General features: G+C 41.1%; 1 gene segment (V, D, J or C); it reads right to left on the reverse strand.

Moving 5' to 3' along the window:
• Nucleotides 1–28,041: 28,041 nt before the first annotated feature.
• Nucleotides 28,042–38,412, reverse strand: LOC148135129 (Ig heavy chain C region, membrane-bound form-like). The segment is given in 6 exon segments: nt 28,042–28,502; nt 28,642–28,769; nt 31,603–31,932; nt 32,388–32,696; nt 34,715–35,026; nt 38,095–38,412. Coding segments are annotated over 6 exon segments (1,308 nt in total).
• Between the last annotated feature and the right edge of the window lie 33,677 nt (nt 38,413–72,089).

Raw genomic sequence — 72,089 nt, forward strand, 5'->3', positions numbered from 1 at the left:
ACAACTGCTACACATGATTCATTTTGTAATGAAGGCTGACATTTCATTTCCTGTCCTGGTTAATGGATGCCCTGCATGAATTCTGTTCGTGATGTGTGACCAAGGACATTCCGGTCCTTTTTGGCAAAAGCACTTCCCAACCTCTCACCTTCTAATAAATACAATATGAAAAGGAATGCATAAGTTAACAAAAAAGAACAAAGGAAATTTACAGCCCAGGAACAGGCCCTTCGGCCTCCAAGTCGGAGCCGATCCAAATGTACTGTCTAAACCTGTCGGTCAATTCCTAAGCATCTGTATCCCTCTGCTCTCCATCTACTACATCTGTCCACACGCATCTTAAATGAATCTACCGCGCCTGCCTCTACCACCTCTGCTGGCAACGCCTTCCAAACGGCCACCACCCTCTGTGTGAAGTACTTGCCGCGTGTATCCCCCTTAATCTTTCCACATCTCACCTTGAAAGCGTGACCTCTCGTTATTGAATCCTTCATCCTGGGAAAAAGCTTGTCTCTATCTACCCTGTCTATACCCTTCACGATTTTGTAAACCTCAATCAGCCCCCCCTCAATCTCCTTTTTATTAATGAAAATAAACCTAACCTACTCAACCTTTCTTCATAGACAGCACCTTCCATCCTAATAAACCTTCTCTGCACCCTCCAAAAGGCGTCCGTATCCTTTTGATAATGTGGCGACCAGAACTGTATACAGATTTCTAAGTGCGGCTAACCAATGTCTTGCACAATGTTAACATGACTTGCCAGCTCGTATACTCAATACGCCGTCCAGTGAAGGCAAGCAAACCATATTCCTTCTTGACCACTCTATCCACCTGTGAAGCAATCTTCAGGGTACAATGGATCTGCACTCCCAGATCTCTCTGCCCAACAACTTTTCTCAAGGCTCTTTCGTTCATTGTATAATTCGCTCTAGAATTAGTCTTGCCTACATGCATTACCTCACATTTGTCTGGATTGAAAACCATCTGTCACTTTCCGCCCAAATCTCCAGTCCCTCTATATCCTCCTGCATTCTCTGACAGTCCTTTATGCTTTCTGCTACTCCAACAATCTTAGATAATTAGATTAGATTCCTTACAGTGTGGAAACAGGCCCTTCGGCCCAACAAGTCCACACCGACCCGCCGAAGCGTATATCACCCAGACCCATACTCCTACATTTACCCCTTCACCTAACACTACGGGCAATTTAGCATGGCCAATTCACCTAAACTGCACATTTTTGGATTGTGGGAGGAAACCGGAGCACCCACGCAGACACGGGGAGAATGTTCAAACTCCACACAGAGAGTCGCCTGAGGTGGGAGTTGAACCCGGGTCTCTGGCGCTGTAAGGCAGCAGTGCGAACCACTGTGCCACCGTGCCGCCCATCTTCGTGTCATCTGCAATCTTGCTGATCATACCAACAGTGTCCTCTTCCAGATCATTTATTTATATTACAAACAACAGTTGCCCCAACACTGACCCCTGTGGATAACCACTGGTCACCTTTCACCATGTCGAGAAACTCCCTTCAAATACTCCTCTCTGTCTCCCGTTTCTCAACCAGTTCTTTATCCACCTAGCTAGAATACCCTGCACACCATATCACTTCAATTTCTCCATTAGTCTACCATGGGGAATCTTATCAAACGCCTTACTAAAGTCCATGTATATGACATGTACAGCCCTTCTTTCATCTAGCAAATTTCTCACTTCCTCAAAGAGCTCAATTAAGTTGGTAAGGTACGATCTCCCCCCTGCACAAAACCATTTTGCCTATCACTGTAAACCCATTCTTTTCTAAATATAAGTAGATCCTATCCCTCAGTACCTTCTCCAGCAACTTTCCCACCACTGACGTCATGCACACTCGTCTTTGGTTACCCAGAATATTCCTACTACCCTTCCTGTACAGGGGGACAACATAAGCTACCCTCCAATCCTTCGGCACCTCACCTGTATTTAAGGATTCCACAAAGATATCTGTCAGGACCCCAGCTATTTCCCCTCTCGCCTCCCTCAGCAACATGGGATAGATCCCATCCGGTCCTGGGGATTTGTCCACCTTAATAACCACTAGCCTACCCAACACATCTTCCCTACTTATGTCAGCATGATCAAGACTAATCAAATTTCTATCTCTAATCTCAACATTCATCATGTTCCTCTCCTCAGTGAACACTGATGCAAAGTAATCATTCAGAATCTCACCCATTCTCTCAGGTTCGACACACAGCCTTCCTTCGTTATCCTTTATTGGACCAATACTTTCTCTAGTTACCCTCTTGCTTCTTGTATAAGAATAAAATGCTTAGTGATTCTCCTTAATTCTGCACTCTAAAGTTATTTCATAACCCGTTTAAGCCCGCTTGATTCCTCGTTTAAGACTTGTCCTACTTTTCCGATATGCTTCCAGGGCCCGTTCTGTTCTTAGCTGCCTAGACCTTATTTATGCTTCCCTTTTCCTCTTGGCTAGTCGTAGAATTTCTCCTGTCATCCACGGTTCACGAATGTTGCACTTCCTATCCTTTGCCTTAAACGGGACATGCCTATCCTGCACTATCCTTAACCTACCTTTCAAAGCATCCCACGTCTCAAATGTGGACTTCCCTTCAAATAGCTGTGTCCATTCCACATTTCCGAGCTTCTGGCGAATTTTGATATAATTGGTCTTGGCTGAGTTTAGAACTCTTCCCTTAGAACCACTCTCTTCTTTATCCATGAGTATTCTAAAACTAACAGAATTGTGGTCACTGTTCCCAAAGAAATCCCCCACCGCAACTTCTACCACCTGTCCTGGCTTGTTCCTCAGTACCAGGTCCAATTTGACCCTTCCCTCGTCGGACTATTGACATACTGCAGAAGAAAACTCTCCTGGACATTTCTTACAAATTCCACCCCATCCAGACCTCTGACGCTAAGTATATCCCAGTCAATGTTGGGAAAATTAAAATCTCCCATCACCACTACCCTGTTGCCTCTACATATTTCCAAAATCTGTTTACCTATTTGTTCTTCTACCACATGCTCATTGTTTCTCTGCTCCACCCATAATGCCTCACTAACCAAGACCTCCATAGTGTGCTCCTTTAGCACAGCCGTGATATCATCCTTGACCAGCAATGCAACTCCACCCCTCCCTTTTACTTCCCTCCCTGTTGTATCTGAAGCGTCTATATTCAGGGATGTTTAATTGCCAATCTTCATGCCCTTCCTTCAACCAAGCCTCTGTGATTGCAATGACGTGATACTCCCAGGCACCAATCCAAGCCCTAAGTTCATCTGCCTTTCATACTGTACTCCTTGAATTAAAGTAGATGCATTTTAGGTTCCCAGTTCTTTTGTGCTCATCTACTCTCTTGTCTACTCTTTCCTTTATGAATGCAATCTTCATAATTCTTACAGTCTCCGGTGTCCAAATCACTGCCTACTTATTTTCTCTTCTGGTTCCCAGTCTCCTGCCACATTAGTTTAAATATTCCCAAATGCAGTAGCAAAGAATCCACGAAGGATATTGGTTCCAGTCTGGTTCAGATGTAGACCGTCCATTTTGTAATAGTCCCACCTGCCCAGAACCGGTCCCAATGTCCAACAAATTGAGTCCCTCCCTTCTACACCATCTCTCAAGCCATGTGTTCAACCTGTACTTTTTTTAAATTTCTACGCTGGCTAGCACGTGGCACTGGTAGTAATCCCGAGATCACTACCTTTGAGGTCCTCCTCTTTAACTTCTCTCCTAGCTCCCTGAATTCTTCTTTGAGGACCTCATCTCATTTTCTACTTATATCGTTGGTGTCCATAAGCACCAAGACAACTGGCTGTTCACCCTCCCCTTTTAGAACGCTCTGCAGCTGATCGGTGGCATACCTGACCTGAGCACCTGTGAGGCAACATACCATCCAGAAGTCCCATTCCGGCCACAGAACCGCCTATCTACTCCCTTCACAAGAGAATTCCCTGTGACAATGGTCCTACGAGTCGTTTTCCCGCCCTTCTGAACAGCAGTGCCTGCCACGATGCCATGAACCATGCAACTGCTGCCCTATCCTGGTAAGTAATCTCCCCCAACAGCATGAAAAACGGTATACCTGTTTTGGAGGGAGATGACAGCAGGGGACACCTGCACTGTCTTCTTACTCTTTTTCTTTCTTTTGGTCACCCATTCACTGTCTCCCTCAGCAATTCTAAACTGTGTTGTGACCAGCTCACTAAACGTGCTATCCACGGCATCCTCAGCATTACAGATGGTCCACATTGAGTCCATCCGCAGCTCCAGAGTCGTTATACGGTCGAAAAAGAGCTGCAACTGGACACACTTCTTGCAAATGTAAGAGTCTGGAGCGTCAGCCACGTTCCTAAGGTCCCACATCAAGCAAGAGGCACAGGCCATGGGTCTGAGTCAACCATTGTTGTTTTGCCAAAAGGTTGACATAATACAGTGGAAGTTTATAGCATCCATTTGCCTTACAGACATCTTACATTTCATGATTTCCCTTATCCATGGTGTGTGTATGTGTGTGTGTGTGTGTGTGTGTATGTGTGTATGTGTGTTTGTGTGTGTGAGAGAGAGTGACAGTGAGAGAGGGGTGCTGACAAGAATCCTATTGTTATTTTGGCATACTCTAATTATATTCAGGGGTTCAGCCTTTTTTACATGAATGTTCATTACTTCGGTGTTTGTTTGGAACTGAGAATTAACCGGAGTTCAGAATGGTTAGGATAATATAACTTGAGCAGCTATGAAAATCAAATCTGTATCTGCTCAAATCTTTCAAGTGTTGACTCGCAGTCCATGACTCACGAAGGAATTAATATAACGCTGACATGACAAAGAAATGCTAATAAATAACTTCAGATGACATTGGGGCGCTCTAGAGAAATATAGGTTAAGTGAGTAGTCAAAGGCCTGACAAATAGAGCTTTACGTGGCTAAAAGTGAAGTTGTCCATTTTGACTGGAAGAAAAGAATTTTGTTTTGTTAGAGGGAGATTCCATAGCTATGACATGCAGTGGGATCAGACTGTAACATTACCTGAATCACAAAGTGCTAGCAGTACGTAATTAGGACAGTGAATAAATGTTTTCCTTTTATCATGGGGGAATTTAAACACAAAAGTAGAGAGCACTGTTGAGATTGTATCTTGAATGCACTAATTCTTATCGGTCACCCTGTTTATGGAAGGAAGTAAATACGTTGGAGGCAATTCGGAGAATGCTTACCAGAATAATACTTACAGAATGACTTGTCATACAAAGGGAATCCGGATAGTCTGGGCTTTTTGTCAGTTTGTGGTTAGGAGAGGAAGAGGCAAATTAATTGAAACAAGATGTTTCCTCTGACAGAAGGGACGGGAATGAAGGATTGCTGTCTAAATGTCAGTGGTTGCCCATTTAAAACACATCCAGATGATTTGTTTTCTCTCAAAATGTGGAAACTCTGGCATGCTATTAAAGCAGATTTTTGGAATATTTTAAAGGCAAACATAAACAGTTTATTGTTGAGAGAGAGATGGCGAAAGGTTTTCAGGGTAGGCAGGAAGGTGGATTTAAAGTTACAATTAATGAGACATATTCATGTTGAATATCTAACTCATCCCTGTTTGTATGGGATGTGGCAGGTTGATTAAACTGATAAATTGGAGTTTCAATGTAAAGATCCAACAAACAAGTTTATAATGCTGAAATCCTCCATCTTCAGAGCTTTTTCAATGGTTGAATTTTTCAAGTGTTTGTTTAAAATCACTTAATTTGTGCTGGAACACTAATTGCCAATATGGAAACTGTGACACTTCCAAGGCAGAAGAGATTCCAGTAATGAATGCAGTAATCACAAAGAAAGTTTTAGTCCAATGTGTGACTTAATTCAGATTCATCTGGAACACAACAATGTGAAAGAAAATGAGTGCCACTTCCTGTAAGTTCTATGGAGGGGCTTCTGTCTGAGTAATGCCACAACAATGCAACAAACACCAACCTACGGCAGTCACATTAACAAAGTTGTTTTAATATGTCTATAATGTTTGCATTTTTCTGAGAGATTAGAGATTTCGTTTGCTTAAAAAATAGTTGCATCAATACAAAACCTTCAAAAGTGGTCAGTGGAAAATTGCTTGCCCATACAATATTCAGATCTCAGTTTGTATTCGAACATTTAGATAGCTGAACTCTGAAGAAAGAATAAATATATTGAACAATTAGGTTTCCTATATCCTCTCCTCCCCTCATTCTGCCTGTGATGTCTTTCAAAGCCCCTATGAAAGTTTTAAAGAAAAAACCTACTGTTTTCCATTGTCCCACTACCTCTGGAAATTGATCTACTTAATAAATACAGTTGATCAAAGAATATAATACTGAATCCCTGAGCATCCAGCAATTTTATACCAGCCATCAGCCAATTGTGCATACAAGACCTAGCTTAAAATGTTATCTTTCATGACTAATTTCAGCTGCGGATACTGTGAAGAACCGGGAAATCTAATTTCTCCAGGAAAAGTTGCAGAAAATAAGTTTGCTCCAGTTTGTGTATAAATGATCCTTGATTCAGAATTCAAAGACGTGAATGGAAATTGCTGGAGAGCTGTTGTTTAGATTGTCAGTGGCTTCCTCTTGAAAGCATGTGACAGCAGTGCAACAAACACCTTTGCAGACCAGACCACAGCAATCGCACTAAATTTGCATCCCTAATGCTTGCTTTGTTCCTACAGATTGATGCTCTTATTTAACTAGAACAACAGAAAGCATCCAAATAAAACCCGAAAGAACTGCGAATGCTGTAAATCAGAAAGAAGAACAGAGTTGCTGGAAAAGCCATTGCTTTAAAACATCCAAAATCTCTTCAGTGAAACGTTTCCCCTTCATCAGCCCGGTCCTGAACGTTTTACCTCCCAATGACCTCTGTGGTCTATCCTGCAAGGAAAAATTCCATCTCCCCGACATTCTCTGCCTCTCCCCTTACCTGTGCTCTGACTTCTTGCAAACCAGTTATGAACGTTTGACAAAAAAAATCACCAACTCATGCAGTCATCCTTCTGCAGTGTGAGCAGTGTTTTTAAGAAACAGCTGAATAAGCGCTGTAATACTGAATCCAGATCCTTCAGCCATTCCAGCAGCTGGCACACAATTGTATATGCAGACAAATGCTGATTTCAGTGACTAAACTTGCCTGTTCAATTGCAGCCTGGTAAACGTGACAGCCTAAACTGCGATGGAGATGGGAAACCGTGCCTTCCAAATCTAAGGCAGTCTCGAAAAAGTATGTTTGATACGATATGTGACCATGATTTTGCTTCATTCAGAGTACAAGAAAGTGAAAATAAGTTGCTGGTGGGCAGGCAGTTATGGTAAGATAACGTACAGACCCGTCATGAAAACACCACACAGTAGTGCAGAGATTACCACTCCCGACCATAGCAATCACATCCTGCCTCTCCATTATCCACATTGTTCTTTGGGTCGGAGAGTTCCTTTCAAAACAAACAGTTTTAGGAGAGGATAATAAGGAAGCTTGAATTCAAAATTGCTTGCAAATTTGGGTTACTTATTCCTGATCAGTTTAGTCTCTTAAAATGAATATATTCAAGAAATATGTGTCCCATCACACACTCACCCTCATCACCAGCTATAGTGTCTATGAAAGGGGTTGAAGAATAAAATCAGTATTGATTGGAGTATCCGTCTGGATTGTAAGAAGTTTAACAAGAGCAGCTGAACTCAAGATGCACGATTGAATCCAGAGTCTTCAGCCATTCAAGCAGCTAGATTAGATTAGATTACTTACCCTTCGGTCCAACAAGTCCACATCGACCTGCCGAAGCGCAACCCACCCACACCCCTAACCTAACACTACGGGCAATTTAGCATGGCCAATTCACCTGACCTGCACATCTTTGGACTGTGGGAGGGAACGGGAGCATCCGGAGGAAACCCACGCAGACACGGGGAGAACGGGCAAACTCCACACAGTCAGTGGCCTGAGGCGGGGATTGAACCTGGGTCTCTGGCGCTGTGAGGCAGCAGTGCTCACCACTGTGCCACGTTCCGCACATCGATAATACTCAATAGCTGGCACTCAATAGTAGCTGGAGGCAAATGCTAACATAAGGATTTAATTTATCTTGCCTGACCAGTTACAGGCATGGCAAGTTTGACAATCTAAACTGCTTGGGGTATGGAAAATATAGTTCTCCAGGATTGTTTGCAATAACTACAAAATATGTTTGATCTTTTATGTAATTCGTGCTTCATTTGATATTACATTCTCCAAGGCAATTCCTGGAGAACAAGCAGTTCCTGTGAAGTTATGGAGATATTTCCTTCTGCATCCAGGAACCATGTAGCAGGCCCGAGTTACCACACTCAGCTTAACCCGCAAAATATGTATTACATCCAGAAGTTGGAAAATAGTGTTCTTTCTTACACAAGACCTTTGCAGTCATAATTTTATGAATTCTGGTGGAGCCTGCTGGTTGAACTGAGAGCTGAATTATAACGCGATGGTTGGCAGTGCCAAGGGTGGCATGGTACTGACAGTAGCTAATACAGAAGTTGCTGCCTGGTCATAAACCATTATTGAAATTGCATGATCCCAGGAGCTAACAGCAATACCAGAGTGAAGGCAAGGCAACGACGTTTCCTTTGCTGCCATTAGTGATGGGTATTGCTGAGCCTGTACTCAAGAGATTTCCAGGCAAAAGCTCACTGTGGGAGTTGAGGAGCTCTATTGTTCACAACATAGACAGACATGAGTGGCTCCCAAATGGTGCCTTCATTTGCCCACCACTGACAAGATAATATAATGGTGCAGAAGGGATTGGGCTTTGCTACTGAACTCCCCTCCACTTGGCCTGACTCATCAGAATCTTGGCAAGAGCAAGTTGACGTGGAAAATTCAGCCCTGTATGTCGAGACAGTACCAAAGGTCCTCATTGGAGACATTGGAAAATTGGTTGCCTCGTCTCCATTTGGGCCTGGAGCTCTTTAGCTGAGATATTTTGAGACTTTTCAACAAGTATAAAGTATTGAAGAAATGAATTGGTTGCATCGTATCTCCCTTTCTTTGCTCCCACACTCCAGCCTCATTACCTTGTCTTGCAAACAGCCAATGAGGGTTTTGTGGTAATTAATCGCCATCTACTGTAATTGTGCCTTGAACTAGTTTTACAAAACTAGCTGTCCATGGCTTGAAATACTTACTCAATGTTTCAGGTTAATAATGATGATTTTATTGTGGATGTAGATGTACGCTTAAAATGACTGAATAGCAGTTTTCTGACTATTAGCAGACCACCTGACAGTCCATAGTACAAGGTCGATGGAAAACTGTACACTCCAAAATCTATCATGAAAAAAGTAAGTTTGAAAACAATATGTGATTAATGTTTTGTTTCATTCAGAGTACAGAAAATAGAAAGCAAATTACTTTCTAGGTACTTTTCAGGAAACATCACACAGCAGCGCAGGGAACACCACTCCAGGCAAGAGCATTTGCATTACTGTCTCTCTGTTATCTGCATTAGAATTAGGGCTTCAGAATTTTGGTTCAAAAATATTGTATTAGGAGAGGACATCAAAGACACTTTATTGTAAGTTTGCTTGCATTTTGTTATTGAAGTTTCTAAACTCTAAATATGAGTACATTCAAGAACTTGATATCCCCTTTCTGTCGCTAATCGTTATCACCAGCAACAAAGGTTTTGAAGAACAAATTCACCATCTATTGCAGTCACCCATCTGGAGTGTGACCAGTTTCACTCAAACGGCTGAATGCAGGCTGCAGTCCTGAATCCAGAATCTTCAGTCTTTCAAACAGCTGGCACACAATTGTGGGATGGAGCCAAATGCTCATTTAAATAACTTCATTTATCTTTTATGACCAATTGCAGGCATGGTAAGTGCGACAATCCAAACTGCGCTGGTAATGAAACCTATAGTCCGTCAGGAACAACTGAAGAAATTAAAGAGTCAGTTTGATCCAAAGTGCAATTTAATTCCTGATTAATATTGTATTTGGAACAAAGGTTATTGCTGGAGAACCAGCAATTTCTGTGAAGTTATGTAGATATTTCCTTCTGCATACATGCGAGAACAATGTCAAATACGCTATTCCAGGCCATAGTTAGCACATGACAGAAACTGCTGGGCTCTGCCTCCCAAGTGTGTATTTTTTCTATAAGTTAGATTGTGGTGGTCTTTCTTAAAAACAAGCCATTTGCAGTAATAATGTTGTGAATTGTGGTGGAGCCCTGCTGCTTGGACTGAGAGCTGGACCCAGCGCTGCTGTGAATGATGGTACCACTAATGTTGACATGCTGCTGATGTGGACTGATCAAGAAGCTGTTGCTGGGTCACTATCCCAAGAAGGAAACGGCCAAATCTAAAGAGCTGATGGATCAATTGGAGCAAAAGCAGAGTGGCAAACCTTTCTGTGCCACTATTAATGTTTGCAATTGCTGAGCCAATACCCATTGATGAGGAAAAGTCAATCCTGTATGTAGAACCAGAATCCAAAGCTCTTCAATGGAGAAATTGGACAGTTAGTTGCCCTTCTCTAATTGTCCTAAGCTCTTTACATGAGACTTTTCTAGACTGTGCAACACGTGTAAAGTATTGAAGAAATGGGTTTGTCACATCCTCCATTTCCATGTTCCAGCCTGACTGTCAGTGGCTTGAAATCCCGACACTCCTATTCAAGTTTCTAAAAATGTTTTTATTCTGAATGTAAATGTTTGTTCAATTGACTTAATGGCACTTGATGACCATTTGCAGCTCTGAAAACATCAACTGCTGAAAGTGCAAGGGAGCTGGTGTTTCTGCTTCTCCAGAAACTAAGAAGGTCATTGAAAAGTAAGCTGAATACAATGTGTGACTGTTTACTAACAGCTAGCAGATCTGGCTGCATTTGTGGAGTGAAAGCAGAGTTAATGTTTTTCGTTGAATGACTCATGTTCACAACTTCAGATCTCTCTGAAGAAGGGTCACTTGACTCAAGATGAACTCTGCTTTCTCTCCACAGATGCTGCAAAATATGTTGAGTTTCTCCAGCAACTTCTGTATTTCTTTCAGATTGTCAACTTCCACAGTTTGTTATTTTACATTAAATAAATTATTGACTGGCATGTAATCTTTGCTCTATTGTTAGTCTTGTAAAAAACATTTTAGGTGAACCTTGCAGTGAATGCTGCAGACCTGATGCTGGGACTGAAACTGGAGGTTTTGGCGTATGCTAAGGATGATATATTGCCAGCAGTTGATGAAGGGTTTTTGCCCGAAACGGCGATTTTCCTGCTCCTCAGATGCTGCCTGACCTGCTGTGCTTTTCCAGCTCCATTCTAATCTAAAATGAAGAGATTCTTGCCAGGGTTACTCATCAGTTGACAGCGCAGCTTAGTTTCAAGAGTTGCTACTCCAGTAAGAGGGAGGACAGATCAACACATTTCTGAGCCCTACTGTTCATAATGATCATTGCTGGGGCAGCAAAGGTGGGCACAATCAGGGAAATGAGGGAGGCAGGCCTGAGAGATCATGGAGAGTCAAGATGTTAAAGAGAACTGGTCTATGTCAGCATGGCTTAGCAATGAGAAGGTGCCAGAGTCCCGACCTGCCATTTTCCAAATCCTACCACCTCCCAGTTAAAAGCCAGTGAATAATTGAGCATGCATTCACATAAAGTCGTTCAAGAATCATTTCCAGACCTTCAATGTTCAGGCCTTCAGTTGTTCACTTCAAAGCACTGGACTGTGCAATGAGGCTAAACATATTGAAAACACATTGACGACCTAACTCTCTGCTTCCCAATACTATTACATCGGCCACCTCCCCTCACCCCATCTCTTCAAAAAGAACTGACCATGGTTCAAGTTGAAAAAAAGGCAACATATATTGCAGTCATAGCTTTTGAAAGTGGCCTTTTTTAACAGAATGTAATGTGAACAGGAGTTTCTGGAAAGCAGGAATTTCTGTAAGATTCCTCTTGACAACATCTCCCAGTGCTATCGCAAACACACCATTCTAGACTACAGCCCCTCCCTATTTTTGCATTACTCCTGGTGAGTAGAGTGATTCCTCTTTTAAAAAAAATGCTGTATCAGCTCAATAGAGCCTTTTGATCTCCAGGGTTTATTTCCAAATGTTTGCAAGTTGTTTATAGGTGTACGCCTTTTGCTTAATTTGTGCTTCATTTTGACGGACCAGATTGTCAGGAGATGGGAATCAAAGTTTGCCAGACGTGAGGGCAACCCTGAGGAAGAAAGCTTGATTTGATCTGATTTTGATGTGGTTTAATTATGCTTCATTTGGAATACAACAATGTGAAAAGGGAATGTTGGAGAACCACTGATTCCTTTGAAATGTTTTGTGCAACGCGACGAATGCCAGTTCAGATAACAACAGCTACATGAAAGAGGCTGCTAGACTGCCTCCCAAGGAATTTAATATTAGTGACAGAGTTGTCTTAAACAGTAGTACCACCACCCTAAATGCTGAGAAGGGAAATTACTTGCTGATCAATATTGAGGTTCTGTTTCTGGCCATTGGAGCTATAGTGAAAATACTGAAGAATTGGGTTCCTCTCCTTCACCCCACCTCATCGCTTCTCTTTGTTTCTCTTTCCTGCTCATCCTCACTCCCCCACCCACCATTCCACATTCCCTCCAAAATCATTGCCATGGCCTCCAGACTTTGGTGACATTTGATGAAATATGGCTATGGATTGGGACCAGCTCCTGGTCTCCTCGCCTTGTCTATCTCCCATACAATGTCGCCATTGAATGCTTCGCACTTTGTATAATTTAAGTTGACCTGAGGCCATGTGTATCCACGGAGTCAGGCACATTCCCTAGTAATAGTTATTTGTTTGAATCAAACTTGGAAAATGCTTTCATGGTGAATTCAATACAGGCAGCATCACATCCACACTGTTTCACTGATGTGATCAATTAATCGAAGCCTAAATACTGAGGTCATAACACTGCTCTGGGTCAGAGACCTGTAATTACTTCTGGGTTTATTATGGTCAGATCTTGCAGTAAACTCCGAATGGATGAAGGAGCAGAAAAGGAAAAGGAATAAAATTTTCTTTTCAACAAACAGCCAATACTGACTAATATGACATGAACCTTCAGTGAATTTGAAAAATGAGAAATTACTATATTCGGATTCTGAATCAAACAAATTGTGACTGTAAGGGTTAAATTAGCAATAGTATGTGAAGAGCTTGAGTTTCTTTTTCTAAGATCAGGAAGTTAAACTTAAATCCTTGCATTTGGGATGTTTTTTCCTCTGTCCTCATGCAGAAAGTCTTTATTTGACCTCTTTACTACCCAACCACCAGCTCCTGCCCTCACAGCCAAAACTCTCGATGTTGATAAGAAGTGCCAAATATTAACTTGGTGATCATGCACATATTTAAAATGATCTAACTGGTACTTTATGATGAGTTGCAGCTGTGAAAATGTTGACACCTCATACTGTGAATTAGGTGGAAACTTAAGAATGTCAGAAACAAAAGGAAACAGATTGGCAAGTAAGTCTGGTATAATGTCAGATTTAAATCTGCAATGTTAGGGATCCAATATTGTGAAAGGGAAGTGCTGGCAGTTGTTGTAAGATTATGTCAGGGTTGACTCACGAAGGCATCCAATGGCAGTGTGGTGAATACTAACAGAGATGAGAACAATCACAGAAAACAACAGCTTGACTGGTTCAGAAATGCTTGGCTTATTTTGAGAGACCAATCTTGAATCAGCATAAAACATCCAAAGTTTTTCAATGGTCTGTTGAATTTTGCTTGATTTTTAATATGAAGGTCTTGCATAACCCAGAAATGGCTATAAACAATGGTGACATACTAAATAAATGATTCTCTCTTCTTTTCACCCTGTACTGTCTCTTCCACACCCCAACCCCAGCATTCCCTCAGTGTGGTGTGCTGTAGACATCCTGTGGAAGTCAAAAGAACCACTACCAACATGACCATGATGGTTCATGATGCATCTTGAAAACAAATAAGTCCAAGCAACATTTTCCAGATCATAGGACAGCATTGCCAATACACTCCAGGGGGATGGGTGGTGAACGCAGCAATAACTAATAACATTAGCAAGATTACAAGACTGGGATTCAAGGTATACTGCTTTGTCATTACTCCCCCCCCCCCCCCGATTAACTTCACCATTACAAGGCTAAAATCGGGAGCATTGGAATCTTCACTGCTCACCTGGTGATTGGTTTAATTGCGACAATAGTCAGGAAGCTCAATATCATCAAAGAGAGAGCAGTTTGATTGACTGGCAAAAGAACTAACGTACCTAACTGCCACTCCCTTAACTATCACTGAGCTACAATGTTGGGCTACCTTGCACTTACACTCCACGGAATGGACTACAGCAACTCATTAGACTTACACTGAAAGGATATTTCCTGTCTATAATCTCTATTTCTGAAGAGAACAACGATCAGCTAAAGGCCTGTTACACCTGATTCTCACTTTGCATGGATATCTCTGTTCTTTTATCATCACTATGGCAAAATAATGTGATTTATTAAAATTGCACAGTCATTGACTAACTTAAGAAAACTAGTCTATCAGGCTTGGAATATTGAATCTCAAGTCTGCGATTTTTTTTTGTTAAATTGCTTTGGACTTAATTCTGGATAAGGTTACTGATGTTAAATGACTGAATTTTTGCTCTTTGGTGAATTGCAGTTCTGGAAACATTGTCAGTGCAAACAGTGAGGGAAATCGGAATGCAGGTTCTCCAAGATCAAGTGAAGTAATTGCAAATTAATTTTAGTTGCAGGCATGACTAAGTTAGTCATTATATCAGAATATGACAAACCATTAGGAAATAACTGGTGAGCTGGTAGTTTGTGCAATGTTATACAACGATCAATGGTAACAGATCGGACGCAATGTTTTGATCAGCTCTCACAGAGGAAGTTGCCTATGTTCACTCCCAAGTTCTTTTACTATGTGATACTGCAAAACCTCTCCTTATGAAAATTGTAGATTCCTTTTGAAGACCTCAGTTGAATCTGCCTCCTCCACTATACCATTAGGCAGAACATTCCAATTTCCGAACTATGCTGTTTTTTTTAAAGTATTCCTTGTCACCATTGTTTTATTTTGCTGATCATCTTATGTCAGTGCCCTTTTCTTCTCAAGCCTTTTTTAAATAGAATCCACACAGTATGGAAACAGGGCACTTGGCACAGTATGGAAACAGGGCACCAACCCTCCACAGAGTAACCAATCCAAATGCATTCTCCTACCCTTTACACTACTCTATGCAAATCCCTCATGATTTTGAACACGTGTAAAATGTCTTATTTATCTTCAGTTCTCCAAAAAGAGCAGCCCGAGCTTCTTCAAACTATCCACATAGTTGTCCAGTTACTCAACTCTGGTACCAATTTTGTGTACCTTTTGTGCACCATCTCAAATCCCTTCCTGAAGCGTGCTGCATAAATTCTAGACATAAGGGAAAAGCAGAACTGTTTATAACCATTTGTCATAATTTCCTTATTTTGCATGCCACGGTCCTATTTATAATGTTCAGAATCCTAATGATATCTTCAATCTGCACTGCCAACTTCATAATTTGTGTGCATACACATAATATGTATAAAATGCATTAAATATTAGACTGGGATCATTTAAGGAAGCATTAATACTTATATCGAAAGAATTTAGCTTGTGTATAAAATGAACAAGGAACAATCCAGAAAAGTTCTGAGTTGGAGGAGGGCTGAATTCAATTGGGCCAAGATGGCATTTGAGTACAAATCTGGGCAATGTTCAGCTTCAGCTGTACAGTACAGCTTAACATTTCCACAAGCAGGAAATTATGGCAAAAACAATACTCTCATTCCCTGCATGATGTTGCAAAGAATATGGATTATTGTTAACCCCAGTGAGAACCATACTAAATATAGACAGTTCAGAGGGGAAATAAAGATTAAGGGAGACTGACAGCGAACTTTAAAACGGAATCTAAAAGTCATTATTAGTCACAAACAGTGAAAGGGTGGCAAAAGAATGAGTGGGGCCAATTATCATGAATCCCCTGTTGAAAATTCACAGATGCAGGGGCCTGGCTGAGGTACTGTGAAGAGGAAGTTCATGCCCAGTTCATGGTGAAAAAAAGTAGTTGAGACTTGGATGAGATGAAGTTTGACAGAATTTTAGATAGGCTAAAATAAATCAAAATTGCAGATGCTGGAAATCTGAAACAAAAATGAAACTGCTGGAGAATCTCAGCAGGTTTGGCAGCATCTGTGGCGGGAAAGCAGAGTTAATGTTTTTGAGTATTGTGACACTTGAGCATCTCCAGCTATTTCTGCTTCAATTAGAAAGGCTAATTGTCATTGAGTGTTGGTAACTGACAACAACTGAATTGGAGACACCTGAGGATACAGAGAAGAGGAGCATTGAAGCTGCAGCGATAATATCCACAACAACCTAATCCTGTTCAAATAGAGGCATAGAATCAGAGACTGGAGAATCACAACATTTAAAATATTTTTGTTCAAAATTGTCTGGATAAATCCAGCAACCAGATTCATCTTAGTGGTGGGAAAGCTTCTAATGAACTGTAATCTCAGACCTGAAGCAACAATACTGGGAGATCATATGGACTAACTTTATATGCTGACTAGAAAATCTGTGTACCCTGTTTACCTAACTCATCTGATGACGGCTTATAATTCTGAATCTTCAGTTTTCTTGGGTATTTAAGCCGGTTTAGAAACGTAGAAAATAGGAGCAGGAGGAGGCCATGCAATCTTTCGAGCTTGCTCTGCCATTCATCACGATCGTGGCTGATTGTCCAACTCCATAGCCTAATCATGCTTTCTCCCCATGACATTCGATCCCATTTGCCCCAAGTGCTATATCAAGCTGCCTCTTTAATTGTAGTTGAAAGTGTTTGCTTGAAGTGTCTTAATTTGTCCTTACGTTCAATTGAAGCTGAGAAACAAACATGGAGTCCAAACTCTGTCCAAATTCTGAGGAAGTTGACAATTTAAGTTCACGAGAAAAGGAAGTGACAGTCAAAAAGTAAGTTTGATCCAATGTACGACCATGTTATGCTTCAGCATGTGTTCAGTCTCTTTCTGAACCTGTGCCAACCTTCAAACTTTAAGTCTGTAGGATGTTGCTTGATTGGAACAGCATTTCCTCAATCAATATTATGTGTAGTGTGATTAGTAATTGCCAGGTTATTACTACATACCCATGGGATTATACCAACTCTTTCAGGTCATTTCGATTTTCATCTGTTGATCCCAGTTTTCCAGAACGTCCTCATTATTCAATTTAATTTGAGGAATGTCTAATTCACAATCATCTTGATTAGCTTTTGAACAAAATACATCTCTTCAAGCCACATAATGGTCACACAAATAGGTGGAGCAGTAAGCCATTCAGCCCCTTAAGCATGCGCTGCTGTTCAAAATGATGATGGCTGATTATCCAACTCAGTCCTCTGTTCCATCATTCTTTGATCCCTTTAGTCCGAAAAAAATCTATTATGTTTTGGACTCAAACAATTTCTATGACAGTGAATTCCAAAGAGTCACCACTGTCAGGGTGAAGAAAAGTTTCCTCATCCCAGTCCAAAATGCCCGAGCCAGTCTCCTTAGACCGTGAGGCCTGGTTCGGGACTCCCCAGCCGTGGAGAACATCATTCCTGGTTATCTAATTCTGGGCATAAACACTGGCTTGTGCTGCATCTTGTGATCTTCGCCTGGGTCATGTATGGGGAGGGTTGTTCTCTGTATTGCCACATTTTGACAGTGCAAGTTAACCTCTTGCTGATAGCAAGCTGGAAGCAAGGTAGCCATTTGTTGCTAAAAAAAGAGATAGGACTGAGTGCTCACTACCCATATTCAAAAGGGAAGAATGACCTACTGAGGAGAGATATTAGAGAACTTTTGGTAGCTTTAACGGTGGACACTGACAGAAATTGCTGACTCCCGTAGAACACACAGGGAATCAGCAAAGGTGACCCAAAGTGCTGATTCCTAATTACACATGTTGCACTTTCCAAATGACAACAGCCCATTTTCCTTTTTTAAAAATTAAAATGTTCAGCGATGTATGACACACCTCTAGAGTAGATGAGACAGGAATCCAAGTCTACTAAATCCAATTTAGGAACTTAAGCCTACTGACCAAGGGTAGGGAGAGGATCATTCTATCATCAGAGGTCCGTTATGCATCTCATGCAGAATTGATGCAATTGCCGTTAATTGCTTCATTAATCCCTGGGGATGTAAATAATAAGCCACTTGTCAGAGCATTGTGTGCTGCTCAGGTGCCACTGAGTATAATGCTGATCGTTGAGTCGGAGTGGTCAAGATCTACCTTCGGGTTTAGAATACACTAACTGATACTGCCACGGCAGTGCAATCCAGAGATAATCCTGCACATCAGACGTGTATGAGGCATTAAACCAAAGCAACTCTGCCCTCTAATGGGACCCTTATTATTTTGAATTAAAGTGAGATTATATCTGGTGTTCCGGCCAATATTTATCTCTCAATCCCGATGAGCAGACCATCTGGTCATCATCTCCTTTCTTCTTTTCTCACGGTACACAAATTAGATATCACATTTCTGACATGTGACTACATGATCAAAAGTACTTCGGTTGTTGTATAGAACATCTCTGATTGAAAATTGGCTTTGTCAGAACCTGCATGTATTATTACTCAACTTGGCCGTTCATTTTTCACTCTCTTGACCCTCTGTTGTAAGAAAGCGCTCCTTTCCAACTTCCACCAAAGGAGAATGAGACAAAGCTCAGTGCCGTATATTTTACTTTATACTAACATCTGGATGAAACTGAAATACCATTCAATGCAAATATAAAACGAACTGAACCAGTTTTAAAGGATTAAAACAATTCATATTTATCACCAAAGGAGTGTAGTGAAATATTTCAATAGTTCTCATTGTGTCAAGTACAAGCAAACAGTGGAGTCTGTTGCAATCTATTTTATCTTGTCTAAAGAATAGGCTGAGGAAAAGCATTGGAAGCTCTTTAAATTCGAGAATGAGGAAAGTAGTACAGTGTGGAACAGTGACTAACAGCAGGAAAAATATTCTTCAGATTAGAATAGATATGTAGTAGAATATACTAAAATGATAGAATGAGAGAAGCTAAAGTGGGATATTGTCAGCGGAATGTTTTATAAGCTTGTTAATATCTGGTCAGTGAGGATCTGATTGAATGGAGGAACAGGCTCGAAGCGCCAAGTGACATATTCTCATTTACTGTTCATACCTCGAAAAAATTCTGTTAGTTACTCGAACGGAGGTGTTAAACACATTTTAAACTGTTACATGGGCCCATGCTGATATTTCCGTCTATGATTCCCTGGGTCTCCTAGTATGTTGTTGACAGTGGCCCCAGGGGTTCTACACTTGTGTCAGAGATCTGGAAAGAGATGTTTAGGATACTCTGAGGTGGTATTAAGATGTTATATAAATGCGCAGCTTTTCTACTCTGCTGGGTTAGAGAGGGTCTTGCTCTATATCAAACCTGTGCATCATTTGACTTCAATCTGCTTTTCTTTGTTGCATTATTGTATGGAGTTTATTCTCTTAAGTCAATAGCCTGGGATTTGCCAAAGTTTAAGTGGTCTTTACTCACATTGGTGAGTTTCTGTATCACATGAGGTAGATTCATTGCAATCTTGTAATGGGAAATATAGCAGATCAAATATAATGTTGTTAGTTGTTATTACATCTTTTAACATGGATAACTATGTGCTGTTCTATGAACCTCAAGATTTAAAAGCCTTTTCAGTGGAGCCACTGCTGATTTACCCAATGCGCTCTACTGGTGAACTCACTGATACTGAAACCTCTATAATCTGGGACAATGATGAAATAGAAACTGACTGGAACTGCAACTTATCAAGAAAACTAGGGATCAGCAAGAGGTTGAGGCTGAAGCTCAGAATACAGAGGCACTGCAAACCCAAACACCCACTGACACAGTTTCTCAAGATGAATTATGATGTGGTTCTGCATTATTCGGTTCTGATCTCTGTGGTTTGTGGAAAAATATGATATCTGCTAGAAGACAACTACAAAGCTCTCTTGCGATAATGTGACACAGAATCAAGTGAAATTTGGAGTTCTCCTTATGGGGCTTCTTTCATCCTTTCAATTGGCAGCTGAATTTGGTGATCAGGTATCAGTTACTATCAAATTGGATGAAATCTTGATAGTGATTCCTTTATTTACATTTCCCTATCTCTGAGGTTTGCCCCATTTCTTTATTAAAGAGCCAATGTGTGTGAGATCTCTTTAGTGTTGTCCATAGGATAGCCGTGCTGCTGCCACTGTGCAACTTCATATTGATATCTGCCTTTAAAAACAATCTGAATCTATGGTCAAATACTGGTGTTGGAACTAACCGGGATTCATAATAGAATGACTAATTCTTCAACTGCTGCAAACCAATATGGGCTAGATTTTCAAACTGTCATTATCACAAAGGTGCTTTTGGTGCCACATTCAGTATTTAGAATGACAATTAGGTTTTCTGTTAGTGCAGAATTTCTCTCTATTACTTTAAATAATAGTGTGCTGTGTGTTTGTGCATGTGGTTTGTTTCTATTTATTTCTGTTCCTCAATGGCTTTGAAATTGTTGTTGTATAGGATCAAAGGCAAAGTAATGTCTCCACAATGACATTGTTGCTGGTTTTCCTCTGAGGCCAGTGCCGAACTTTACCAGTTCATTGTAGGCCTGATACATTATAGTTAAGTTTCACCTCTGCCAGCTGGTACAACATGGAAATTTGAGTATTGATGAAAATAAGTTTTTTTATTTAAGTCTTCAATATTGTACTTGGCAGGACACTCTCAAGAATTCCAATGGAAAGGGAGAAAGCATTTAATCTATCTGGGTAATGAGTGCTGATTGTGAAAGGCATGGAGAGTGGACCAGGTGATGGTTGGCAGTTAATTGCCAATGCTTGTTGTGATTCGACTAAATTGGTGATGGCCATTCTCTGCCTCATTTGGCATGACAATACCTTGACTACTTAGGCAACCTGCCAATTGAAAACATAACAAAGTTCAGCTGTCAACTGTCCATCACCATCTGACCAGTCCATTTTTCCATTGGGAACATCTCGATCAATAATTGTGCACTTTCCAAAGCATCAGAACTCTTTTCTTGTTCAGTATAAAATGTTATTTTCCTTTATGTCAAAATATTTCTGTATTTGCAAACAATCGTTTGAATTTGGGAACCTTTTGTTAACGGAGTATCCAATATCCAGATGATATGATTAAAATGGAATCTAGTTTTCGAATTTGAAATGATTTAACCCCCTGACAAGCCCACTTTGTTCATGAAGATCCTCTTTGAATATTGTATCAGCCTGGCTGTTGAAAGACAGCTTTGGAAAGTTGTTTACTTTGGTCAATTTCTATTTAATGAATTGCTGAAACGGTGAAAAATGCATTCTATTGCATTTACAAAACTAAGATATCTTGTGAAATCAGGAGATGTGCACAGTGCAAATAAAAATCCAATTTACTGCTGGCCTGGACAAGACTGGTAAACTTAAACTTGTGCTTATAGAGAAAGGACTGAGATCTTAACTGGCTCATTTTCATCTCATGTATTGAGTTTAAACTTATGTCTATCTCTAAATTCTTCAAAGCCTTGATCCATGCTGTCTCTTGTACTCCTTATATACACACTCTGTTCTTTGGTTCTCTGATTGCTTTATATCTTTTTGTCCATGAGTATGACCAAGCCCCCTTAATTAGCTGGACTTTACTGATAAACTTCCTCAGATGCCCTCTGGTACTCATTCTCTCTTTGAAAGCCTGCTTAAAAGCCGGTTTCATGTTTTTGGTCTTGGTCCTTACTCTTCTGATACATGCCAATAAACTTCCCCTGTTTGGCATTTGGTGCATCCTTTTTCTAGTTTGGAAGGTCGGACTCGAATAAATATAGGGTTAAAGACAGGATTCTTGGCAGTGTGGAGGAACAGAAGGATTTGGGTGTGCAGTACATAGATCCCTCAAAATTGCCACACAAATGAATAGGGTTTTTAAGAAAGCATTTGGTGTTTTGGCTTTCATTAACAGGGGGATCGAGTTTGAGAGCCGCGAGGTTTTGCGACAGCTCTACAAGTCCCTGGTGAGACCACACTTGGAATATTGTGTCCAGTTCTGGTCGCCCTACTGTAAGAAAGACGTAGAGGCTTTGGAGAGCATTCAAAGAAGGTTTACCAGAATGCTGTCTGGACTGGAGGGCTTGCCTTCTGAAGAAAGGTGGAATAAGCTCAGACGTTTCTCTCTGGAGAGAAGGAGGAAAAGAGGAGACCTGATTGAGGTATACAAGATAATGAGAGGAATAGATAAAGTCAATAGCGAGACACTTTTCCCCAGGGCAGGATTGACTGGTACAAGGGGTCATATTTTTAAGATATTAGTAGAAAGGTATAGAGGAGACGTCAGAGGTAGGTTCTTTACGTAGAGAGTTGTGAATGCATGGAATGCATTGCCAGTGGTGGTGGTGGAAGCAGAGTCATTAGGGACTTATAAGCGACTGCTGGACATGCCACATGTTTAGCAGTGAGTTGAGGGGTGTGTAGGTTGTTATTATATTTTACATTAGGGTTAAACCTCGGCACACAATCGTGGGCCAATGGGCCTGTTCTGTGCTGTACTTTTCTATGTTCTATGTTAAAGCATCTCATAGATGTGAGTATTTAATGTCCACTTTGGCAGATTTAATTGATTCTAATTGGAATGTATCTGCCAAAGCTTTAGCAAAACTGAATCAGCAAACAGCTTCAAACTGTGCACACATCCATCATATAACATTGCTGCTCCACATTAACGTTTCAAATGCACTGCTCCATTCCAAATAGCGGACCACCAGTTCCCATTCATAGAAATTTGTTTCTGTTGGATGGAAGTGTTTGTTTCGGTACTTCTGCCATTTTTACTGAACTCATCTCAAGTTACACTTTAGAATTTAACACTCAGGACAAGACTGTTTGTGTTAAGCTTTATCAGTTTTGACCAGTTTGCCAGCTCTTCATGTTCTTGAATATTGGAATGGGACTGGGTTCTATCAGCCCACTAGGGACAGGCTGCAGGTCATTAGGTGGATAATAATAAGGGAAGGAAGGAGTTTCAGTGGCTCTCATATTTCCACCTCCATCGTATTTTATTGATCCCAAATTAGGGAAAGGATGGCCACTCAGGTGGTCAATGTAGAGACTGTTCCCGCCAATGCTGGCAGTTTGTTAGCAGTAGGTGGGGCCTCCATTGTGTGGGAGACCTCCTCCTGCATCCTAGAGACACGCCTGCAGGATGTCCCTCCCAATGAAGTACCTTATGGCTCACAACAGGGTATTCCATCTGCATACTGGAACAGTCTCCTGTCCATGGTGGCGATCATTACGGGAACTGGAAATCAGAGTAAGTGAGTGAAAGAAGCCGTGAGGGCTAGAGTGTTCACAACATTCCCAGGACCAGGTTGGCAGGTCCTACTGAGACCAATAATAATTCATTAAGATCCCCCAATTGGTGCATGGACACTGGGTTACTCCTACTCCTAGTAAGAGTACTGTGATTACTGCTGTTTCAGTGCTATCAAGCAAATAGTGAAGTGTGACCATGTAATAAAATCATTTACATTCAGTGCTGAATACTTGAGACTTTTTTGTGAGAAACTTTATAATTCTTCTCGATGTTCTTAATACACTTTTTGTTTCATACAATGGTGATTTTCTACATAGGATTACAGAGGAAAAGCAGACCATTTGGCACAATCAGTTCATGCCAGCGCTTATGTTCCACTCAAGATGTTTCACATCTTTCTAAATGGCCCATTGTAATTCTCGATTCCCATCCCTTCAAAGTGTTCGCCTTGAAATACATCTAACAATTGATTTCTTCTATTCCGTCTGGTCACATATTCCCCGTTCTCATCATTCTTTCAGTGAAGAGGTTTCTTCTGAATTCCCTTTTGGATTTCTTGAGGTACTGTCTTATATTGACAGTCTCTAGTTACGTTCTACCCAGGAGTGAAATGTTTTCTCTGTACCTTCTCTTTTCAAAACCTTTCATAATTTTAGAACTGTCATCCTTCTTTTCAAGAAAGAAGTGAACAGCGCAACAATTCTTCCTTGATATACACAACCAGAAACTTGTGTAGCATTCTTTTAAATCTTCTCTTCACTCTCTCTCATACATTCTATAATATGTCAACTCGAACTGCAGGCAATACTCTTAATTATAGTCAACCAAATTTCTATAGTGACCCTACTTTCAAATCTATCCCTTTAGAGATAAAGCTTAGAGCCGTGTTTGCATTTTTATGGCCTTTGGAACCTGTGGTGAAATTGTTAGTGACGGATGTAATTGTCTGAAATCCCTTTGTTTCTCTCCCTCACTTAGACATGCATCTATGGATAAATGACCTGCACATTATTCCTACCAAGATCTAACACCTTACGTTTATCTGTGTGGATCTTCATTTGCTAATTATTTGAACATGCCGTAAATTAATTAATGATCTCTTGCAACTTATTGTAGTCCTCCGAATTGGCTACATTTCAACATTTCTTTCCAATTTGGTGCCATTGAATTGCTAATTATTTTTCTCGTAATTAGATACAATATTAATTTGCAGTTTTACTTTATGTTGTTTTGAATTTTTAGAGAGTTGCAGTAATCCACACGGTAACTATAACAACTAAATGTAGAATGACAGATAGATGAAAATTATTACACACACAGGACTAATTAATACACTCTATTAACTTCAAGGTCAAAACAGGGAATTATTTTTTCACGAATGATATGGTGAGATTATCCGTAGTGCAATAACTTTTTGTCCATTTCTTTTTTGTTGCAGTTTATTTCCCCAGGTCTTTCTGTGCTACTGGTATGAAATTGAAAAGGCACCCATCCTCCATTTTAAACTAAATGATAATAAAAAAACAGCGTTTGTATAAAATGTAACATGATTTATGAAACCATCCCTCTAGGCTTATACATATTCACAGCCATGTAGAGTTATATAGGGAGAGGCTAAATGAGCTGGGGCTGATTTCCCTTGAGCGTTGGAGGCTGAGGGGTGACTTTATAAAGGTTTATAAAATCATAAGAGGCATGGATACAGTTAATAGACAAGGCTTTTTCCTTGGGGTGGGTGGAGTCTCATCTGAACCTATACTCGTGAGTATAGGTTTAGAGTGAGAGGGGAAAAAGTTGAAAGTACCTAAGGAGTAACTTTTTCATGCAGGGGATGGTGTGTATGGAATGAACTGCCACAGGAAGCAGTGGAGGCTGGTGCAATTTCAACATTTAAAAGGCATCTGAGTGTGTAGACGAATAGGAGGGTTTAGATGGATATGGGCCAAGTACTGGCAAATGGGACGAGATTAGTTTAGGATATCTGGTCAGCATGGGCAAGTGAGACTGAAAGATCTGTTTCCAAGTTGTACATCTCTATGACTCTATGACCTACCCCTTTGCTCTTAATGTACAAGTCAAATCTCTTTGGATTATCTTTAACATTATCTCCCAAGGTTATCTCATTTTCCTTTCTTGCCCTCCTCATTTCCCTCTTTACAATGTCCCTGCACCCCTTGTACTCTTCGGGATTCACTTGATCTCATTTCTCTATATCTAATATACGATTCATTCTTAATCTGAACCAGAGCCTCAATATCTTTATTCCTCCAGTGTTCCCTCCTCTTACCAGCCTTATCTTCACACTAACAGGAACATCACGCCTCCGAACTCTTGTTATCTCACTTCTGAAAGCCTCACTCTTGCCGGCCGTCCCTTGAGCTGCAAACAGTCTACTCCAATCAACTCTTGAATGTTTTTGTCTCATCCTATCAAAATTTGCCCTCGTCCAATTAAGAACTTTAACTTATATATAATGCCAATCCTTTCCATAAATATTTTACAACTAATCGAATTATGACCCCGGCCCCAAAAAGCTCCTCTACTAACCATTCAGTCACTTGCCCTCCCTTATAACACAAGAGTAGGTCAGGTTTGCTCCTTCTGTGATAGTTACATCTGCATATTAATGAAGAAAATTGACTTTAGCACTTACCAAATTCCTCACCATCCAAGCTCTTAAGACCATGGCTGTCCCACTTTATGTTTGGAAGGTTGAAATTTGCTATTATTACAATCCTATTATTTTAACGTATAAATAAGATCTTTCGACATATTTGCTACTCAATTTCACTCTGACTACTGGGGGGACTATTACAATCGCATCAAAGTAATCATGCTTTTCTTATTTCTGAGTTCCATCCACACAGCTTCACTAGACCATCCCTCAGAAATCCCTTGTGTTAGAACAGTAGTAATGTTTCACCACAAGAAAAATTGACTCCAATCTCCTTTTAGCTCTTCCTACTTCTGCCGTACCTTTGATGATGCGAGGGGCTTTGAACATAAATTATTCACCTTACTGGTGATGGTTAGTAGCTGAAAATAAAAATACTATTGGTGACTTGGGTGATGGGAAATAAAAGGTTACATTGTGTGGAAGGAAAATTCTGGATAGAAACAAGAATTTTAAAAAACGAACTCCATTCAGTGTTTGGAGTCCTTGTTGGTTCAACCTGTGCTTTGGTCTATAATGCAAAATTACAGAAAAATATTAAAGCAATTTAAAATAAAATGTTAGGATATTGGAAGAACAGCTAAGTGCTTCAAAGCTTGACAGACGGCTTGTGGGAAAGGACATGGAAAGCAACAGGGTTTCCAGAACTTCTCATCTCTGCCTTCCCTGATCGAAATCAACCTGTGATTTATAATTGTTGAGGATTGTTATTCATTAATATCGGTGTGTCAGATAGATCTCAGTCTCAGGGAGGGGTGACCTGCTTCTTTGTTTTGTGATGAACTCAGGGGAATATACAATAGTAAGGGGGTAAACGCAAAGGGGTGCAGGAGCAGAGGATCCCCCGTGTGTATGTGCACAAATCAGGGAATGTACCATGACACATGGACAGAAGAGCAAATAAACCCGACTTCATCACCCTACGCTGTAGAGAACAAACACACAGCAATTATGTTAAACTGAAATAAAACAGTCTCTTGTCTCACCTGGAATGTTGCATCTAGTTTCAGGTGCCACGTTTTTGAAAAAAATGCAAAGTTATGAGATTGGGTGCGTGACTGATTCACAACACTATTCCCGGGATGATACACCTCACCAACGCTGAGAAATTGGGACTGTTCTCCTCTGCTGATAGTTTCCAGACTCTGTGACCAGTTTCTGTGATTGGTTCCCAATTCCGTCTTGCGTCATATAGATCTTAATGGCTGAATATTTCAGGTACTCATGAGCTGTGCCTTGCCTGATCACAGCGACCTCTGATTTATTATTTTTGAGGGTTGCTGTTCAGTAATATCCCTGTATCAGACAGATCTCAGTCTCATTCCCTGGGATTTGACAGGTGTGGTGTGTCAAGTAGATCCCAGAAATTGTTTTCCATGAGATTTATGTGTGAGAAAAACTCCAGTTTTGAGAATCTGCCCTTGGATTGTGCACGTGTTGTGTCTGAAAACCTGACTGAACGTTGACTTTTTTGGCTGATGAATGTTTCGTTGGGCGCTTTAGGTGGCGATTTCTGCATTACTAACCCAGGCTGCCCTGACATTGGAGTACTTTTAGTTTAGACAGTATAGAGTAAACTTTCAAACTCCGTTGTCTGCTTTTTTTCGGCTTCTGGTGGAACCTATAAAATTATCATGAGGTGACCCGAGGCCGTGACCCTTGGTGCATAAGTGGAAATGTTCTCTCATCATTCTGCCCCTGGAGTGTTCCATCAGGCATATCGTATGAAAGATGTATTTACATTAGTGGGCTGCATGGTAGAGCAGCATTAAACTAAATGACTGGATAAAATATAATCAAACAGAACACGTGAAAGTATTTGGTTGGGAAAGGAGTAGGATGTGGGTAAATGTATTATGACTGACTGGCCTTGAAGAAAGAATTAAGCAAACTCAAGATTAGTGCATATTCATTCGAGATTTATTAACCATTTCAGAAAGCATTTTTATCCAAAAGATTGATGTAAAAGCTAACAGAAGTGAATATAATGGCTGGATGCCACATTGAGACGAGAACACATGCGCTGTGAGCTGGGAATTTTCTGTACATCAGTAACAGTCACAAGAAAGGGAATACAAAGGCTCATCAGAAAGGGTAGGCAACCATTCTGAGTAAGGAACAAATAAAAACAAAACAAACGGGCTTCAAACAACTGGGAAGCTACAAATTCTTCCAACCACAACCATCTCAAAGATATCAAAGTAAAAAGGAAAATCCATCAATAATTGTCTCAGTTACACGCTGATAAACTGAAGTCATCTCACTGTTAGAGTCAGCAACAGGACAGATTGGAGATTGGGAATTCAGAGACCTTGATAAGCAGATCAGGAAAATCAAAGGGGTCCACAACTCATTCACTTAACCTGGAAAAGAGAGAGAAAGCAATGACGCAGATGTTTATGATCAGGGACTTTCAGATTTAATGTTTATTCAATGTCACACTTCGAGATTTCACACAACATATTGGGCTGATTGGCGTGAGAAAGATGTGATTATTCTCACCTTCACCAGAGTGACGGCAGCGCTGTAGAAAATACTCAGGAAGAACAAGGTGATGAACGTGGAAGCAGTTGTCCAGATGTTGCTGTTATCATCCTCATAGTCTTCAATCCAAGTGCGATCTATTGAATCTATGAATATAAAGCCGAGAGGACGCATTTAGATTGTTTATTGATCCAGATCGATCTATCTGCATCCAAGTCATGTAATTGGAGACCATTACATCTTCATAAAGCAGTCAGGGATTTCTCAAGTGTGACTCTTATCTGTATCTATTCGTGCATTATTGACTCAGCAAGAAATTACAAATACTAAGTGCACATGTTCTTTCTTCATTGTCCATGTCAGAACGTTTTAAATTGATTTTCTTTTCATCTATTATTTAAGGATATTATTATTTGAAGAATGCTTATTACGAATGATGATTTTAATTATATCATTATATTTTAAATATAGGCTGTGACAGCACTTTAGTTGAAAATTGTGGCCAGCACTGAATAAAAGTTCAAATGTGATTCTCATCTTTTGTATTGGTGACCAATTGCTTGGCAAATCATGCATATAAGTGACATCACAGTCAGGACATTGCTTCATATTTTTGTTTGAAGGATCTGTACATTTAGGAATAAGTTTTTGTACGTGTGTCCCTTAATTTATTTGATCTACTGCTTGGTGTGTTTGGTTTCCCTTTAATGTTTGTGTATGTGGTTATGAGAGTCTCTTACTTCACTCTAGCCCATGTTGGAGTCTGTGCATCAATAAACATATTCCTGTTCCTTTACTGCTGGTGTGCTCATGTGTTTGTGCACCTTAATTTTGGTCTTTTCACATTGTGTAAGATCATCATGCTAATATGCCACTTCGTTGTTGCCTATGCTTATCTTGCAATGTCTTTGTGAGTGTTCACTTTTCATTAGTGCTATCTAAAACGTGTGCTTCTGTGCCTGTTTCAGATCCTACCTACACTGGGTTATTTTCATGTTTATGCTTAATAAATGTTAGCATGCAATGTTATGTTTTGATGTATGTTTATATTTATATGATGATGATTGCTTGTGTGGCAATCTTTCCCAAACCATCTCCTGATCAGCTTGTTTGTACTATTGTTTGTGGATGCTTGCTGATCCTTGTGCCCATTATCCTTATTTAATAAACGCCCCTCTATTTGTTCATCTATGCACTTGTGTGTCTGCATGTGAGACTCTGAATTTGTGTGTGCGTGTGATATTGTATACATGCTGATCAATGTGGTTTAAAAATAACTAATTAAGCTGCCTCTGTCATCGTATGTTTGTGATTCTGAAAATGGGAAAATAATGATATTAATGTTGATCTCTGTGCACTTACGTGCCTGTGTGAGTTGACATGTGGGAGGACATTTTTCAGATTTTGTATCTGTGTGTTCATGTGTGTATGTCTGTACGCATTGTGCTGGATGAATGTATATGTATTCATGCCCATTTGTGTGTTACCGTGTGTCGATGTTTCTCATGGTTATGTGTGAGTACTCCTGTTCATTTGTGCAAATGATTTTCTTTCGGTGTATGTGAGTTTTTGTATGAGCTTAGGTGAGTGTTCAAGTACCACTTGCATGTGTGGCTCTGTGTGAGTATGCATGTGTGACATCTTATCTATATGCACATTTGAGTGTGCACATAAATATGTGTCTTTAGGTGAGAGCCCGTATATGTGTCATTCCGTGTGTATTTGCGATCATCTCTCTGTATCTGTTCTTATACCAGACTGCAATTTTTATTATTCTAATTTATTGTTCTAATTTTAATGCATTGCCCATAATTAGATTTTGACCTTGGTGTTGCAGGAAACATTTCCCATCGTTGTGCAGTGATAAGCGTTTTATGAGCAACTCCTCTGTTGCAGTGATAGAACTTCTGTCTCTGAGAGAAAAGGCGTGTGTTCAAATCCCCACTGTCCCAGAGATAACATTTCTGAATATGTTTATGAGAAAATGTCTACTTGTGTTCTGTATGTGAAACAAAATGATATCAGGTATTCGAATACCAGAATTGATCCCATGTGTTCCAGAAAACAGAGACAAAACTATGGAATTCAAACTGGGACGATGCAAACACCAGTTTCGGATTATGGGAATCAATGTTAATCATTTGTTAACAGAGCCAAGCGTGTCTAACATGCTTCAAAGGTATTGTTTTGCATGGAAATGTTAAATCTTTGGACAGTAAGCAAGAAGTTGACTGTCCCTGTTAGCAACTGGGTTACATTACAGAGGACATGCACCATGAAACCTCTGCACAGGGAGCAAGAGGACAGACCATTCATCGTTCCCCTCCCCTCTGCTCCACAACAACTTATCTGTTGATTCTCTTTGGTGTGAAAGTGAAGATACATTCTGTCAACTCATGCGCTGGCGCAAGATCCCTGGCAGTTCCCCAGAAACAAAGGTTACATTCAAACTGTTCTGCACTTTTTACGATTGGTATGTTCCAATCAAATTTAATTTTAAAGTGTCTTAAATTTACATTTCCAATTGGTGCAATTTGGCAGTTTAAAACTGACATGAAGTTTGTAAGAATGTCCAATCGGGGGAATCAAAAACACCAAGTTCAAAACTCCTGCCCTACCCTTGACATAAAATGGACATTGTCAGATTGTGTCACAGAGAGATTTAGGATGGATAAGGTACTTGGTGGAATCCTGCAATGAGTGAGCTTTACTCTGTCTCTGACCCAGGGTGTATCTGAGCAGAGAACATTAACTGCACAAGACACTTGTTACAGACCTGTTAATAGTACACTTTAACTACACAGATGGAATGTAAGTCAGAGTGGGAAACAACTAATTCAGTATTTAACTCACAACTGGAGGAAAAAAAAAACACTTCATTACTTCTGTTGAATTATTAAATGCAACTTTGAGATTTTTATTGACATGAATTAACAGTGTCCATCAGTGCAAGTGAAATGTTTACAAAACTCGGTTTACCGCTGGATTTATCGACTGTTCTGTTGATGATCTTCAATGGAATCGCTTCATGTCCCACCACACAGGAGTAAGAAGCACCGCTGGCCCACTCCTCCGCTGTAATGGATAACAGGCTGTAGATGAAGAAGGAAGTGTTGTCGCTCTCCGCCATCACCTCGGTGTTCTTGTAGTTACTGGGATTCACCGGCTTGTCATTGTTTGTCCACTTGACGAAGATCTCTCGGGGGGAGAAACCTCTCACTAAACAGGTGAGGGAGAGAAACCTCTGAGCGGAGATTTCTTCTGTTGGTGGCAGGAGGACCGACACTGATGGCTCCAGCGGATTAATCACTGCAGAATATTTGAGACAAATATAAATCAATCAAAAAAATCCTGAACCAATATCACAATTTCACTAAATATTAAAATACGCCATGTTTAATTTGGGATTTATTTAATTTCGTTTTCTAAAGGAGCAGAATGGTACACATACTGTTCATTAAAAAAAGGAAAGTTTAATGTGAATGTTGCCTCCATGTTTCCAGCCCACAACGAGGACATTCTGTCCATTTGTCATTGCTGATGGTGGCGTCCCATCCCAGGCTTCTTCCCACCTTATCTGATTTAATCAGAATACAATATCCTTTGGTCCATCTTTTTCTTAATCAGCTACTTAGCTATCCTGCCTTCAGATGCATCATTAATGCTCCTAACGGTGTTTGCTCATTACCAATCAAAGCCTGTCATTGATGTAACTGGATCTGGATTACACGTGGGATCCTTTGTGCTTTAATCTCACCGCTCACCTTTCTCCTTGTGGATGGAGTCTCTCAGCGGAGTCGGTAGATTCTGATGGTACACCACACATTCAAAAGTAACCCCACTCAGCCAGGCTTCAGTAGAAATGTCTAATTTGCTGATCACGCTGTCGGGATTCTGTCCAGGCTGCTCAGCAATCTCTGATTTCAGATTCCTCTTTTCTTGTTTCCAGGTCACATTGACTCCAGAAGGACGATTGGACACAACGCAGGTTAACGTCACCGTCGCCTCCAGTAAGACTTGTTCTACTGGCGGTGGGAGGATTTTAACGGTGTTAGGGTGGCACTCGGTATCTTCTATGAAACAAAAATCAAAGTCAATGAAAATGCCCCTTTCTGATACAAACAGCCAATCTTCAGATTACTCCTTCACAGGGTGAAGACACCACCTTCAAAATGGCAACTCCAACTATTGCTGAAACGATGCTTACTATTGTTGATGTATTTTGATCTGTGAAACATTTGTGATTACCTATAACATACCCTGTGTAATTATTCCGAAAGAACACTGGCTTTGTAACAAGTGAAACCTGTGAAAAAAGTAAAATCATCGAAGATACCATCATGTAACCCATGGAATTACCTTTCTTTCGGAGTTTGTCTCTCACTTAAGACCATCCATTGATACTTGTGACAAGAGTAATCTGAATATAATGAGTTCGTTTCCATGTTCATAACCTTTAGGTACAAGTGCTGCTGGTCACACTGACTGCCAAATCACATCCCAAATTTTGGACAGATTATAATAAATAATTATTATTATTCTCTTTGCAGAGTTCTAAAGTGTTACAGGAGCAGTGAACAGCCATGGAAATTCTGTTCATTATATTTAACATGATTAAAAATACTTTGCGTTATTGGTGTGATGTCATTCTCTAATTTATGTCATTGTTCCTCGTGGGCTGTGTTTGGAATAGATCTGAAAACAAGACATTGAGTACAGCATTGGATATCGAGAAGGACACCCATCTCCTTAAGTCTTTCCCTCCATTCAGTTAGTTCATAATTGGTCTGTACTTTCACTTTATTTACCAAGCTGCATTTTTTAATTTCTTCATAGAGCAGGAGAGAAAAAAAAACAAACAAAAGCGTCTTAAATTAATCTACAAACGCGATGGAAATGTCACTAATTTTATAGACATCCACTACTCACTGTGTAAACATCGCCACCGCAAACCAGGCTAAATCAGCCTGTCTCGAGTTCCTAGTTCATTCATCCCTATTGTAGCATTCCCACCAGAATTTATTCTCCTGCCTCATCCACTAATTACAGAGAGCATCTTAAAGAATCTCAGTGAGATTACGTTTATCCCAGTTCATCAAATGTGATAGCCACTTGGTCTGTGGTCTGATCCCATAAATGAAGTTAAAGAGCTCAGTACCAGATAAAAATCGATGTCGTACAATGTCCAATAAACAGGTAATTCCTGAGCAGGGAATGAAGCATTGAACGCATTTTTGATTTATTTTCAAGTAAGGGTCACTGCATATTTTAACAACGTCAATTTGATAGAGGATCAGAATAAGGCTGTTCGGCTAATCCAGAGTTTAGATCAGAATGATGCTGGAAAAGCACAGCAGGTCAGGCAGCATCCGACGAGCAGGAAAATCGAGATTTCGGACTAAAGCCATTCTCCTGCCTTCTCCCCATACTAAACAAGAGCTGATCTATCTCTGGCTTGAATACACACAATGGCCTTGCCTCCACAGCCCTCTGCAGCAACATGTTCCACAGACTCATCACCCTCTGGCTGAAGAAATTCCTCCCCATCTCAGTTCTAAACGGTGCCCCTTTGACCCTGAGACTGTGCCTTTGGGTCCTAGTCTCGCCTACCAGTCAAAGCATCTATTCCACATTCACTCGACCTCAGTCTCTCAGTATTTTCTATGTTTCAATCACATTTGTTCGGCACAACATCGTGGGCCGAAGGGCCTGTTCTGTGCTGTATTGTTCTATGTTCTATGTTCTATCTCTCCAATATCCCCCCTCTACCCCCAAACTTACCCTTGAAGCGGCTACCAGGCAAGTATTCAGCACTCTGAATGCCTCTCCCAGCATGGTCAGGCAACAAACTATTTAACAAAGCTCACTGTCTATATATCTATCTTCAACAGAGAGGAAACATGCTTTTCTGACTTGCCAAAAGGTTGAATTATGAGCAATGCTAATGTAACACTCAAACTGAAATGAGATACGTGGCATGTTGGGAAACGAGAAGCTGTACCGTGCTGTTTACTACGCCTGATAAATTAGTGTGTTTGATTCACGTCAGAGTTCAGAGTGATTTGTAGCTCTCTCAGTCTGTGTCTCTTACCCTGGAGTGCGGTGATGTTTTTACTTTGAGTGTTCTCTCCATGAGTGACCTGGCAGGTATAGACCGCACTGTTGTACCATTCACCATAAGGGACCATCAGCCGACTCGTCACCGAGAAGTTCCCGTTCGCCTCACACACGGGAGACGTGAAGAAGCCAGAATCCAAGCGTCGGCCATTTTTCAACCAACTCACGGAGATTGACTTCGGACGGAACTCGATGATTGAACAGACGACGGTTGCAAACTTGCTGCTTGCGATGTCTTCACTGGAGCTCACAGTTAGGAGAAGAGTTGGTGGGAGAATGTCTGGACCTTCAGGAAACACATCGCATACATTATCCGACGAATTTCATAACAAATACAATCAGTTCTCATATATCAAGGTTTCTTGTGGTTAATGGATACAGGAATCATAATTGTGCAGAGTGCTGGAGAAGCTGGGATCCACACAGAAAGATCAGCAGGACAATGTGAAAGGCTAAAATTATAGGACACTGCAAGTGAGTCAAAGAGGTCTAGAAACTATAGGCCGGTTAAATCAGAAGGGAGATAGCAACATTGGATGGTATTCGTTTTAATGACAGAGTCTGATGAACAAGGCAGACGAATTACTGGCATAAATGAAGATATGATGCCGTTGCTATTACGGAGACATATTGAGAGCCGGGCAGGAGTGGCTATTCAATATTCCAGGATTTAGTGCCTTCAGGCGAGACAGGGAAAGACAGAAAATGATGGGGGCGGGGGTGTGCGGTACAGAATGTTGTTTCTGTTGCAATTCTGACAAGAGTATTTTAGGCTGTAAAGAGAAATCAAATCATGGATATCTCCTTGAACAAAGGCAAATGGACAGTACTTCAAAACCAAAACACAGCAAACATAACTATTGGGAGAGCACGATAGACCTTATTGTTGGTCCAAAAGACCAAGTGCAAATACATGGGCAAATTTCAGAGACATGTAAATTAAATAGGGGAATGAGAAAAGAGGTTTTTCACTTCCTCTGCATAGGCTTGGATATTCATTTTGTCAAAAATTTAGAGGGAGCACAATTCTGAAAATGCCCCCAGGAGAATATTTGAACAAAGTATGTGTTTAATACAGAGAATTTTAATCCAGACCTTGCAAGAGAGGGGTGAACCGGAACTTAACTTTAGGGAATGAAGTCGACCCAGTGGGTAAAACACCAATGGTGGAGCACTTTGCAGACAGTGATGGTAAATCAGTTGGATTTCAGATTGTACTGCAAAGGAATAGAAATTGGCCCAAAATTCTGAAAAGGGAAGGACAGTTTTAGTAAGATCAGGTAATGACTTGACCAGAGTGGACTGGAAGCTGACACTTCTTGGTAAATCTGAGTCAGAGCAGTGTGACACATTTAAGAAAGAGATAGGAAAATCCCAGGAAGCCAATGCGTGGCACCAAGAATGCAGCGGGCTCTGGACACCAAAGGGCATGGAGGGGGAGATAAAGAGAAACAAGGGAGGCTTCCGGTCTATACTGAAATCTCAAAACAATAGAAACTAATATGGAGTACAGAACGTGCAAGGGGGAGTTTGAAAGACAAAGGAATTAGAAGAGCAAAAGGGACCATGAGAAAATAATAGCAGTCAAAATAAAGGAAAATATTTTTAAAAGTTACAGGCTCATTCATAATAAAAGAATTATTCGGGAAACAGTAATGCCCATTAAGTGTTATTATTGGAGTGGAGCCGGAGGATTAGTTTGTGGTCAAAACGAATGTGTTGTGTCAGTGTTCACTAGTAATAGTGACAATGTGGGGACAGAAATCATGGAGGGGTGTTGTGATGTACTTTCAGAAATTAGGACACATGACGTGATGTTCTGTGTTGTCTTGCTGAATGAAAAGTGGTTATATTTCCAGGGCAGATGAAAAGTATACCAAGCGGTTGAGCGATGCAAAGGATGAAATAGTTGGGTTGCTGACAATAATTTAGAATTCCTGTCGGGCCACAGCAGTTGTGCCAAGTGAGTGTAGATCAGCTAACGTTGCACTGTTATGCAGGACGAAAGAAGGGATAAATAATGAAAACACAGATCTGTCAAGCTCGTCTCAGTGGTAAGGAAACTATTGAGAAGTGAAATTAGTCTTCATTTGGAAGATAAATCAACAATTTTTAACACGGTTTTATTGAGAGGAAGTCATGTGTAACAATTTGATAGTAGTTTTCATAGAGATAACTCGATGTCCAGATGATAGCAATAATCAGAGCCAATGGGATCCGAGTTAATTTGACAGATTGGATCTAGAACTGGCTGAGTGATGGGAGCAGGGGATAATAGTCATCGGGTGTCTGCGTGACTGTTAATCTATGTCTCCTGGTGTTCTGTAGGGATTGGTGTTGATTTCCGTGCTATTTCACTTACATACCAATGATTGAGACTCAAATTTAGGAGGATTAACCAGTGAATTCACAGATGAAATGAAAACTGTCATGTTGGTAAGTCATGAGCATAGTGGCTTTAGATTGCAGGAGGATATAAAAGGGTTAGTTGTATGTGAAGAGAAAAGTTGCAAATGGAAATTATTCTGAATAAATGTAAGGTGATGTAATTCGGCAGAAGAATCTGTGAGGTATGACGTTTTGAATGGTGGAACCCTGGAAAGGCCTGAGGATCTTTGGTGCATGTACCCACCGATCCCCTATAGTACTGTGTCGTCTGGATAAAGGGGCTAAGAAGGTGGTTGGATATTTGCTTTTATTAGCCTAGACATTGACAATGAAGAGTGGTGAGATGATACTGGAACTTAATAAAACACTGGTTAGGCCATACTGAAGCGTTGTGTGCATGTTATGGAAGGAATGTGATTACACTGAAGGCAGTATTGATGAGATTTGCCAGGGTCTTGCCTGGGTTGGAGGGTTTTAGTTATGAAACTAGTTTAGATAGACAGGGGTTTTCCTTGGAGCAGAGGAGAATTAGGAAGAAGATTATCATAATGTCTAGAATTATTTTAGGCATAGACAGGGTAAACTGGATGAAACCTTTCCCCTTGATGGAGAGATCAATGCCTCAGGGGCACAGGGTGAAGGTAAGGCCAGGAGGTTCCAAGTGGATCTCAGGGGAAAACAAAATCAAACAGAGGGTGGTGTTAGCCTGGAGCTCAGCACCTATAAGTCATGTAGAGACTGAGCCCCTCATTATAAGTATGAAGTATCCTTGCAAGGGCAAGTCACACAAGGCTGGCACATGAGACTGGAATAGTTAGGTGGCTGTTATTGATAGGCGTGAATTGGGTGGATCAAAGGGCCTTTTTCCTGTGCTGTATAAGGTGAGTCTGTGAAAACGGTTATAAATAATGCCTTATTCATGTTAATCACAGATGATCTGTTTATCTCAGTTCCTACAACACGTACCTGGACATGGCATTTCTTTGCTCTTGTGTGTCCCGCTGTGTTGGACCTCACAGGAGATTTTGCTGGGGCAATCTACCGCTGACCCGGGCAGGGTTAACTGGCTGCTCAGGGTGTAGGTTCCCTTCTTGTTTCTCACTGATGGGTAAGTCTTCAATCCAGTCGTGATTAGCTCCCCACCTTTCTTCCAGGTTACCTTGGTGACGTCAGGGGAATAGTCCATCGCCAAACAACCAAAGATCACAGAACCGGTGTTGTGCTCCTGACAGGAGGAGACCAGGCCATAAAGCGTGGGGGGAGACGGCGTCTCTACAATAGAATGACCAATTGAGCATGTTAGTTTCTGTAAATTTGACCTTATCAGTTACTCAAATGTATCCTCAGCTGTAAACGTTTGCCAGTATGCTCCCGCTGAAGTCGACAGCATAACTGGGGTTTATTTTTGTTTCCTACCAGTTGCTGATCATGATCATTGGTTCCCTCTTTAGAAACATGTCCTCGACCTTGACCATTGCCATATAGTTTAGGAAGAAGAACATCCTGGTCCCACCCCAGTAACTGTTTGAAGATCTCACCAACTGACACTTTCACTGGATTGCTGTGAAGAGCAGAGACGTTTCACAAAATACAAACCAAGGAAATGCAGATTCATCGAAATTCTACAGTGTTTGCAAACAGGCCATTTGGCCCAACAAGTCCACACCCACCCTCTGAAAAGTAACGCATCCAGACCCATTCCCCTACCCTATTATGCTACAGTTAACCCTGACTAATGCACCTAACCTCCCAATCACTGAACACAACATTTGCAATTCCCCCACCTTGCACATCTTTGGACTGTGGGAGGAAACGCACACAGACATGGGGAGAAAGTGCCAACTCCACACAGACAGTTACCCGAGGCTGGAATGGAACCCGAGTCCCTAGCACTGTGAGGCAGCAGCACTAACCACAGAACCAGCGTGCTGCCCCACGAGGTGCCGTGCTGCTGGAAATACCCAACAGCTGGCAGTACCCCAGGAGAGAAGTCAGAGTGAATCATAGAACATAGAACATTACAGCGCAGTACAGGCCCTTCGGCCCTAGATGTTGCGCTGCTCTGTCATACTAATCTGAAGCCCATCCCACCTGCACTATCCCATGTACGTCCATATGTTAGCCCAATGACGACTTAAATGTACTTAAACTTGGCGAATCTACTACTGTTGCAGGCAAAGCATTCCATACCCTTATTACTCAATGAGTAAAGAAACTACCTCTGACATCTGTCTTCTACCTATCTCCCCTCACTTTAAAGTTGTGTCCCCTCGTGTTTGCCGTCCCCATACTTGGAAATCAGGTCCAGTGAGCCTTCCTCACTTATCAATGCAAGGCAGAATGTTCTCTCTGGGAGGAATGTCACTGCAGCAGCAGCACAGGCAGGAGCTGAGCACTGGGATGGGGAGGATGGCTGTCACGGCTGAACTCATGCCAATTGTCTGGAAGTTGAAACATCTCATTTACAATTATCTGAATTCTGGAGGCCTCTGAAAAATGGAGGACTATTAAGGTTCAGAGACTTTGGAGTGTTACAGCTGAGTATTTACGTAAATATGATTTGAGAAATGAACAAGTAATCTTTAACTTTAATAACTATCAAACTGACACACAGTTCACCACCAAACCTCATGTCTCAGACTAACCACTGCACTTACTCTGTCTAGACCTAAATTCCCACTCACATTGACAAACCCTACCCTGCTATACACCCATTCATGCCCGGAACACACTGCCCCTATCACACGAAACACATCCAAGGCAATCCATATTGGTAGTGTAGCTGAGCAGAGAGATCTCGGTGTCCATGTACATAGATCCCTAAAAGTTGCCAGCCAGTTTGATAGAGTTGTTAAGAAGACATACTTTGTGTTGGCTTTCATCGATAGAGGGAATGAGTTTCAGAACCACGAGGTTAGGCTGCGGCTGTACAAAACTCTGGTGTGGCTGCACTTGGGAGTATTGTGTACTGTTCTGGTCACCACATTATAGAAAGAATGTGGAAGCTTTGGAAGAGTTCAAAGGAGGTTTACCAGGATGTTGCTTGGTATGGTGGGAAGGTTTAATGAGGAAAGGATGAGGGTCTTGAGGCTGTTTTTATTTGAGAGAAGAAGGTTGAGAGGTTACTTAATTGAGACATAAAAGGTAAACAGAGGGTGGACAGTGAAAGTCTTTTTCCTTGAATAGTGATGGCTAGCAGGAGAGGACATAGATGACAGATGTCAGAGGTTGTTTCTTTACTCAGAGAGTAGTAGGGCCATGGAACGCACTGCCTGCAACAATAGTACACTCGCCAACTTTAAGGGCATTTAAAAGGTCATTGGATAAACATATGGATGAAAATGGAATCGTGTAGGATAGATAGGCTTCAGATTGGTTCCACAGGTCAGCGCAACATCGAGGGCTGAAGGGCCTGTACTGCACTGTAATGTTCTATATTCCAGATGGACATATGATCTCAATTCCTTTCACTCATTTACACTCCTGCCGCCCTGCACCTGGCCCATGGTGAATCTGGCCCTGACAGGACCTGGCACCAACATTTTCACAACCTCGGACAAAAGCCCACTACCCAAGACATGACCTCAGCCCTTGATCACTGACCTCTCACCTTACCCAAGTCAACCTGTGCACATTGCATCCCAGCTCCTTTCACATCTGTCCTTTACCACCCACCATTTTGCCAGACTCCGAGCTTTGCATTTTGACAACACGTCCCCCTGTCACTTCATTACAGTGACCTTCCACCCCCGAAACATCCTGGCACTCTGCCCAGCTCTACACTAACCAGCCTGACACACTGCCCACCTCTGCACTAACCAGCCTGGCACACTGCCTACCTCTGCACTAACCAGCCTGGCACACTGCCCACCTCTACACTAACCAGCCTGGCACTCTGCCCACCTCTACACTAACCAGCCTGGCATCCTTCCCACCTCTCCATAAACTAGCCTGGCAAAGACAGACCTCTTGCATTTCAGCTCAAACTACCCCTCACCTATCAAGCACAATTCGACCAAATTATCCTGTGACCATTACCATTTACCTTGACGCCACCTTGCCAGACAGAGTGCATGCAAGCTTACCCAGCAGCCAGCCAACACCTCACAGCCTACCAGCCCAAACTCTCCCACATGCCCAATCTAGCCCCTCACTTGCTCACCACCTTCCAACTTTGAGCCTACTCCACCATAAAGTCAGTGAGTCATAAAGTCGTACAGCACAGAAACAGTTCCTTTGGTCCAGCTCATCCATGCTGACCAGAGTTCCCAAATTAAACTAATTCCACTTGCCTGCCTTTGGCCCATATCCATCCAGACCTATCCAGTTCCTGGAGCTGTTCAAATGTCTTCTAAATGTTGGACCTATCTCTGCATTTACCACTTCCTCTGGCAGTTCATTCCAATGTTTTGGACATGTACAACATGTAGCTCCAACTCCTGCACTCAGTGCTCTGACCAATGAAGGTACATGTGCCAAACACCTGCAACACACGAGCTACTTGAGACAACACTTTCAAGAATCTATGAGTCTGGACCCTCAGGGTCCTGTGTTCAACATCACTATCCAGTGCCCGACAATTAACTCTGTAAGTTGTGACCTGATTTGTCTTCTCAAAAAGCAACACGTCGTATTCATTTAAATTACACTCCATCTGCCACTCCTTAGCCCATTGGCCCAGCTGATCAAGATCTCATTGTACGTTTAGATAACTTTCACTGCCAATTATATCACCAATGTTGGTGTTATGTGCAAACTTACAAACCATGCCCCATTCAATGTTTTCATGGCTTTCAACCAATATTGTACCCTGTTTGCCTTTCTCCCACATATCCGGAGCATTTATTTAAGGATTAAAGGAATCTATCTCCTTATTGAAATCATTTAATGTTTTGTCCTGAATCAATTTCTGTGGTGGAGAATTCCAAAGGTTCACCATTCTTTTGCTGGAGAGTAAACAATCAGGTTCAATGTTATCGGTGTGTTGGGAAGACTGGTGAGCAGCAAGATTAATGATGATCCCATGAATGGAATAGCATTCTAGAGGGGCCGAGGGGCCTTCTTCAGCTTCCAGTTTGCATGCTGACATGTCCCTTCAGCAGCATGTTCCAAAACTGTGATCCTTGAGGATAAGGGCGCACATGCATGTAAATGCTTCACCTGAAAGCTCTCCTCCAATTTAGACTTCAACTTGACTCTCAATTATTTCTCTGCCGTTTCCTCTTCCTCAATCACAGCCATGGGACTCACTTCCTAACAGCGCTGTGAATGTGCTAATACCACACAAACTAAAGCAATTCAAATAGACTGATGATAACTGGTTTCTCAAGGCGATATAAAAAGTCTGACACTTCCACACCTGTCTAGAGATTCAAACAACCACTGGAAGAATTGAAAATTATTTGAGGCACTTGTGTGTCTACACAAGATGACATGGTTTCCTTTTGTGTGATTTGACTGTGTTTTCACTGAATGAACAGAGCTATTTTTTAATTATATAATAGGAATGAAGCTTCCCTCATTTTTAGCAAGGCAATCACACATTATATTTCCTTATTCCAGGGAAGTATAGTGTTAAATTAATGAAATATGGTGATTGGGATGTTTCAATTGGAAATTGTCAGAGATTGAAAGTTTACTTTCATCAGCAATTAATTCCAGCCTCATTGTGTCACAGTACTCACAGGAATGTCTTTCAGAAATGGTGTCTCCCTTTGTTACGGGCAGTCGAATCAGTAAATCTGGGATAGTTTTTGCTTGTTAATCAAAGGTGTTAAAGAGTTTTAGCCAAAGGGAGACCAGTGGATTTAGCTCACAGATGCTCCATGATCTAAGTAAGTGGTGGAACAGCTCGAGGGGCTGAGTGCCCTCCTCTTGCTCCTCCCTTCCTATCATTGTGTCATTCATTAAGCTAGCACTGGCGGTGAACACTTTTTATTAAAATATTTCAACAAATTAACTGTTTCACACATGCTGTAAAAAATCTTCAGTTGATTATTTGGAAGGGGATCATTGACATTCTCTATCTGAGTGATCAAAATAACTTCCACCCAATTACAGCAGCCACTGCGCTCTGGAGTGTGTTGTTACTTCATCATAGTTTCTTGTGAAACTACAGCTCGAGATCAGGGCGCTCCAATTCAATGATTCTCTAATATTTAATATCTCTGAACATTCGCAATTTGTTCAAATGCATCTTTTCTCTGAAGAACGTGCTTCATCGAACACAACTTTTTTCAATGAAACAACAAACTTTAAATGCTAGAAAACCAAAATAAAGACAGAAATTTCTGAAGAAACTCAGCAGGTCTAGCAGCTCCTGGGGAGAGAAGGCAAGGTTAACCTTTCGCATCCAGAGACCCCCTCCCCCCCTTCACCAAATTGTTTTCATGTTTTTGGCACAAGAGCTCACACCTGTTGAGATAAACAGTGATTACATTGGCTTGACTCCTGTTGGAAAAATAATTCTTAGCAGAGGTACTGGATGGTCTGAGATAGCAATTGAAGACCAACTGAAAAGCTATCACCATCTGCAGCAAGTGTTGGATTCAGCGGAACTCCCACCGTACTGAACAATCAAATTCAGCTCCAGCACTGGTTTAATATAAAGTAAACCAGCCTAAGCATAATCTCATCAAATATGCTTCGAAAATGATTCATTCTGGATTAGTTATAAATGATATTGTCATAACAGCAAGTCAAAATCTGGGATTTCTTTGAGCACTTACTCCATTAACACCATCTAGCGATGCCCAAAAGCTTGTGAACAAATATTGATCTGGAAAAAGCTGCTAACCACCAAACTTCTGTGTAATATCTAAGAGACACAAGTCAGGACAGCGATTGAATAGATTTCATTGGCCTCTGTGAGTGGAATTCCAACAAACACCCAGACATGTCAATCTGCTTTCTTGCACTGAAGTAACCTGATAAGAGATTGTGTTACATACCTCTCTAACAGGTTGTAAGTGAACACAGGTCCCCCGGCACAGAATCAGGGACTCTACTACAACATCACGCAAGGAGTATCAGAAATAAGGTGGGTGAACTTAAGGCGTGGATCGGTACCTGGGACTACGATGTTGTGGCCATCACGGAAACGTGGATAGATGTGGGACAGGAATGGCTGTTGGAGGTTCCTGGTTACAGGTGTTTCAGTAAGATTAGGGAGGGTGGGAAAAAAGGAGGGGGGTGGCATTGCTAATTAGAAATGGTATAACGGCTGCAGAAAGGAAGTTTGAGGGGGATCTGCCTCTGGAGGTAGTATGGGCTGAAGTCAGAAATAGGAAAGGTGCAGTCACCTTGTTGGGTGTTTACTATAGGCCCCCCAATAGCAGCAGAGATGTGGAGAAACAGATTGGGAAACAGATTGTGGAAAGGTGCAGAAGCCACAGGGTCGTAGTCATGGGCGACTTCAACTTCCCAAATATTGATTGGAAGCTCTTTAGATCAAGTAGATTGGATGGGGTGGTGTTTGTGCAGTGTGTCCAGGAAGCTTTTCTAACGCAGTATGTAGATTGTCCAACCAGAGGGGAGGCCATATTGGATTTGGTACTCGGTAATGAACCGGGACAAGTGGTGGGCTTGTTAGTGGGTGAACATTTTGGTGATGGTGACCACAATTCTGTGACTTTCACCTTGGTTATGGAGAGAGATAGGTGAGCACAAGAAGGTAGATTTTATAATTGGGGGAAGGGAAATTACGATGCTGTAAGGCAGGATTTGAGGAGCATACGTTGGGAGCATAGGCTGTCAGGGAAGGATGTGGTGGAAATGTGGAACTTTTTCAAAGAGCAGATACGACGTGTCCATGATATGTATGTACCTATCAGGCAGGAAAGAAATGGTCGTGTGAAGGAGCCTTGGTTGACGAGAGAGGTTGAATGTCTGGTAAAGAGGAAGAAGGAGGCTTACATAAGGTTGAGGAAACAGGATTCAGACAGAGCAGTGGAGGGATACAGGATAGCCAGAAGGGACCTGAAGAAAGGGATTAGGAGAGCTAAGAGAGGGCATGAAAAATCGTTGGCGGATAGGATCAAGGATAACCCCAAGGCATTTTATGCGTATGTGAGAAACCAGAGAATGACGAGAACGAGGGTAGGTCCGATCAAGGACAGTAGTGGGAGACTGTGTATTGAGTCGGAAGAGATAGGAGAGGTCTTGAACAAGTACTTCTCTTCAGTATTTACGAACGAGAGGGACCGTATTGTAGAAGAGGAGAGTGTGAAATGGACTGGTAAGCTAGAAGAGATACCTGTTAGAAAGGAAGATGTGTTGGACATTTTGAACAACTTGAGGATAGACAAGTCCCCCGGGCCTGACGGGATATATCCTAGGATTATGTGGGAAGCTAGAGAGGAAATTGCAGTACCGTTGGCAATGATCTTCTCGTCTTCACTGGCAAAGGGGGTGGTACCAGGGGACTGGAGAGTAGCGAATGTTGTGCCCCTGTTCAAAAAAGGGAATAGGGATAACCCCGGGAATTACAGGCCTGTTAGTCTTACTTCTGTGGTAGGCAAAGTAATGGAAAGGGTACTGAGGGATAGGATTTATGAGTATCTGGAAAGACACTGCTTGATTAGGGACAGCCAGCACGGATTTGTGAAGGGTAGGTCTTGCCTTACAAGTCTTATTGAATTCTTCGAGGAGGTGACCAAGCATGTGGATGAGGGAAGAGCAGTGGATGTAGTGTACATGGATTTTAGTAAGGCATTTGATAAGGTTCCCCATGGTAGGCTTATGCGGAAAGTCAGGAGGCATGGGATAGAGGGAAATTTGGCCAATTGGATAGAAAACTGGCTAACCGGTCGAAGGCAGAGAGTGGTGGTAGATGGTAAATACTCAGCCTGGAGCCCAGTTACAAGTGGAGTTCCGCAGGGATCAGTTCTGGGTCCTCTGCTGTTTGTAATTTTTATTAATGACTTAGATGAGGGAGTCGAAGGGTGGGTCAGTAAATTTGCAGATGATACGAAGATAGGTGGAGTTGTGGACAGTGAGGAGGGCTGTTGTCGGCTGCAGAGGGACTTAGATATGATGCAGAGCTGGGCTGAGGAGTGGCAGATGGAGTTCAACCCTGCCAAGTGTGAGGTTGTCCATTTTGGAAGAACAAATAAGAATGCGGAATACAGGGTTAATGGTAGGGTTCTTAGTCAGGTGGAGGAACAGAGGGATCTTGGGGTCTATGTACATAGATCTTTGAAGGTTGCCACTCAGGTGGATAGAGTTTGTAAGAAGGCCTATGGAGTATTATCGTTCATTAGCAGAGGGATTGAATTCAAGAGTCGTGAAGTGATGTTGCAGCTGTACATGACTTTGGTTAGGCCACAGTTGGAGTACTGTGTGCAGTTCTGGTCGCCTCACTATAGGAAAGATGTGGAAGCTTTGGAGAGGGTGCAGAGAAGATTTACCAGGATGTTGCCTGGAATGGAGAGGAAGTCATACGAGGATAGGTTGAGAGTTCTCGGTCTTTTCTCGTTGGAACGGCGAAGGATGAGGGGTGACTTGATAGAGGTTTATAAGATGATCAGAGGAATAGATAGAGTAGACAGTCAGAAACTTTTTCCCCAGGTACAACAGAGTGTTACAAGGGGACATAAATTTAAGGTGAAGGGTGGAAGGTATAGGGGAGATGTCAGGGGTGGGTTCTTTACCCAGAGAGTGGTGGGGGCATGGAATGCGCTGCCCGTGGGAGTGGTGGAGTCGGAATCATTGGCGACCTTTAAGCAGCATTTGGATAGGTACATGGATGGGTACTTAATCTAGGTTAGAAGTTCGGCACAACATCGTGGGCCGAAGGGCCTGTTCTGTGCTGTATTGTTCAATGTTCTATGTTCTATGTTCTATATCACAACAGACCTGAACACAATGAGCTTGACACTATCACGGAGAACACAGCCCACATGTTTTGACAGTACATAAACCATGTTAGTTATTATCACCTTCCAACAACCAGGGATTGTTCCAGAATGTTTGTATAATTAAAGTAACATTTCAACATTTATCGAAGAATGCTTTGACAGCAGCTCCAAATTGTTCAAACTCTATGGGAACTACAGAGGAATAAATCTAGGAATTGCATTGCCATCAATTCACTGTCACTGGATTCCAACCTAGAACTCCCTTCCTCTTTCCCTGTGAATGTTGCTGCACCAGACGGTCTTTTTAGTTTGGTAAAGATTAAAATGTTTTGAAGTGTAATATGACCGTTTCCAGTGACATTAAAAGCTGATAATAGGTCTTCAAATAATAAGATGCAAAAAAAATCTGATTCTACATTGTGCCACAAAACATGTCCTGCATAACTGAGGCACAAAGAAAATATACAGCATATTTCCCTCTGCCTCGCTCAATCAAATATCTCTTGTTGCCAACAACCAATTTCAAAACTCTTGCTAACTGCCTTTTGTTCCTGAAACGTTCGTTCTGATTGGAACAACTTAGTCAGGGCTCTCAATTCTGAGGCACCTAATCGAATATTGTATTTCTGGCAGATAAAAGTGGTTTTGAAGCTCAAGATAAAATTGAACTGTCTGAGATTCAGGTATCCAAACTGGACAATTTACAAATGGTCAGGACCATTGACAAGTTAGTCAGACATAGCACTGAAATAAACTGCACAACAGACTTAATCCTAGAGGATACATTGCTCAACTCCTCACGTCAAATATATTCACTGTAATTGAACATTCATCAGAGGAACTAACCAGAGGATTAATGTGAACAAGAATTTGTTCACAATGAACATAAATAACCACTGAGTTAATAAACTTAATAAGTCATTGTATTTAACAAAATTATTGAGGTGGGAAATATCGCCAATTAAAGCACAGATGTGGAGGAAATGGATTATTCTCTAAATTGTTTTTACATATTCTTAAAATGTTCCTTGAACTGTGGAGATTTTGCATGCACTGCATAATGTCAATACTGCATTCCAGTGTGGAAAGCATTTCTGTTGAAGGAATTAGGGCAAGGTCATTTTTTTGTTAACTGCTTTTAATGAACGAAAATGTTTAAAAACGTATGAATTGAAAATATGCTTCTGTCTGGAGTTGCCCGCTTTAGCGGATGTCTAAGTAAATGTGGGCACTGCTGCCTCACAGATCCAGGTACCCAGGCTCGCTTCCAGCCTCGGGTGACTGCCTATGTGGAGTTTACACAATCTCCCCTGTGTCTGCATGGGTTTCCTCCCACAATCCAAAGATGTGCAGGTCAGGTGAACTGGTCATGCTGTATCGTCCATCGTGTTAGGTGCATTAGTCAGGGGTAAATATAGGGTAGGGGAATGGGTCTGGGTGGGTTACTCTTCAGAGGGTCGGTGTGGACTTGTTGGGCCAAATGGCCCGATACATACTGCAGGAAATCTAATCAAATGATTGTCACACTTAACAAATGTGAGCAGATTCCTTCCGATCGCGACATTGCAATAAATCGGTCAAGTATATTAATTAAAATAAATATTACTCAATTTTCAGTGTCTGAATAAATCATGTGCTCTGTTATCCTCTAGTTCACGTCTTCTGCAAATTTGTGAACACTGCATCTGTCTGAACACATCGATGTAAAATGAATTCTCTGCGTTTGCAGCAAGCACTCCCATGGTTTTAAGAGTAGGGTTCCTACAGTATAGAAACAGGCCATTTGGCCCAACAATTCCACACTGACCCTCTGAACAGTAAGTAGCCCACCCAGACCCATTCCCCCTAATGTATATTTACCCCTGACTAATGCACCCTAACCTACACATCCTGAACACTATATGCAATTTAGCACAGCCAATTACCTGACATGCACATCTTTTGGACTGTGGTCGGAAACCAGAGTGCCCGAAGGAAACCCACGCAGACACAGGGAGAATGTGCAAACTCCACACAGGCAGTCACCCGAGGGTGGGATCGAATTTGGGACCCTGGCACTGTGAGGCAGCAGTGCCAACCACTGAGCCCCATGCTGCCCTGCGAGGTCATGAATGGATTATTTTAATTAATTTGAAATTTGGCCTTGGTCACATAATTCACTATAGCAGTTGTTTCGAAATAATGACTCCTCAGTTGATATTTTGTTGGAAAATGTAACTATTTATTTAAAATGCACAGATTGGGAACACCTAAAGCACTGTGCAGATTAAATAATTCAGTTAATGTTTTATTTTATCCAGTAAATCCAGTTTAATCAGGGACATAACAATTAATTAACTCAAGTTACGTGTGAAACTGATCAAAGCAGTGAAACTGACCTGTTCTTCATAGAATTGAGCAGAATTTCCAAATGGTCTTTGCCAATGATCTTTTCCAGCCAGAAAAATATGTATGTAGTGTACAGCGGAATTGAAAGGTGTGTGTTGATCAATTATAACACAGTCATGGCATTTTTGCTCAAGAGCAAGAACTATTAGAACATTAGACTTTTGGAATTCTATTTATATTTCTCTATGACTTGTAAACTGTTAAAAAACACACCTTGTGATTGAACTAGATAGTGGAGTTCTGAATTTGGATTGTAAAGCATGGATTAGATTAATCCTTAATCATTACTTTTAAGTAAAAATGGCGCCCGAAGGTATCTGTTTTCCCTTCATTTCTAAAACCTTTGCGATTTGCCTTTCACTTAATAATTGGCTTTATGAAATTTCATCTCGCATGCTGATTGCAGTGAATGGGGAACCTGGAGCGGTTCACTGTCACCAACCATGTTAACATTGCAAAAACAATGTAGAAACCAGAAACGGTTTCCCAAATATAACATATTTAATGTTACCCAAGCACAGTCCCTCCTCAACTGATCAACGATCACCAGATCACAACACGGTGTGTTTGCAGCAGAACTAGCTCTGCAAACATTTTCAACAGAACCAAGAACATGATGTAACCTCACAAAAAAAAAACAAATTGAAGTCTAACAAACCTGCTCAGAATCCAGCAAACTAATGATTAAATTGAATAGAAATAACAAGTCATAACAGCAGCCTTGTTTGTGAGGGGACTTAACACTTAAAGCTGTAACGTTTCTGGCAACAGTTCAATTTATTTCCAACCTGTACACCCTTCCTGATCATGTCAATCTTGTGCAGCACACAGAAGAGCGGTTGAAGGCATATATTGATTAATCACTTCATGGTCAAAACAAAATTACTGAATGGACAAATATTACCACATTATAATTTTAAGTTAGTTTCAATTACATAATCTGACCAATTCTGCAGTTTCAGATTTTAGTCCCAAATTTTATTTTGAATGAGGCTACTCAAAACAAAATTCAGTTAGTTTACAATTAGAACTGAGTTTTTTTTTAAAAAGTCAATGCATTAGAAACTCGTTTTTTTTTCATTTCTCACACTTCCGGGTTTCTGCCTTAAGTTGTTTTTCAGACCGTTACAAATGGATGTAATGTTTTCAATCAAGCAGAGAAAAATGTGTCATATAAGTTTAACAAATGCAGAAATGATTCATGAAAAACCAAAGAACTTCACAAATATTGGTAATGAAAAGTAATCCAGAGAGTCAATCTCCTCACCAGAGAGAAAACACCGATTACAGAAAGCATAAAAACGCTGATCAATTTCACAAACTGAATAAGATCCAATCAACTCAATTCAACAGAATCAAGGAAAATAAAGTCAGAATCCAATCAACTCAAAACAACAGATTTGAATGAAACATAATCAGAATCCAAACAATTCAATTCAATAGAATCAAATAAAACAATTTCAAAAGCCAATCAACACAATTCAACAAAACCAAGTAAAAACAAAGTCAGAATCCAATCAACACAGTTCAAACCGAACCAACTAAAACAAAGCCAAAATCCAATCAACTCAATTCAACAGAATCAAGGAAAACAAACTCAGAATCTAATCAACAGAATGCAATATAGCACCGCAAGAAAATTTTATGACAGTTTCTAACCTGCTTGTCATCAACTAATTAACAAAATAAATGCGAAAATATAATCAGGGTAAGAACATATATTCAAGAAATTAATAATGATATTTTAGCATATTTTAATCATGTTTAGTAATGTCTCGAACATCTTTGATTTCTTAGCGTTTGTTGTTGATAATAAAACTCACAGTCAGGGTGTCACTGACATTAAACATTATTTGTAGCTGACTGATTAAGAGACATTAGGTGTTTCAAGTAACCCAGCCACACAGAATGCCCATTTGATCAAAAAAAGAGATACACTGAGTAACTGACTCCATCATCCCCACTGTAACTATTTGCTGAGCCTTAACTGAAGTCTGTAATCAGTCTGAACAAAAATCAAGCACAGAATCTGAGTTTCATTTAATTCAGAAATTAGTCACATGAATAGAAAGTTTTTAAAAAGTCACGAAGAAAGTTCAAGGGTCTTACCTGAAGTCATTGTCACCATGGTCCCTTAGCCCCAGTAATCAAGATAGTCACAGTGTTACATTATCTGGACTGGGTCACACAATAACTAGCTCTGTATAAAACAAATCAAAAATCTGCCATCATTTTAAATTTTCAGAACCACAGACAAAATAAAGTCACGATAAATCTTCATCACATAATTGCGCTAGTGAATTCTGATCATTCTTGATAAATTTTAATACTGTTTTATACTTCACAGAGTAACACATGAGCTGATTCTCAAAATCCCCAACTGGTGTATCGATAATTACCCAACACTTTTACAAATTAAATAGTGATACTGGCATTAAACCGCACAGAACTAATACTGCACTGCAAGTTAAGACGGTTTGTAGAAGTAATCACTGACTAGTTTCAAACAATGGAGGCTGAATAGGTTTTTGTATTGATCATAATTGCAGTGTCACCCCAGTTATATGACTGTGAGACACGTTGTGTCAAATACTATAACAGACTGTAAACTGTAAAATGCAGAGAATTTCTTCACTTCCTAGAAAGCAGTGATTCAGACTCCTCTAAAAATGATTTGGTGCATTATTCCAGCTTTTACTATCCATTGTATTTTGAAAGCTTGGAATACTTTTCCAGGTTTGGTCTGCATTTAACTTGACAATCAACACGAAGAAGGTAGAAAAAATTATACATTTGTACAAACTAGCACTACTGGATTGCGTTTAAATTGCATCTCACATTATTTCTCGCTCCTGCCATGGTAGAAATCACCAATTTGAGATAAACACTTGTGCGGTTTTTGTATGAGGATGTCGCTGTGCACAACACTGTGACCCACTGTAGTATCACAATGATGTAGACCAGTAAACTCGTTCTCTGTTCTTTACTCGAGGTCTCAATTTTCATTTGAAAGAGCCATTTAGTACTGGTCATGTTTAGAATGAATGCCATAGTTGACATAACAATTAGCGGTGATTTCCTGAGCTGTCAGATATATTAAAACGAATATTTTGTCCGAGCATTTAATTGATGGAAGTGTTAGCGTACATATGACATGCCCAAAACATTGTCCCATTGTGTCACCAGTTTGCTAGTTTAAATTGTACATTTCCTCTTTGATAGATTTGTAAGAGTCAGCCTGAGGTCTGCTTCAGATTGCAGTTGGTAGAATTGCATTTAAAACTCGTACTGACCGTCAGTTTATGATGGAATTGACAAAATGTTCCCTCGAGCTGTTTTTGAACGGGTCCAGCCCTGGTTCCTCCCGCTGTGGTCTCTTGCACAGTAATAGATGGCGGTGTCTTAGATCTTCAGGTTCCCCATGTCCAACGCGAAAATGTTGTTTGAAGTGTCTTTGGACGCAGTAAATCGACCCTTAATCGCTGGTGCATAGTTACTGCTGGATGAACTATAGTAGTACAGCAGCCACTCCAGACCCTGTCCGGGAACCTGTCGGACCCAGTTCATGCCGTAGCTGCCAAGATTGAACGCGCTGGTTTTACAGGTCAGTTCCAGGCTGCCTGAGGGACGCCCAGTCTCTGCCTCCGGCTGGGTCAAAACAACCTCCGACTGGACACCTTTAAAAAAGAAAACAAATAAACCATGAGCATTAATGCTGATGAAATGATGGCTGAGTCTTTTATATTCCTGCGGTAGACTAACATTGAGACAGTCACAAAGAGAGACTTGAACAAAAAACAGTCACATGATAAGAAAGTCAGTAACAAACTGAGAAAAAGTGTCGACACAATCATTCTGACAACTTGTGGGAAGCGGTTCTGCTAAGATCTTTCTAAACAGATCCAACCCAGGAGTGTTGAATTACGGTCCAGTGCCCAGGATTTATATGGCCATCGGAAGGGGCAGGCTGACAGCTTCCGCATGTTGGTTTCCTGCTGGAGGCTGAGACTGGATCCTGGTATCAGCTTGCACAGCCCGAACACATGGGGTCATGTCTTTACATGAGGTTCTGCTTAAACATGGACACATACGCATCTTGGGATATTTCTTTTGCTGAATAGCTTCTTTGGAAGTAAATTTGAGTAGCTTCAGGTCTGTTTCACATGATAGTTGCATGTATTTTGTTTAAAAAAAACAAATTCAACTGGAAGTTAGCTCCCTTTATTTCTACATTCATTCACAAGCAGATAAAACTAAAATTAAAGTTCAAACATATTACTAGCTAATAAAACAGTTGAGCTTTTCTTCCCTGGATACTGCAAGTCTCTGTCGCACTAAAAAATAACGTAATTCATACTAAACATTTCAAAATTCAATTTAGGCAACTGAATACAGAGCGTGTCCAAAGTGAGTATATTTAGAATATTCAATTAGAAATTAACTCCCTTTAATCCCACATTCCACCACAAGCAGATAAAGCTAAAAAGAACTTCAATAATATTATTAGCCAACAAAATGAATGACTTTATTTTTGCTGTCACTCAAAGTCTCTCTCACATTACAAAATGACATACCATTTCTAATCTGCGTTTCTAAATTCAGTTTCGGTAACCTAATATAGAGCATGTCTAAAGTGATTATGTTCAGAATGTGAGTGTATGTCACTAAACAGTTTGGACCCGGAGATGAGAAGCGCCTCCTTACATTGCAGAATGTCTCTCCCTGCATCTTTTCTTTCAAATTGCTCCAACACTAAAATACCCAGTAAAGGAAAGCTGTGTGCTTGAGAAACAAAATGTGAGTCCGCAGTGACACATAACACCTAGGTAAACTTTTGAAAGAGCATCAAATGAACTAGAACAAGACAGGTCATAACTTTTTTTTTTAAACCCTCAACGTCTAAACCATTGCAGGTAACAGTCTGGGGTACATCAGGAATGTTTGGTTAAGTTAGAGAGTATTACAGTAATAATTACCACGAATGTAGGTTATAAACAGTACATTTCTCTGCTCACTGATAGCTCTGACAGGGCAGTTAACTCATAAAAATCAGCAAAAATTCGCTGTTACAGTACACCAGTGTTAACCATGTATAAAGGGCCCACTCAGTTTTAATGAGATGCATGAATCAGAGAATGGTGTAACAAGTGATGTGAGTTTGAACCAATTCAAATTTGTTAATTTACTTTGAGATGATAACAAATGTTACTGCAATGTGGGATTTTGGATCCATTAACTTCATTTTCAGAAGCTTTAAAGATACTCAATAAACAGGCTGAACTAACCAGAACGTCACTGCATTCAATGTCCTGTTTTCTGATAGTCATACAGTGAATGCTGTATTCAGTGACTTTCCTTTTAAAGGGAGAAATGCCAAGTGAAATGTGTCCATTGTGAGTAAATGGGAAAATATAGTTTGTTTGGTAGGATTTTACTTTAGTTGATTCATTTCCCTTTAATCGGCCAGATCCAATAGTTGGCAGCAATTAAGCTGACTGCAGAAAAGGTCCTTGAGTTCCCAGTTTCATTTACTGGAAGCAGGTGGAGTTTCTGCAGTGGGTCAAAGATATTTTGTCTCACGGTTGACCAGTTGGTGGAAAGCCAACTGCAAACTATAACCACCGCCTCCGCAGAAACAAAACGACTCAGCAACAATGCTGGAGAAAATTTTATTTTCAGTTGTGTAACTTGGAGAACAAGTCACTCCTCTCATTGAAGGTAATATTCGCAGAGTCTCAGACACAACTTACCATCAACAGTTCATTCAAGGATCACTGTAGCACTGTTTAGTGTTGAGAAAAATTGATAAATAGTCAGAGAGTCATGGAGTAATGCAGCATGGAAACAGACCCCTCGGTCCAACCAGTCCATGCCAGTCCTCATCCCAAACTAAACTAATCCCACCTGTGTGTACTTGGCCCATATCCTTCCAAACATTTGATATTCATTTACTGATCCAAATGTCTTCTAAAGGTTGTGAGTATCCACCACCCAATCATCCCACACACAAACCATTCTCTGTGTAAAAGGTTGTCTCTGATATCCTGTTTACAATTTTTCTCCTCTCATTGGAAAAACATGTTCCTATTGTTGAAATCCCCCACCATAGGGAAAATACACCAATGTCTGGGTCAAAAATTGAAAACAATCCCAGCTCCAAACATTTACAAAATATCACTATGGATCTTCCTCGAATCCAAAAAAGATTGTCCCCTTTGATCAATGATTTATAAAATTTACTCGCGTATCTACTGTGATAGACGTTTTCAAACAACTTCTTAAGTGCAAATGGTTCACATCAATCGGATTAAAGTAACATTTCGTGCGCTACCCCCCCCCCCCCCCCCCCCCACACACACACACACACACACAAACAAGTTTGTTGACACGAATTGCTCTGAGGAAGTCTACGATGGATTCTTTCATCAAACAAAATCATTTCCAATGTTGTGAGCGCTCGTCTATCTTCTGTGCAATGGTCTGAATTTTAAGTTGTGTCTGACTGCAGATGAAATTGGCTGATTTGGGTAAAAGTACAGTTTGTGCCTTTCACATTGTGAATGTATATTGCTGACTTTAGTTGAATAAAGAGATGTTGTCCCAGGCATCGTCTGGCACCATTAATTAGACCATTAATTTCCACATCACTAGCCAGACTATCAGCTGGAGTGTATTGATCTCATTGAAACGAATGCTTGGAATATTTCCGGTATGAATCATGTGAATTAGAGTCTCTGAACGAGACATAGAACATAGAACAATACTGCACAGAACAGGCCCTTCGGCCCACGATGTTTTGCCGACTATTTGTCCTAGCTTAAGCACCTATCCATGTACCTATCCAATTGCCACTTAAAGGTCACCAATGATTCTGACTCTGCCACTCCCACAGGCAGCGCATTACATGCCCCCACCACTCTCTGGGTAAAGAACCTACCCCTGACATCTCCCTTATACCTTCCACCCTTCACCTTAAATTTATGTCCCCTTGTAACACTCTGTTGTACCCGGGGAAAAAGTCTCTGTCCATCTATTCCCCTGATCATCTTATAAACCTCTATCAAGTCACCCCTCTTTTTTCGCCTTTCCAATGAGAAAAGGCCTAGCACTCTCAACCTATCCTCGTACGACCTATTCTCCATTCCAGGCAACATCCTGGAGACAAAGTAGGAAAGATGAATTTCGAGTAGTAGGAAGTTTTCACGACAGAGCGAGATCACTTCGCCCATCGCACCTGTATCACGTGAAGACAGAGTCTTCCAGCCAACACCCACTTTATAGCATGTTGTCCATAACCATGCAGGTGATAGCACTGTAAACATTCGGGAACATTGTGTAGGGCCTAACTCATTATCAACATAGATATGATCTCCAATGCTGTAAATCCTGGCTTATGGGGGAAAAGGAGGGGCAGAACTGTATCAATATTCAAACAGTTGGTACAGCCCTGAGGAGCTAATAGGTCCTCAGGATATTTTGACTATTCTTGACTTAATATCATTGTAAACTGACATGAAAAAAATGCAGACATGCTCCCCAGAAATGCTGACATCAACATACCTTTATTCAGCCAAGATCAGCAACATGAATTAAGAAAGTTATTAAAAAAACTTTCTTTTAACTGATTATTGACAACACGGATTTCACAAAGTGCAAAGTACAGAGGGGAAGGGTGGAGGGGTGGCGGTGGGTGATATTCACTATTCCCTGATGTCTGGTTGCGTTTGTGAGCAACAGATGAACCTGCGAACCAGATTCAGGATGGTACTGCAGGCATTTCAGCAGATACTGTGTACACGGAATTCTCCCATAAATCAGCAATGACATGAACATTTTTTTTTATGGTGTTTGAAGCCAACTAAAATTGAACAACATGGTGGGAGAAGTTCCTTTCATTTCTTTGAGCTAGTAACAAGGGATGCTCTTTGTGGACCTGAGGTGGCAGGAGGGAATGTGAGGGAACAGAATCAGAATGTGAGGGAACAGAATCGTGTTGGAAATCCAGATAGACTGGAACTTGTTTCCTTGGAGGGTGAGAGTTCGGGGGGGGGGGGCGGGGGTGACCTCATACAAGTTTATAAAGCCATGAGTGGTAAGGTGAATGGCTCTAATTGACATGATTCATACTGGAAATGTACGAAGGTTTCGTTTCAAAAATATCACATATCAATACAATCCACTTCACCCTAGTGATGTGGAAATTAATGGTCTAATTAATGGTGCCAGACGATGCCTGGGACAACATCACTTTATTCAACTAAAGTCAGCAATATACATTAACAATGTGAAAGGCACAAGCTGTACTTTTACCCAGATCAGCCAGTTCCATCTGCAGTCAGACACAACTTAAGATTCAGACCATTGCACAGAAGATAGATGAGCGCTCACAACATTGGAAATGATTTTGTTTGATAAAACAGTCGATCATAGACTTGCTGAGAGCAACTCGTGAATATTGCTTGATTTCTTTTTGTGTGGGGTAACACATGAAATGTTACATATTCCGACTGATGTGAACCATTTGCACTTCAAGTTATTTGAAAACTTCCTTCACAACAGATATGTGAGTAAATTTTAGAAATCATTGATCAAAGGGACAATTGTTTTTGGATTCCAGGAAGATCCATAGTGATATTTTGTAAATGTTTGGAGGTGTGATTGCTTTAAATTATTAACTAAGACATTGGCATACAGTGCACAACTTCACAATTTGCTGTAACATGAAACTCGCAACCACTGTGAACCTGGAAGGCGATGGTTCAGAATTTAACAAGGACCTCGCAAGGTTCGTGGAATGGACCAACAAATGATTCATGAAATTTAACAAAGGCATTTCTGAAATGATTAATTTAGCTAGGAAGAATGTCGAGACACAAATTCACATCTCTGTTTGCATTTCAATATACTATAAATTACTTTTCTATTATATCCTAAAATACTTGTGTCTTTGTTCATATTTAATACACTCTATCTTGTTCCGGAGCTAACACTTTTTCTTTATTTATTTCACTCAAGACTGTATGCTGTATTTTTGCCTCAGTATTGACCAAACTCGGTTTGGTGCCAGCTTATACCACTTGAGCTGCTTTTTCAGGAAGTGAATCTCTCCACCTGTTTTGTCAAAATAATCTGTTCATGCTTAGATCAAAATAAATCCTGTTAATATCATCCCAAATTCAGGCTCGGTTATTTTGTATTTATTCATTGGAAATGAACAGAATATGACCGGCCTGTTCTTAGTGGAGTGGGAGAGGGAGTTAAAGTGGTCAGCCAGGGGCCGTGGGGTTGGTTGGCACGGGTGTCCCAGAGATGTTCTCTGAAATGATCCGCAAGTTAGTGTCCTGTCTCCCTGATGTAGAGGAGACCACAGCAGGTGGAACAGACACAGTGGATGACATTTGTGGAAGTATAGATAAATTTCTCCGGGATGTGGTGGGATCATTTGGGGCCTTGTCGGAGGTGAGGGGGGATGTGTGGGCTGATGGAGGGGCATGGACTTGACGAGGGAGTCGCGGAGGGAATGGTGTCTCCGGAATGCAGATAGGGGTAGGGAGGGAAATATACCCCGAGTGATGGTGTCTGTTTACAGGTGGTGGAAGCAGCGGAGGATGATATGATGTCTGCGAGGTTGGTGCGGTGGAAGAGGGCCAGGAGGGCTCCCTGTTGCGATTGGAGGGTTGGGGTTCAAGGGCATCGTCGACCACATGGGAGGGGAAATGCAGTCTTTGAAAAAGGAGGTTATCCGGGATGTTTTATGGTGGAACTGGTCCTCCTGGGAGCAGGTGCGGTGGAGGCAGAGGAATTGACAATAAGGGATGGCATTTTTACAGGAGGTTGGGTGGGAGGAGTGTAGCCCAGGTAGCTGTGGGAGTCAGTGGGCTTGCAGTAAATGTTTAGTCGGTCACTGGTGATCGAGGTGGAGAGGTCTAGGAAAGGGAGGGAGGTGTCCGAGATGGTCCCTGTGAAGTTTAGGTCAGGGTGGAAGGCTTTAGTAAAGTTGATGAACTGTTCAATCTCCTTGTGCTAGCATGAGGTGGCGTTAATACAGTCATCAATGTCGCAGTGGTAAAGATGGGCAATGATACCGGTGTAGCTGTGGAAGATTGACTGTTCCACATATCTGACGAAGAGGCAGGCATAGCTGGGGTCCATACAGGTGTCCATGGCTACCCCTTTGGTTTGGAGAAAGTGGGAGGATTTAAAGGAAATGTAGTTGAGGTTGAGCATGTACTGCTTGGGTTGGCGTGACAGGAAGAAACGGAGGGCTTCGAGGCCTACATCATGGCGTTTGGGTGTGTACAGGGCCTGACATTCTGTTCTCTCTGGGGCTTATCAATAGCTTGCAGTTATTATGGAACTGCAAGTGCAATGGCTGGGAACTCGGAGAAACCAATGTTTAAGTCTTCTGCTTGAATCAAATGTTGACCAGAACATTTAAACACCACAAAGCTCACTGTAGGAAATGCCAGGGCTGCAACTTTTAATAATATTTGAAACTTTGTTAAAAATAGAGATTTTTAGTCACAGTTTGTGAAATAATCAAGAAAATAATTAACAGTTAGAACAAGCTCTTTCAAAGAGAGAGGATTTGCAAAGTTTGAAACCATACAGTGCTGTGCTTTATTTGACTTCAATGTCGGTCAGAGTTAGATACAGCCAAGGTGATCTCTCCATATATTGATTCTGTTAATCTGACACACCGACATACCTGTCTGTACAAAACTGTATTATTTGTTTAGTTCATCAAAATATAGGAAACAGATCAAACAGAATGTATTTGGCTGGGAAGGTGATGAATACAGAAGACAGAATCAAAAACTGGGAACATTAAATCTGAAGAAAGAGTAACAAGTAGTACAAGATCAAAGACATGACAAGGTGCATGTCGATATGTCCCAGAACTTAGTGAATCGAATGAGCTTGTTAGATGGTCGAGAGACTCGCCCAATGATGTCCTGGAATCAGACCGCGAAACAGCGATCGAAAGGTCGATTTGCAAATGTCACTTCAATGTGATCACTTCACACTCTGTGTCCTGATATAGGCCACATTGGCAGATGTTTCGGCCAGATTGCATCCCCTGGGTTTATTTTCTGATCAGAAGTGAGATGTGTGGCTTGCTGCTGGCACATACAAACAGGAAGTTGCGCGCCAGCTGAGAATGAGACATCAGGCGCTACTTTCCGTATTATCAGCACAAACAGTCTTCCTGCCTCTGAGGGTGAACACACACTGACAGTGTTAAGAACAAACAGGTTGTTGTTGGTCTCAACATTGTATTCAATTCCATTCCCATTTCCCAGAATGAAACAGAAGAGACACAAGATTATTTCAGCTAGAGTAAATTATCTGTCAGAGAGATAAGAAGAGTTATCATCGGGTGAAAGGAGCTAAATGACAATGTATAGTTTCACTCATAAACCTATGTTTAAAAGTAGAAAGCTTGAGGGAAGTTAATAAGTAAGGCTAAGAGACAGCATTCATTAAAAGTAGGAATTGTAAGGTTTAAGCAATAAAATTCAGCATGGCTTTGGTGGAAATGATATCATATCGGAAGTGGTTGATTCTGTTTTCCGGAGAGGCAATGAGATGTGACATCGGGTGTAAAAAGTGGGTGTAATGCTTCTTGACTTCAATCAGGTTTTTGACCAGATCTTGCATCTTTAATATGGTAAGGGTTCATGGTATCTGGTGCAGTTTGGCAAATGCATCGAATGTTTATTTATTGGCAGAAGGTAATGGTCGAAGGTAGTCATTGTGAAGACATCTTGTGTCCAGTGGCTTACTATATGACTTGGTGCTGGATCCTTTGATGTTTGCAGCGTATATGAACGATCTAGTCAAGAATGTAGCAATTTTGATCAGTAAGTTCAAAGGTGAGGTGAAAAATGTTTGGTTTTGCAATTAGTGAGGAGGAAAGCCAGTGTGACATCGATGACATTGCCTGTCGGAGAGAAGATTTGAAAACAGAACATTATATCCTAAAGTCTGTGAAGTAAAGCATTTTCGAGACTAACAATTTAAGCGAATATACGATGCATTGTTGGAATCTACACAATACAAAGGATAAGCAATCTTCTGTTGTGAATATCCACATCATGGTGTGGGGGTTGGAGTTATAGTCTGGAGATATTGTGGCTAGACCATTAATTCAGGAAACAGGGGTCTGAGCCCACAGTGCTGCCACATCAAGTCGTGAATTAAAGTTGATAATTAAACAACTCATTGAAGGAATAAGCTCCACAGATATTCCCTTGCTCTGCTTTTGGAGAGCACAACACATCAGCGCAAAAGTTAAGGCTGAAGCATTCACAGCAATCTTCAGCCAGAAGTGCCAATTGTCTGATCCATCTCGGCATATTCCATAGATCAGCAATATCACAGATACCCGTCAGCAGGGAATTCGCTTCTCTCCATGTGAAATCAAGGCACTGTTGGGCAGGGGTAGGGGGTCAGGGGTTACTGCAAATGCTATGGAGCCTGACAAAATTCTGGCAATAATACTGATGACTTGTGCTAGCCAAGCAATCCCGGTACAGCTAAAACACTGGCATGGACAATGTGGAAAATAGGCCAGGCACGTCCTGTGCACAGAAAATAGGTGAAACCACCCTAGCGAATTACTGCCCCATCAGTCCATGCTCAATCATGAGTTAGATGTCGGAAGGTGCTATCAAGCAGCACTAGCTCAGCAATAACCTGCGTAAATGTGGGTTACTCAAGGCCTACTCAGCTCATGTCTGATTACAGACTTGATTTAAACATGGACAAAGAACTGAATTCCAGAAATGAGGTGAGAGTGACAGCCCTTGACATTAAGTTCACATTCGACAGAGTGTGATATTATGGAGTCGTAGCAAAACTGGATTCAATGGGCATTAGGCGACAAACTCATTGCTGCCTGCAGCCATAACTCACACATTCGAAGATGGCTTTGCTTGTTGGAGGTCAGTCGTCTCAGTCAAAGCAAATCTCCAATTGGAGTTCCGAAAGAAAGCGTTCTTGGCCTAATCATGTTCAGCTGCTTCAGCAATGGCCTTCAATCCATCAGAAGGTCAGAAGTGAAATCTGCATTAATCTAGCAATTTTTTGCGACTCCTCAGTCCACATTCAAACGCAACAAAATCTGGACAATATCCAGACTTGAGCTGACAAGTGGCACATAGCATTCACACCACAAAACTGCAAGACAATGACCAATGACAATAAGAGACAATCTAACCAAAACCCCTTGACATTCAATCGTGTTACCATCACTGAATCCCTCACCATCAACACCCTGGGTTTTATTGTTCATTAGAAATTGAGCTGGACACTCCACATAAATAGAATGATTGTACAAGCAGGCCAGAGGTTAGGAATAGGACAGCGAGTAACTCACCCTCCTGACTCGCAAAGCCAATTGACTGTCGAAGAGACAGAGGTCAGGAGGCTAATAGCACAGCTCGTCCCTTGACTGGATAGGAGCAACTTCAACTGCTCTCAAGAAGCTTGGCATTGTCCAGGACAAAGCATCCCACTTGATCAGTAGCACATCCACAAGCGTCCATTGCCTCCAAATCTGATTCTTAGTACCTGCCATATGTACTATCTAAAATCCTACACTGCAGTAACTTAGCCACTTCCTGAGACATTACCTTCCCACTACCACTTGCATCTCGAAGGACAGGAGCAGCAGATACAAGGGAACAGCACCACTGTAAGCTCCTCTCTAAAACACTCGGCATCCTGACATGGAAATATTCACCGATCCTTTACTGTAATTGGGTCAAAATCTGGAATTCCTTCCTTAGGCCATTTTGAAACATGTTATTTCAGAAAGGCAGCTTACTGCCATCTGCTGAAGGACATCTACGGACAACTAAAAGCAACCACCATGTTCCATGAGTCAATAAAAAACATCGTTGAAGCTAACATGACAGTTTGATAAAGTGGTTGAGGAGGCATTATGAGTATGTAATAAGCAATCAAAAGGTTTGGAGTAAAGTTCCAAAATCAGTCCCTACCATAGTAGCTTCAATGAATAAAAGAGCATGAAATGAAAATGCTGGGATAGTGGCAGACCTACCAAAGGTTTGAAGCATGTTACATGGTTCAGTATTGTCCTTCAGAGGAGGTCGTCTGACCTTCCTACCTGGCCTGCACTACCCGTTCAACAATAAGGTGATGGTCCTTTCCTGTGCCGAACCTGACTAAGAAACCCATCAGGAGAAAGTGAGGACTGCAGGTGCTGGAGATCAGAGTTGAGAGTGTAGTGCTGGAAAAGCACAGCAGATCAGGCAGGATCCGAGGAGCAGGAAAATCAATGTTCCAGGCATAACTCCTTCCTCATGTATCCGAATGAAGGCCTCATGCCCGAAACGTCGATTCTCCTGCTCCTCGGACGCTGCTTGACCTGCTGTACTTTTCCAGCACGACAGTCTCGACTGAGAAGCCATTTGGTTGTAATAACGTTTCTTCAGAAAGATCAACCATAATTAGCCAAGCAAGATGGCAGGCCTTCAAAAAGGTACCACCTTCTTGGGATATGTGACTAACTTTTTCATAAGTCAGTGAAGAATTCAAAAAATGCAAATTATGGTGAGTCAGGCTTTTCAGACAGAGTCCGGTACACAGTTTAGATTGATGATTGGATGCAAAGTCTCCTGTGACGTTGCTGTGAACAGCAGGAGAGTTCTTGCCAGTATTGCAATATTTGTTCATGATGTAAAGTGTCACATTGATTGCATTTCTGTTTGTGACCGCTTTCTGTGCATTTCCAATATTAGGATCACAGCGGTGATATCATGACACCAGTATTCCCAAACTCCAGTTTGATGCTGAATGGACGGGGTTTGGAATACCATCGTTTGCCCAGGGTGAAATTTGAATTTAAAGAAAGTCTGGAATCGGAAAGAAAGCCAAATGGTGACCATGTAACCCGAGTCAATGGAAAAAAATACAAAAACAGCTGGTTCTCGAATGACAAGGCATCTGTCACCTTCACATGGTCTGGCCGACATGGGATTTCAGACCCATTGGGAAGTAATTGACTGTGTTCTGAGTGGCTTTAGCAAGCTATTCAATGGGCAATTGGGGATAGGGACTCATTGCTGACCCTAACCAGAAAGAAATACATGTAAAAAAACCTCACAACAACTACATCAATTAAATGTAATTGTTGCGGCAGTTCGTGATGTCATTTCAAGTATTTCACTTGAATATTCTAAAATGCACTTTGATGATGTTGCACCGTCTAAACAGAATACAATGTAACTCAGTGGGACATTCAGAGTAGATCCAGTTCAACATTGAAGTTTAATTGCAGAATTTTCAGCACTGAATATTTAACCTAAATAAAAGTTTTAAATTGTGTTTATCGTCCAGAAATAAATAAAATCTGATGCAATTCGTCTTCATAAATTTGTATTCACTTATGAAAAAAGTCAACATTCTTAAAATAAACTTGTTTCGATTTGAATCTTACCAACAAATCATTTCTTTCATCTGGCTTTGCTGTCACCATCACTTCTTTGAAACCAATTAAGCATTTATGTAAATAAACACAGAAATAGAATTCTCAGAATAAATTACAGAACAACAAAACCCCAATTTATATTTCCCCACAAGCACAGCAGACGAATTGTAGAAAAAATGCAAATAACTCAATGGATTCCAATAGTAATTGATGTTAGGACTTTTTAATACATAGGTTGTATGATTGTTGAATGACAGAGGTATCAATTGTCATGTTTAGTAAAAAAAAAACTATAATTAAGAGATACATTGGCACAGCTAATATTTCTGTTTCTCTTTTTCTCTCTTCCCCTCCTGCCTTCCCGCCATTTTTCTTTATATCTGATGCCTTGTTTTACCTCTCCACAATCAGACAATGTTTTCCTTAATAACATGAAGCCAACACCTCACCAACATGTGGTCTCAGCCAAATTCATCCATTTCTTTCGAGAGATTTGAGTCAGTACAGCCAGATTTACTCAAAAATCTGTCTGAGTATTGAGTGATCTGGAAATGCTTGATCGGAATGAGGCTGCAAGACTTTACTGTGATAGTGTTTTCATTGTAACTCATCAGTATTATTCTTGGCTGAGGAATGTTTAATGGTTCAGTGCAATGCATATTTAGTCTATAATTAACTTTTACTGCACATCTCATGGAATGTTTAATATTGTAGAGGGTGATTTATTCTGTGTAGACTCTGTGTTGTACCTGCTCTGGGAGGGTTTTTTTTAGGGAACCCTGGATGCAGCTCTACACTGTGTCTGAACCAAAATGTATTTGACATGTTTGCATTGGACAGCACAATATAGAGGGATATTTACCTAGCATATTTCATGAGCTGTACAATCACAGAAAACATTTGATATAACCATGTAAAGGGGCTTGAACTCCTACCCACTGTCTTTCTGATTTTGAAATGCTTGATACCAGAATAAAAAGGGAACAACACTATGCATCGAAACTTTGTTATACAAGTAGATTATCATCTACAGGCACAGACAAACATACACACATCAGGAAATCATTTATGAACAACCCTTGCAGTGTTTAATGGATGAGTGCTGAGAGAGCTTTAATATGCAATGTGTGTATTCCATGCAATGCATACCGACAATGTGTTTGATATGGTAGTTGAAATGTAGTTTTGATCTGTCTTTAATCTTTTCTGTGACAGCCGTCATTGTGTTTGACAAATATTCAACAGAACTGGAGGACTATAAATTGCAGTCACTGCATTAGAGGCAGAATGCAATGCCATCAAACAGGGAGAAAGGCGATCCCTGTCTTTTTTCATGATGAGGAGGGATTGAAGCAGCTGGGCTTCAAACATGAAGTGGAGGTTAATTTAAATGAGGCCGATATAATTCTGAAAAGACTAACTTAGTGCAAAGGTCAATGATAGGGAACCAGAAGCAGCCTGTTCAGCCAATGAGGTTTGGTCTTCCAAACAATGACATCGTGGCTGAACTGATAATCCTCACCTCCACTTTCCAGCGTTTTAACTGTAAGCACTGATTCAATTACCTAATCAAATGCTGTCCATTTCAGCCTTCAAAGTACTGAATGTCCCATCCTCGACAGTGTTCACAACATTCTGGGAGACAAAATTCTGTTCTGCCTGAAATTTGTGACCTCTAATTCAGAGATTCTACTCCCTGGTCCGAAACTCTCCCACAAGGGGAAACAACATTTCTGCATTTACACCATCACGTTTCCTGAAAATAATAGATGTTTCAGAATGTCACCACTGAATCGTCTATGTTCCATTGAGTATAGGCCCAAACGACTCAATCTCTACTTTCAACACAGTCCCTCCATCCTCAGGATCAGTCAATTAAACCTCATGTGGATTGTTTCACATTCCAGTGTCCCTTTTCTTTGATATGAGTCCAAAGAATAATTCACAATATTCCAGCGGTGGTAAGAACAGAGTTTTTTTTTCAGTTTTAACAAACATTATAGTCATACAAATATCCAGCACAGAAACAGACCCTTCGGTCCAACTGCACTGACCAGATATCCCAATCTGACTGAGTACCATTTGCCAAACATTTGGCCAATCTTCCTCTAAATGTTACCTGTTCATACACCCATCCAGGTGCCTTTTAAACGCAGTAATTGAACCCGCCTCCGCCACTACCGCTGGCAGCTTTCTCCATACATACACGTGAAAAGGTTACCCCTCAGGTTCTTTTCAAACGTTTCTCCTCTCACCTTAATCCGCTATCCTCTAGTTTTGGACTCTCCCACTTGAGGCAAAAGGCCTTGGCTATTCACCATATCAATGCCCCACATGATTTTATAAGTCTTGTTCAGGCCACTCCTAGGCCTCCTTTCCTCTCACTGCAGGGAAAAGAAAAGCCTCAGCCTATTCAGCCTCACCTTATACCTTTTACATTCCAGGTCGAGCATCATTCTTGGAAATCTTTTCTACACCGTCTCAAGTTTCACAAAATCCCTCATAGAAATGGTCAGCCATATTTGTCTATAATAATTCTAAATGTGGCCTCACAAATGTTCTGTCCAGCTGAGACATTACATCTCGACTCCTACACTTAATATTATGACCGATGAATGAAAGCATGCCAAAAACCTTCTTCCCCACCCTGTCTCCCTGGAACTCCACTTTCAAGGAATGATGCATCTGCACCCTTTGGTTTCTTTGCTCAGCAACACTCCCCAAAGCCCAGCCATTAATTGTATAAGTCCTGCCCTGGTTTGCCTTCCAAAAATGCAACACCGACATTTATTTAATGAAGCATGGGTTCATGAAAGGCAGGTCATGTTTAACTGATTTATTGGAATTCTTTGAGGTTATAACAAGCGTGGTAGACAATGGCGAACTGGTGAACGTGGTGTACCTAGATTTCCAAAAGGCATTCAGCAAGGTGCTGCACTGCTGCATAAGGTAAAGATGCACAGTGTTACGGGCAATGCATTAGCATGGACAGAAGAATGGTTAACTAACAGAATGCAAAAATTGGGGATAAATGTGTGTTTTTCTGGTTGACAATCAGTGGCTAGTGATGTGTCCCAGGGATCAGCGTTGAGACAGCATTTATTTACAATTGTTGGGACTGCAATAGTTTACAATTCAGACAGATTGTTTCGAGTTAGACACCAAATGTAGTGTGTTGTAGTTCACAGAAGCCACTTAAATGAGTGATAGAGCAAAGTGTGCAGAAGGATATAGACAGGCTAAGTGAGTGGGCAAGGCTCTGGCAGATGGAGTACAATGTTAGTAAACGTGAGGTCATCCATTTTGGTAGGAATAATAACGAAGTGGTCTACATTAAAATGGTGAAAAGTTACAGAATGCTGCTATGCAGGGGGACCTGGGTGGTCTTGTGCATGAAACACAAAAGTATGGTTTGCGAGTCCAGTAGCTAATTAGGAAGGCAAATGGAATAATGTTCTTCATTGCCAGTGGGTGGAGTTTAAAATTAGGACTTTCTGCTGCAGCTGTATGGGGCGCTGGTGTGGCCACGCCTGGAGTACTCTTTACACTTTTCATCGCCTTACATGAGATGGCACTGGGGTGGGGTTTGCTGAGGAGGTTGACTACGTTGATTCTGTAAATGAGGGATGGGTTTATGAGGAGAGATTGAGCAGTCTGGGATTATACTCATTGGAATTCAGAAGAATGGGGGAGGAGGTTTGTAAAATTATAAATGGGATAGATAAGACAGAAGCAGGGAGGCTCAAAGTTTGTGAGAAGATTTATAGCTCGGGTGCTCGTTGTTGTGGTTCTGTTCGCCGACCTGGGAATTTGTGTTGCAAACGTTCCGTCCCCTGTGTTGGTGACATCCTAAGTGATTGGGAGCCTCCTGTGAAGCGCTTCTGTGATGTTTCGTCCGGCATTTATAGTGATTTGTATTTGCCGCTTCCAGTTGTCAGTTCCAGCTGTCTGCTGCAGTGGCCGGTATATCGGGTCCAGGTCGATGTGCTTATTGATTGAATCTGTGGATGAGTGCCATGCCTCTAGGAATTCCCTGGCTGTTCTCTGTTTGGCTTGTCTTATACTAGTGTTGTCCCAGTCGAACTCATGTTGCTTGTCATCTGCGTGTGTAGTTACTAAGGATAGCTGCTCAAGCCAACGTCTTCACCCAAAGGGTTGTGAATCTGTGGAATCCCCTGCCCAGTGAAGCAGCTAAGTCTAACCTGTTGAATGTTTTAAAGGTGAAGATAGATTTGTGAACAGTAAAGGAATGAAGGGTTATAGTGAGGGGTGGGTAAGTGGAGTCTCAGTCCATTGACAGATGATCCACGATATTATTGAAAGCCAAAGCTAACTCATGGAGTCAGATGGCCTACTCCTGATTGTATTTCTTAAGTTCGTATGTTGTTATGTTCCAACAGGCCTCCAATTCAAAAAGTAATGTTCTCTAACTACTAAATAAAAACTGAAAGAACTGTGGATGCTGTGTATCAGAAATAAAAGCAGAAAAAGCTGGAAATGCTGAGAAGGTCTGGCAGCATCTCTGGCGTGAAAGGCTCACCAGTTTATGGTTCCCCAGCTTTTCCATACAACTTTCGTCAATAATGCTGCCACATTAGTACTCTCCAGTCTTCTGGCATCTCATCTATGATTATCAACAATACAAATATCTCAGCAAGGGGTCCAGGAATCTCTTCCCTAGCTTCCCACAAGGTTCTGGGAAATACCTAATCAGGTCTCCAGGATTTTTTCCATTTTTCTACTTTAAGACCTCCAACACCTCCTTTTCTGTAAAATGAACTCATTTTAAGATCACATTATTTATTTCCCAAGTTTCTTAGCTTCCATGCTCCTGTTTACTGTAAATATTGATACAAAGTATTTGCTTAGTGTCTCTGCCATCTCCTGTGGTTCCATGCATGGAAAGCTATGCTGATCTTTAAGGGCTGTATTCTCTCCTTAGTTATTCATTTAACCTTAAAATAATTTTAGAATCTTTTCGGATTCTCCTTAATTCTATTTGCCAAAGCAATTTGATGTCCCCTTTTTTTCCCTCATGATTTCCTGTTTAAGTATACTCCTACTGCCCTTATACCCTTCTCAGGATTCACTCAATCCCAGCTGTCGATATCTGATGAATGCTCCCTTCTTCTTCTGGACAGGATTTGCAATTTTCCTCATCATTGAGCTTTTCCCATGCCTTGCCCTTCACACAAACAGAAACATACCATCACTGAGCTCTCATTGTCTCATTCTTAAAGGCCTCCCACTTATCAGCCGTCCCTTTACCTGTGAATAACCTCCCCCAACCAACATCTCAAGGTCTAATACCACCGAAACTGGCCACACTCTAATTTGAAACTTTCATTTTTAAATCAATTCTATCCTTTCTCATCATTATTATTAAACCAATAGAATTATGATCACTTTCCCTGAAGCGTGCCCCTATGAACACCTCAGTCACTTGCCCTGCCTTGGTTCCAAACAGAAGGTCAAGTATTGCGAACCGTCTCGTCGGTGCATCCACATATTGAATACCAACGTTGTCTTGTACACACTTAACCAATTTCTCCACATTCCAAGATCTTAACACTACCCCAAACTCTGTTTGGAAAGTTAAAATTCGCTACCAATATCCGGTTTTCTTACAGATAGCATAATCGCTTGTAAATTTCCTACTGACTATTAGGAGGCCCATTTTACAAGAGGTCATCACCTCTTTCTTATTTTTAAGTTTCATCCAGATAACTTCACTGGGACTGGGCAGTCTCCAAGAAATATCCTCTCTACATCGAGCTGTAATGTTCTTTCTAACCAAAAACACCACTCCATCTCCTCTCTTGCTCCTCTGTCTTTACATTCTATAGCATCTATATCCTGGAACATTAAACTGCCAGTCCTGTTCATCCCTGAGCCACATTTCTGTAATGGTAATGATATCCTTGCCCCACATTCCCATCTCTGCCCCATGTTCATCTGTCTCACATGTCATGCCTCTTACATCAAAGAAAATGCAGTTTAGCAGTCTTACCTCGGTCTTGCCAAACTGTTGTCTGCCTTGACCTCTAGAATTGCTCACTGCATCTCACCTCAAACATTTCTCTTTTCTCAGTATCTTGTTGGTTCCCACCATCCCCCTTACTAGTTTAAAACCTTCAGCATACTGCTAGCAAATTTCCCCACAAGAATATCAGTCCCCTTCCAATTCAGGTCCCTCTTATACAGGTCATTTCTATCCCTGAAGAGATCCCAAAGATTGAAAAATGGGAATCCTAACCCCTGCAGCAGCTCCTCAGCCACACATTAGCTGCTCTATCTGACTGTTCCTAATCTCAATATTCCATTAGTTTTTAAACAAACCCCAACATGACATTTGCCATCTTTATTGACAGCTGAAATTAAAAACTAACTTTTTGTGGTTCGGAGATGCGGACTCCCTGTAAATTTCTGAATTCAATCTCTATCTTACCTGTTAAAATGCATAACTTCACCGTTTCTGTCTGATTTCATTTATTTAATCCACATTAAATTATTATGCAAAGCTCCTTGTTCACTCTCTTGTCCTATCTGTATTCCTCCGCAAACTTCTTTTTGTGTCATACTCACCACTTGTCTCCGCTCCAATTTTTGAGTCATTCGCAAACTTGCCTACAGTATATTCACTTTCCTCATCTTCAGTCATCAAAATACTTTGTAATATTTTTTTGTCCCCAGAATAGATTTATGTGGTACTCCACAGATTGACATCCTGTAAAATAAAACACTCAATCAAACTTTTCTGATTGGGATTTCAAAAATCCTCTCTCCATTTTAATACAGTACCTCCAAAGCCAAGGCTCCTTTCTTATTCAGAAACCTTATGCATGGGTGCTATCAAACATCTTCAGAAAATCAAAACATGTTACAATCACGGTTTCCTCCATTTTCTCAAAGAATTCCGATACTTTTTTCAGGCAAGATTTCCATTTTGTAAAGCCATTCTCAGTTTTCTGCTGTAACATCCTTTTTTAAAGACTCCACCATTTTTTCAATAAATGATGTTCAACTAAATGGCCTCAGTCAATCTTTTTTGTGCCTTGACTTTTTTTGAGTGAAGGTGTTGGTTGAAGGATCTATTATCAGCCCTCACTTCCAACTGCTGGAGAAGCACTGTCTTTGCATCTACTGTGAAAATCTCAACAAAATGTATCTGATGTTCATCTACTGAGAAAGCAACTCCACAAATGTTCTCGCTCATCATCTTCTGCTGGTGGTCCCAGATTTTACGAAGCAAGTCGACA

Source organism: Chiloscyllium plagiosum, unplaced genomic scaffold (genome assembly GCF_037043375.1).
Source record: "Chiloscyllium plagiosum isolate Xiang-an unplaced genomic scaffold, Cpla_swu_hap1 HiC_scaffold_51, whole genome shotgun sequence".
Taxonomy (NCBI): Eukaryota; Metazoa; Chordata; class Chondrichthyes; order Orectolobiformes; family Hemiscylliidae; genus Chiloscyllium; species Chiloscyllium plagiosum.